Below are 72,089 nucleotides of genomic sequence, written 5' to 3'. Positions count from 1 at the left end.
GGCTTTCACACTGGCTTTTTCCTCTTCATGGAATATTTTTCCAGCAGTCATACACTTGGCTAATTCATTCATTTCCTTCAAATCATTGTTCAAAACTCACTTTCTCAATGACACCTATCTTGACTCCTCTATTTCAAGCTGTAAAGAGAATCCCTGCCAAGTGCTCTCTATTCCTCTTAGCTTGCTCTATTTATTGCATAAAACTTACCCCCTTCTAACATAATAAACTTTATTTTATTACATTTATTTTTTATTATCTCTTTTCTCTCACCCATGTAAGATCAAGCATGGTAGGAATCTTTGTGTATTTTATTCACCAATGTTTCCTAAGTGCCTAGAGCAGTGTTTGGCCTATAGCAGGTGATAAAGAAATAGTTCCTTCATTCAGAGGTCCATAAGGATCTTGAAATTGATTGCAAAATATATGTATGCAGTTTTCCAGAAAGCAGTATCATCGCTTTTATTAGGTAATCAGAGGGAACTGTGATCAAAACCAGTTCTAAAACCACTGTTATGCTTACCTATAATATGGTTGATTTGAGGATTTGTTAGAAATGATTTAGTTAGAAAAAAAACATGTGAAATTGTAACAATGTGTCTCAATTAGATGGTTTCTTGACTCATGTACTGGCATGCCTAAAAATCCTTGTGAGGATCTATTTTAGAAGAAGAAAGGAGCAGATACAAGAAATATTAGGAGTGTCTTTCTTAGCAAAAAACCTACAGCATGAAGACAGTGCAGCTGGGAACTAATGTTGCAAGTTAATAATAATGTTAGTACTCATAATTATTGTATGTGGAACTTTTCATTCCAAAGTCTCTAGGTGCTTTATAAACATTAATTAGTGACATTTCACAACACCCTAGTGAGACAGTTAAGTATTATGATACCTATTTCATACCTTTAGATAAAAGAGTGTCTAAAGGTCATATAGCAAGATAAGAACAGAAACTAAAGTAACTTTTGGAAACCCCTTCTCCCCCAACTCCACTTCATCTCCTGCCCTGTAGCGGTAGGAGTCCCTTCCTTTTAGAACTGATCTGTGGGCTCTGGTGCAGATGGAATGTTTAAGGTAAACAGAGAGAAATACAGCATTCTACAGTGGCCTCAGAGGAGTTGCTGGAGGAAAATGATAGACCTATTGTTTTCTTTTTATTTTAAAAGAACTTTTCAAAGCAGCTAATATTCCCTTTGCCATTCTTTCCCTACCTTTGTCTTTCCTTTTGTGGGTTTGACATGCTTTTCATTGTTTCCTTCCTGCTCTATGTATTAGCTCTCCAGCCTTTGATCGAGCACTTGTGCCCCAGTCCCAGCCATCAATGCCATGAATTAACTGTGGGACCCCAGGCAAGGCCCTGAGCCCCTCGGACCTCAGTCTCTTCATCCATTAATGGGCACACTCACTTCAGCATCTCTACATTTCCTTTAACAATGGAAGACCATGGTTCAGGAGAGGGGAATTCTTGGAAAGGGCTTCTTCAGGTCAGTGTTCACATTCGAGGCATAACAAGGCCAAAAGTTATGGAGGCGCTTCTTCACCAATTTCGAAGAGAAGCCTCTAAATGTTCTGTTATTAAAAATGGTCTACAACAGGTTTGGTGCCAGTTTTCATTCACTTCTGAGACCCTCTTATTGATGGTCACAAACTCTGATTTTCTTGTGGATGGGTTTAGAAAACAAGGTTGGTCCCTTGTTCTTTTCCGGTCTTTGAGAAAAGAGTATCTTCTCTCGGGTAATGGCTCTTCCTCTTATACTTCCCTCACTTCTGTTTCTGCTTCTTTAGGAATCTCTTTGTCCCTCACAGGGAGTGTCAATTCACATCTTAATCACTTTGAGTGTAATCTCATTAGAGATAATCCCGTTTGCCACAGGGTCAGTATCTTTCCTGGGTACAGAGGAAGGGATTCCTATCATTTGTCTTGGAAACCCAATCCAGCTTGAGTTATAAAGAGAGTGATCATGGCTAAATTCTTTCTCTGACTTTTGATATTGGCACTGAAGTACATGAGACGGATTCTTTAAATCTGTCACACTAAATTTCTATCAGTCTTGGCTTTAGACAGAAAGGGCATAATAAAAAAAAAACGGTTTTGTTGGCAGTTCAAATGAAGCAAGTGTTTTGTTCACTTACGAAAAATGTAAGGGACTTTAATAAATTAATCTGGTAATTAAGTCTTCTTGTGACTACTCAGCTTTGCTTTGTGGGGATAAAAGTACTTAGGAGCAAACAAAAGAGCAAACAAACACAAAACACACACACACACACACACACACACACACACACACACACACACACGACTTCCTTCCCCTTTTTAACTTCGAAAACTTGCCTTATGGTAATTCTCACCAAGCAGTTCTGAGGTGATAAAATTCAGATCACTGAAGCAACCACATTTGGGTGGTTGAGACCTTGTTTCAAGCAGGGCCAGGACTGAGTGTCTGTAAAGCTGGATGATGTAAGCAGGGATCCATTTTTGCAGGAAGTGCCAATCCATATGGCTCCTTGTTTGTCATAACATACATCGCATTAAACGTGTGAAACAACTCCTGTGGAAACCCCATCTCTCTCTGCGGCTCCCCTTCCCCAGGATGCAACTGATTTAAATCCTCATATTCTTAAAGTGGGGGTGGGAGTGGTAAACAGCAGTCATCCTCATTTGATAGTTTGAAAGAAGAAAAGATGTTGGTACCACTCACTGACTGGCTAATGAATAATCAGATTTCACAGCGTGAGTGCTGGGGTGGTAATTTGGTTGCACACCATGCTCCAAACCCATGGAATAGTGCTTCATTAATGTGAAGACCTGTATAATCAAACAATTAGCAGTCTCTCTGCAACGAAAGCAGCTTTTCATCAGCATATATACTTCGTTGAAAGATGGGTCCCAAATGAGTGGATCTGACAGCAACTGGTCTTAACACTAACTCCACGAAGGGGGACGTGCATGTTTTTCACCCTTAACCTTTAGCTGAGGACGCACAGCAACTTGGGCTTCAGCATCACTGTATGGTAGCAGAAGTGTAGGAAATATGAGATTAGGAGAATGTCTTTTATTTTTATTTATATAATCTCCAATTTTATAGCTTTTGTGTTTTTCCTCATGTTACACTTTTTAGGGTTAAGAAGCTTGGAAGGATAGTTTGAATTATCATGGTGAAGGAGAAAGCTTCTTTTAAAGAAAATTTTTGCTTCTTCCATTTTGCTTACTTACATCAATGATTTGTGTCATCTTCATTTTAATATAGCTGATTAGCCTCTTTGGAGACTTTCTCTTGGTAACCATGGAGAAAGGCTGCTCTTTTATGGCAGAATCTCTCTTTTGCTTTGTTGACTAATTCGCATCAAATGAATGCCCAACAGGGGAGTTCATAGAATCAGGAGGCAGAGACCTTGGGTTCCTGATGCCCTAAGGTTCTGAGTCTCTTTCTATCCCCTAAATAAGCTCTGAATATATTGGGTCACTTTCAACATATTGCTCAGTGGCAAGGAGGTGAGAAATGTTAATGCACTACTTTTTTTTTTTTTAATCTTTATTGGAGTATAATTGCTTTACATTGTTGTGTTAGTTTCTGCTGTATAACAAAGTGAATCAGCTATACGTATACATACATCCCCATATCCCCTCCCTCTTGCGTCTCCCTCCCACCCCTCTCTATCCCACCCCTCTAGGTGGTCACAAAGCACTCAGCTGATCTCCCTGTGCTATGCAGCTGCTTCCCACTAGCTATCTGTTTTACATTTGGTAGTATATATATATATATGTCAATGCCACGCTCTCACTTCGTCCCGACTTACCCATCCCCCTCCCCGTGTCCTTAAGTCCACCCTCTACATCTGCGTCTTTATTCCTGTCCTGCCCCTAGGTTCTTCAGAACCATTTTTTTTTTTAGATTCCATATGTATGTGTTAGCATACGGTATTTGTTTTTCTCTTTCTGACTTACTTCACTCTGTATAACAGTCCCTAGGTCCATCCACCTCATTACAAATAACTCAGTTTCATTTCTTTTTATGGCTGAGTAATATTCCATTGTATATATGTACCACATCTTCTTTATCCATTCATCTGTCAATGGACACTTAGCTTGCTTCCATGTCCTGGCTATTGTAAAGAGTGCTACAATGAACACTGTGGTACATGACTCTTTCTGAGTTATGGTTTTCTCAGGGTATATGCCCAGTAGTGGGATTCCTGGGTCATGTGGTAGTTCTATTTTTAGTTTTTTAAGGAACCTCCATACTGTTCTCCATAGTGGCTGTATCAATTTACATACCCACCAACAGTGTAGGAGGGTTCCCTTTTCTCCACACCCTCACCAGCATTTATTGTTTGTACATTTTTTGATGATGGCCATTCTGACCAGTGTGAGGTGATACCTCATTGTAGTTTAGACTTGCATTTCTCTAATGATTAGTGAGGTTCAGCATCCTTTCATGTGTTTGTTGGCAATCTGTATATCTTCTTTGGAGAAATGTCTATTTAGGTGGTCTGCCCATTTTTGTGTTGGGTTGTTTATTTTTTTGATATTGAGCTGCATGAGCTGCCTGTATATTATGGAGATTAATCCTCTGTCAGTTCCTTCATTTGCAAATATTTTCTCCCATTCTGAGGGTTGTCTTTTCGTCTTATTTATGGTTTTCTTCGCTGAGCAAAAGCTTTGAAGTTTCATTAGGTCCCATTTGTTTATTTCTGTTTTTATTGGCATTTCTCTAGGAGGTGGGTCAAAAAGGATCTTGCTGTGATTTATGTCATAGAGTGTTCTGCCTCTGTTTTCCTCTAAGAGTTTTATAGTGTCTGGACTTACATTTAGGTCTTCAATCCATTTTGAGTTTATTTTTGTGTATGGTCTTAGGGACTGTTCTAATTTCATTCTTTTATATGTAGCTGTCCAGTTTTCCCAGCACCACTTATTGAAGAGTTTGTCTTTTTTTTTTTTTTTTTTGCGGTATGTGGGCCTCTCACCGTTGTGGCCCCTCCCGTTGCGGCGCACAGGCTCCGGACGCACAGGCCCAGCGGCCATGGCTCACGGGCCCAGCCGCTCTGTGGCACGTGGGATCCTCCTGGACCGGGGCATGAACCTGTGTCCCCTGCATCGGCAGGGGGACCCACAACCACTGCGCCACCAGGAAAGCCCCCAAGAGGCTGTCTTTTCTCCACTGTATATTCTTGCTTCCTTTATCAAAGATAAGGTGACCATATGTGCATGGGTTTATCTCTGGGCTTTCTACCCTGTTCCACTGATCTATATTTCTGTTTTTGTGCCATACCATACTGTCTTTTTCTTTTTTTTTTTTTAATTTATTTTTGGCTGTGTTGGGTCTTCGGTGCTGTGTGTGGGCTTTCTCTAGTTGCAGCAAGCGGGGGCTACTCTTTGTCGCAGTGTGTGGGCTTCGCATTGCAGTGGCTTCTCTTGCTGCCTGGGCTCTAGGCGTGTGGGCTTCATTTTTCGTGGCACGTGGGCTCAGTAGTTGTGGCGCATGGGCTTAGTTGCTCCGCAGCATGTGGGATCTTCCCGGACCAGGGCTCAAACCCGTGCCCCCTGCATTGGCAGGCAGATTCTTAACCACTGCACCAAAAGGGAAGCCCCATACTGTCTTGATTACTGTAGCTTTTTAGTATACTCTGAAGTCAGGAAGCCTGATTCCTTCAGCTCTGTTTTTCTTTCTCAAGATTGCTTTAGCTATTCGGAGTCTTTTGTGTTTCCATACAAATTGTGAAATTTTTTGTTCTGGTTCTGTGAAAAATGCCATTGGTAGTTTGATAGGGATTGCACTCAATCTGTAGATTGCTTTGGGTAGTATAGTAATTTTCACAATGTTGATTCTTCCAATCCAAGAACATGGTATATCTCTCCATCTGTTTGTATCATCTTTAATTTCTTTCATCAGTATCTTATAGTTTTCTGCATACAGGTCTTTTGTCTTATTAGGTAGGTTTATTCCTAAGTATTTTATTCTTTTTGTTGCAATGGTAAATGGGAGTGTTTCCTTAATTTCTCTCTCAGATTTTTCACCATTAGTGTATAGGAATGCAAGAGATTTCTGTGCATCAATTTGTATCCTGTTACTTTCCAAGATTCATTGATTAGCTCTAGTAGTTTTCTGGTAGCATCTTTAGGATTCTCTATGTATAGTATCATGTCATCTGCAAACAGTGACAGCTTTACTTCTTTTCCAGTTTGGGTTCCTTTTATTTCTTTTTCTTCTCTGATTGCTGTGGCTAAAACTTCCAAAACTATGTTGAATAATAGTGGTGAGAGTGGGCAACCTTGTCTTGTTCCTCATCTTAGAGGAAATGGCTTCAATTTTCACCATTGAGAATGATGTTGGCTGTGGGTTTGTCATATATAGCCTTTATTATGTTGAGGTAAGGTCCCTCTATGCCTACTCTCTGGAGGGTTTTTATCATAAATGGGTGTTGAATTTTGTCAAAAGCTTTTTCTGCATCTATTGAGATGATCATATGGTTTTTCTCCTTCTGTTTGTTAATATGGTGTATCACATTGATTGATTTGCATATATTGAAGAATCCTTGCATTCCTGGGATAAACCCCACTTGGTCATGGTGTATGATCCTTTTAATGTGCTGTTGGACTCTGTTTGCTGGTATTTTATTGAGGATTTTTGCATCTATGTTCATCAGTGGTATTGGCCTGTAGTTTTCTTTTTTTGTGACACCTTTGTGTGGCTTTGCTATCAGGGTGATGGTGGCCTTGTAGAATGAGTTTGGGAGAGTTCCTCGCTCTGCTATATTTTGGAAGAGTTTGAGAAGGATAGATATTAGCTCTTCTCGAATTGTTTGATAGAATTCACCTGTGAAGCCATCTGGCCCTGGGCTTTTGTTTGTTGGAAGATTTTTAATCACAGTTTCAATTTCAGTGCTTGTGATCGGTCTGTTTATATATTCTATCTCTTTCTGGTTCACTCTCGGAAGGTTGTGCTTTTCTAAGAATTTGTCCATTTCTTCAAGGTTGTCCATTTCATTGGCATATAGTTGTTTGTAGTACTCTCTCATGATCCTTTGTATTTCTGCAGTGTCACTTGTTACTTCCCCCTTTTCATTTCTAGTTCTATTGATTTGAGTCTTCTCCCTTTTTTTCTTGATGAGTCTGGCTAATCAATTTTTTTATCTTCTCCAAGAACCAGCTTTTAGTTTTATTCATCTTTACTATCGTTTCCTTCATTTCTTTTACATTTATTGCTGATCTGATTTTTATGATTTCTTTCCTTCTGCTATCTTTGGTTTTTTTTTGTTTGTTCTTCTTTCTGTAATTGCTTTAGGTGTAAGGTTAGGTTGTTTATTTGAGATGTTTCCTGAGGTAGGATTGTGTTGCTATAAACTTCCCTCTTAGAACTGCTTTTGCTGCATCTAATAGGTTTTGAGTCATTGTGTTTTCACTGTCATTTGTTTCTAGGTATTTTTTGATTCCTTCCGTGATCTCTTGGTTATTTAGTAGTATATTGTTTAGCCTCCATGTGTTTGTATTTTTCACAGTTTTTTTCCTCTAACTGATATCTAGTCTCATAGCGTTGTGGTCAGAAAAGATACTTGATATGATTTCAATTTTCTTAAATTTACCAAGGCTTGATTTGTGGCCCACGATATGATCTATCCTGGAGAATGTTCCATGAACACTTGAGAAGAAAGTGTATTCTGTTGTTTTTGGATGGAATGTCCTATAAATATCAATTAAGTCCATCTTGTTTAATGTATCATTTAAAGCTTGTGCTTCCTTATTTATTTCCATTCTGGATGATCTGTCCATGGGTGAAAGTGAGGTGTTAAAGTCACCTACTATGATTGTGCTCCTGTCCATTTCCCCTTTTATGTCTGTTAGTATTTGCCTTATGCACTGAGGTGCTTCTATGTTGGGTGCATAAATATTTACAATTGTTATATCTTCTTGGATTGATCCCTTGATCATTATGTAGTGTCCTTCTTTGTCTCTTGTAATAGTCTTTATTTTAAAGTCTATTTTGTCTGATATGAGAATTGCTACTCCAGCTTTCTTTTGATTTCCATTTGCATGGAATATCTTTTTCCATCCCCTCACTTTCAGTCTGTATGTGTCCCTAGGTCTGAAGTGGGTCTCTTGTAGACAGCGTATATACAGGTCTTGTTGTATCCATTCAGCCAGTCTATGTCTTTGGTTGGAGCATTTAATCTATTTACATTTTTTTTTCTGAGGCTTTTTTTTTTTAACATCTTTATTGGAGTATAATTGCTTTACAATGGTGTGTTAGTTTCTGCTTTATAACAAAGTGAATCAGTTATACATATACATATGTCCCCATGTCTCTTCCTCTTGCATCTCCCTCCCATTCATCTGTTGATGGACACTTCGGTTGTTTCCATGCCCTGGCTATTGTAAATAGAGCTGCAATGAACATTTTGGTACATGACTCTTTTTGAATTATGGTTTTCTCAGAGTATATGTCCAGTAGTGAAGGTTTGCTGGGTTGTAATTCATTTACATTTAAGGTAATTATCAATATGTATGCTCCTATTACCATTTTCTTAATTGTTTTGGGTTTGTTATTTTAGGTCTTTTCCTTCCCTTGCATTTCCTCCTTAGGGAAATTCCTTTAGCATTTGTTGTAAAGCTGGTTTGGTGATGCTGAATTCTCTTAGTTTTGCTTGTCTGTAAAGGTTTTAATTTCTCCATTGAATCTGAATGAGGTCCTTGCTTGGTAGAGTAATCTTGGTTGTAGGTTTTTCTCTTTCATCACTTTAAATATGTCCTGCCAGTCCCTTCTGGCTTGCAGAGTTTCTGCTGAAAGATCAGCTCTTAACCTTATGGGGATTCCCTTGTATGTTATTTGTTGCTTTTCCCTTGCTGCTTTTAATATCTTTTCTTTGTATTTAATTTTTGATAGTTTGATTAATATGTGTCTTGGCGTGTTTCTCCTTGGATTTATCCCGTATGGGACTCTCTGTGCTTCCTGGACTTGATTGACTGTTTCATTTCCCATATTAGGGAAGTTTTCAACTGTAATCTCTTCAAATATTTACTCAGTCTCTTTGTTTTTCTCTTCTTCTTCTGGGACCCCTATAATTCGAATGTTGGTATGTTTAATGCTGTCCCAGTGGTCTCTGAGACTGTCCTCAATTCTCTTCATTCTTTTTTCTTTATTCTGCTCTGCAGTAGTTATTTCCACTATTTTATCTTCCAGGGCATTTATCCATTCTTCTGCCTCAGTTATTCTGCTATTGATTCCTTCTAGAGAATTTTTAATTTTATTGTGTTGTTCATCATTGTTTGTTTGCTCTTTAGTTCTTCTAGGCCCTTGTTAAACATTTCTTGTATTTTCTCCATTCTATTTCCAAGATTTTGGATATTTTTATTATCATTACTCTGAATTCTTTTTCAGGTAGACTGCCTATTTCCTCTTCGTTGGTTTGGTCTGGTGGGTTTTTACTTTGCTCCTTCATCTGCTGCATATTTCTCTGTCTTCTCATTTTGCTTAACTTACTGTGTTTGGGGTCTTCTTTTCGCAGACTGCAGGCTCATTGTTCCCGTTGTTTTTGGTGTCTGTCCCCAGTGGGTAAGGTTGGTTCAGTGGGTTGTGTAGGCTTCCTGGTGGAGGGGATTGGTGCCTGTGTTCTGATGGATGAGGCTGGATCTTGTCTTTCTGGTGGGCAGGACTGCATCCAGTGGTGTGTTTTGGGGTGTTTGTGAACTTATTATGATTTTAGGCAGTCTCTCTGCTAAGGGGTGGGGTTGTGTTCCTGTCTTGCTAGTTGTTTGGCATGGGGTGTCCTGCACTGGAGCTTGCTGGTCATTGAGTGGAGCTGGCTCTTTGCATTGAGATGAAGATCTCTGGGATAGCTCTTGCTGATTGATATTACGTGGGGATGGGAGGTCTCTGTTGGACCAATGTCCTGAACTCAGCTCTTCCACCTCAGAGGCTCAGGCCTGACAGTCGGCCAGAGCACCAAGACCCAGTCTGCCACACAGCTTTTGGAAGCTCTGAGGTCTTCTGCCAGTGTTCAGCGGGTGTTCTGTAGGAGTTGTTCCATATGTAGATGTATTTTTGATGTACTTTTGGAGAGGAAGGTGATCTCCATGTCTTACTCCTCTGCCATCTGGAAGGTCCTCTCTCTTCACACTTCCTCTTGCTAGAGGATCCACATTTCATCTGGAAAGGACGTAAATCTGGCAATCTCACTTCAGGCCTAGCCCATCCACCTTTTTTCCATTTGTGTTTAGTCTGTTTCACTTGCTTATAGCAGGCCCCGTGCAGAGGCCTTGCCCCTGGCCCTTCAGGCCAGAGTTCCTCGTGAAATGGCTGAGCTGAAACCTCAGCTCGGGGGGTGCACTGAAGCTCCTCACAGGACACTCAACTCGAGATGCAGCACTTTTTTTTTAAAGGTAAAATATAAGTTATCAATAAACTTCAGTGCATTCGTGAGTGTTTCATGATCAGTTTGGCTATTCTAAATCAGCAGCGGCAAACTTTTTCTATAAAAGGCTAAATAGTAAATATTTAGACTTTGCAGGCTAAGAAAAACAATCAGAATTATTGTGTAAGAAAAAAAATTAGAACTATTTACTAAATAGTAACTATTTAGGCTTTGTAGGTTAAGAAAAAAAACATAAAAATCAGAATTATCTGAATTATTATAGTTTTCAGATATAAGAACTATCTGAAAACTATTCTTAGCTCATGAAGCTTACAAAAATGGACTGTGGGCCAAATCTGGCCAGCAAGCTAAATGTCTGGTTCTAAATCAGAGGCTTAAAAAGAAAAGTTTCTGTCGTTGAGCAAACCAATAGCCTCTGTATATTTTAATTTTCTTTCATACATTAGTGTTGTTCTATGGAAGATAATGAAAAATTTGCAAATATTGTGTGTTTGTGTAATAGAAATATTGAGCAATAATCAACAAAAATGGATGGAATGATGAGAGTTCATTGTGGTGAGAGGTAAAATTGAATAAACCTGGGATACTTTCTTAGCATCTTTTCATTGACTGAGATTGGCAGTGGAACAAGACACACATGTTCCTTGAGTCTTGTTTGTAGGGATGGATTCCAGTTCAACTGATGGAGAATGGCACTGACTGGTCAAGGTTTGAAGTCTGATCTCTGGATAGGTGTGACAATTTCACACAAAGGGAAAACACTGCGGCATGGCAAGAATCTGTATCTTTACTCAATTCGACTCTCAAAAGAGCTGGACGGACTATCTGTGAAAGTATGGTTGAACTAAGGACAGTTAGCATCAATCCTGGAAAGAGCATGCCCTTTGTGACTGAAATCTTAGATCAGATTCTAGATTTGAATATTAAAACAATTATTTGGAAAGATAATTACCAGTAGGATGGAGCAAGAGCTCTCCAAGGGCAAGCTATCCACTAGCTCCAAGGTAGATTATCTAGTAGAATGTTAGGTTCCAAAGAGTGCTGGCTAAAGATTTGATATGGCTCTAGATAAAGATTTCTAGAGACATGCCCATTGGATGCTTTTCTCCACTCTGTTCTGTTCCACATTTTTTAATTAAAAACTTGCATGAGGACAAAGAAGGTATTCTTGTCAAGTCTTCAGATGACGACAAGCCTGGCGAGCTCACAAATTCAGTGGATAGAAGAGGGAATCAACAAAACCTCTACAATTTACTAACTCTACAATTTGTGAGTAAAATCCAAGAGAATACAATTTAGCTGTGGTAAATGTACAATTTGTTATTTCAACAACTGTAACAACAACAAAAATAACTAATTATGCAAGTCCCGGGTGGAAAAGTCCTTAGCAAAATCAAAACTGGAAACCTGATTTCAGTTTTTAGTTGTTTCAGTGGGCCCCCAGGGTAATTAACATTTACCTATGACCACATTCACAAAATTCAGTTACCTAAACAAGTTTTACTTATAATGCCAAATTTTACTCTATTCCATTCAGAGCATACTTAGACAGTGTATAAAAAAAGTAAATAAAACAAAAGTATGTTTGATAAAGAACTACTGCAAAATTGAGTATGCAAAATTAACTTATATTACTATGTTAAATGAAGGACTGTTGAAGAAGTTTTCACTTCTCAGATTCCTGGGCTCTACCATGGACCTACTACTGAATCAGAATTTCCAAGAATGGTGCCAGGGAATCTGTAGTTCTAAAAATCTCTCCAGATAATTCTGATGAGAAATCAGATTTGGGAGGCCAAATCATCAGTGACAGAAAAATCTATCAAACTAGGTGAAATAATCAGTTAACGACTCAATAAGTAACTTTTTCACTTTTCTTTCATTTGTTTTTGGCATCTTAACACTAGACTGTGGCTTGTCTATTTGAGGATGAAGAAGTTAGGGTTTAGAATTCTTTCTCTATGTGGGCTAAATTAACTCTGCTTGTTGATAGTCTCAGACTACACCCCTAATTCTAGTTAGTTTCAGTACATAAGTATATACGAATTATTGGATAAATCACGTAAACCTATCACTTTCTCCTGGGAGAACAGTTCAGAGTTATTTTTCCCACAGATAGTTAATCAGAATTAATTCAGGAAGGGGAATACCTATAGAGAAACACAGTGCTGTAGGACTTTGCCGTTCTATATTGCTATGAATACGTACACCATATTCCACATATGACATCTAAACTATCAAATTAACTTCTCCAATGGGAATTCTCTTTATAAGTTACCTAAGCTCAAAATCTAAGACTTCTTTCTTTTACTTGCTCCTCACATAAAGATATTTACAATGTCTGATAATTCTACCTCCAGAATGTAGTTTTAATCCATCCTTTACCCCTACGTTGTAATTGTTTTGGTAAAAGTCTAGTGAACTGTTATGATAGCCTTCAACTCCTAATTCTCTCTTCCCTTCTCAAGGCTGCCTAACTCATCTCCTTAAAGCATGACTGTGGTCCTGTTACTGTACCAAAAACCTACAGGATAATGTCTGAGCACCTAAGCCTGCCTTGAATGATGCCCTAAGGTCAGGTTTCAAACTTTTATTCATTAGTTCATTCAAAAATAATTTATTTAATGCCTATTTTTTTGCCAGGCTTTAGGGTAACAAAGATGAAAAGACAATTTTACACCTCATCACACTGATTCCATGTTTTTGCTCTAATTCCTTTGCCAGTGTGGGTTCGCTCTTTCCTCTCAGTCTTTGACTGTCAAATACAATCCAACCATAATGTCTCCAGTCCTTTATGAAGTCTTTCCCGATCTCAAAGTTGAGAAATAACCTATTCTTTGAAACTTCACAGTGCAATGTTTATGGCAATTATTACTTTTTAGTAGTTTGGATATTTAAACGTATCTTTTCTGCTAGAATACAATCATCATTATGTGTAGAAAGTGGGCCCTGTTTATCTCTGCTGCCCCTAAAATAGTGCCCAATAGCTAACACACGCTCAATACATATTTGTTGAAAAAGCAAAGGCAACAAAAGTAAAAATAAGCAAGTGGGACTACATCAAACTGAAAAGCTTCTGCACAGAAAAAGAAATGATCAACAAAATGAAAAGTCAACCTGTGGAATGGGAGAAAAATCTTATATCTGATAAGGGATTAATATTCAAAATATATAAGGATGTCATATAACTCAATAGCAAAATAACAAATAACCCAATTTAAAAAATGGGCAAAATGAGCTTCCCTGGTGGTGCAGTGGTTGGGAGTCCGCCTGCCGATGCAGGGGACACGGGTTCATGCCCCGGTCCGGGAAGATCCCACATGCTGAGGAGCGGCTGGGCCCGTGAGCCATGGCCGCTGAGCCTGTGCGTCCGGATCCTGTGCTCCACAACGGGAGGGGCCACAACAGTGAGAGGCCCGCGTACCACAAGGAAAAAAAAAAAAAAATGGGCAAAGGACCTGAACAGATATTTTTCCAAAGAAGACATCCAAACGGCCAACAATAGGTACATGAAAATTTGCTCAACTTCACTAATTATCACAGAAATGCAAATCAAAACCTCACTCCTCGTAGAATGGCTATTATAAAAAAGACAAATGATAACAAGTGCTAGAGAAGACGTTGAGAAAGGGAAACCCTTGTGCACCATTGGTGGGGATGTAAATTGGTTCAGCCACTATGGAAAACAGTATGGAGATTACTCAAAAAATTAAAAATAGAACTACTATATGATCCAGCAATCTTACTTCTGAAGGAAAATGAAATCACTGTCTTGAAGCAGTATCTGCACCACCATGTTCACTGCAGCATTATTTACAATAGCCAAGATACGGAAACAGCCCAAGTGTCCACTGACAGATGAATGGATAAAGAAAACGTGATATATCTATGTGTATGCAATGGAGTATTATAATACACAGTAAGTATTATCCAACCATTAAAAAAGAAGGAAATCTTGCTATTTGCAACAACATGGGTGAAATCGGAGGGTATTATGCTAAGTGAAATAAGTCAGACAGAGAATGACAAAAACTGTATGATCTCACTTGTACGTGAAATCTAAAACAACCGAACTCAGAGAAACAGAGAAGAGGTTGGTGGCTGCCAGGGCCAGGAGCAGGGAGGTTGGGATTGAAGGAAATGGGTGACTGTGGTCAAAATGTACCAACTTCCAGTTACAAGATGAGTAAGTTCTGGGGATGTAACGTACAGCATGGTGACTACAGTTCGCAATATTGTATTGTACACTTAAATGTTGCTAAGAGAGGAGATCTTAAAAATTCTCACCACACACACATAGAAAAAATGATAACTATGTGAGGTGATGCACGGGTTAATTAACCTTACTGTGTAATTGTTTCACAATATATATGTATATCAAATCATCACATTGTACACCTTCAACCTACACAATGTTATAAGTCAATTATATCTTAAGGAAATAAAAGAAATAAAATGAAAATGACTTACTTGATACCAAAATGCAAAAAAAAAAAAAAGAAAGAAAGAAAGAAAAAGCCATCTGTTGAAATAAAGAATGTTTCAGTTGGGTTAAAGACGGGAGCTTTTGATTTATGATGTATGGTAACCACGGGAAGAAATAAAATAAAACACATAAACCCTTAATTATTTAAATAAATGTACGCCAGATTTCTAAGAAAATCGGCATGCTTGCCAAAGCCACGTGATAATCAATGTGTCAGTCTCCTGTTCTGCCCTTCCTGAACGCAGCTAGCACCTTATGTTGCCAGTGGTCGCTTTCTGGAAGGACTGGACGTTGACCCCTCGGTAGGCTTCTGCTTCCTGCACGCTAGGTTCAACAGAGGGTAGGTGTGGGAGAGTTTGCATTCCATTTAACTACTGGGGTCCTTCACTTTCCACCCAGAACATGGTGATTTAAATGTGTCAGCCTTTACTGTGGTTCAGGGATATGGAAAGGGTTACATTGGAGTAAAAGGCAAACAACGTAAAACAGACGCTGAACACTCCTGTTCTTAAAGGTCCTTTAGATGTCTTTCTCCTCAGGCTCCAGTCTCCTGCCATGTTATCAGTCTCCCTTTTCTGCTTTTTTTCCAACCCCAGTTCCTTACCATCCCTCATCCAAAACAGTGAGCTGGCTTTTTCTTTCTATCTCCTTCCATGCTAGCTTTTTCCTTCCCCGTACAAAGTAGCGAAAGAAAGACAATTTCTTCTCCCAAAGGTATCTTTGCCAGACAGTCAATGACGCTTTGCTTCCCAATTACAAGGAAATTGATCACAGGACTCTGGAAAAGCTTAAAGCACTACAGGGCTTGGGGCTGGTGCTTTTGATCCCATGGCTTTCAAACCAGGCATATAACCCAGTAGTGGGATAAGCAATCATTCAGTTCTTCATTTTAGTTTTTCAAATTGGAATAGAATAAAATAGAAAATAGCAGTATATTCCTATCTATAGGAAGGGTAAGTATTGTGTTCAGGTTCACCTGTTTCTGTTGTGTGTGTCCTGAGTTGCAATATGAAAAGTGTCTCTTAAGCTTTGAAGGACACTTCTTTGACCTGCTGAGCCTCAGTTTCCTCATCTTTCAGCTAATGAGGAGAAGGGAAAGTGAACACGGATATGGGAACACTCTTGCCTGAATCCTTCTAGGTCGGTTTCTTACTGGGCTCACACTAAAACCCAGATTTTTGGATGCAGTTATGTTGCTGATCATTTCTAGTTTCTAGTCTGAAGGTGAAAACTTTAAAGATGTAACTTTAAAAGTCATTAAATAATTCTTCAGATTTTTGCAGAACTTTAAGAAAACTGTTCTTTTTCTCTATCCAAGGACAAAGGGGATAGCACTGACGATTGCATATCTGAGGGGGGTGAGCTTTGGCATAGACGCACAAGCAGGACTCCTGGAAATGTACAGATCTTCCTAAATATAGGCTTGTTTAGTTTTCTTAAGAACTGCCGTTATTAGTGCAGCGAAGGAGGACTAGTTACTGCTTACTGACACTTATGAAATGTAAAGGCTAACTCTTCTCCCTTCTCTTTCTCTCCACTGAAGCATCTCTTCCACTCTCCACTCCCATCCGCAACTCCCTGGGATCAGGGAAACTGACTCTAGAGATTCCAGGTTACTTACTGGGTTAAACCCAGGCACAGCGAAGCCAGTGACAGACAGTCTTCCTGATCAGTATCTTCCTCCCTCCCAGTCTCTTACCTGTTAGAAGAATACACCCTGCTCTCAGAGAGCCTCGTCATTGATGGTGACACCCCACCTGCAGGGGCTATGTTTCAGAGGTTCTGGGAGAGAAGCCGCCAGAATTTCCTGGGTTTCTTTCACCGCTAGCAGGTCCCTCTCCTCCTGTCATTTCCTCAGCACCCTGGGGCGAAGCAGGGTGTGTTTCCTCTTCCCCTCGCAATCCCAGCCACTTCCCAGCAAGGCTGCTTCTCTGCAGAAATCAGGAAGGGAAGAGTGAGGGCAGCTGTTCACACCTCACACCCCTTGCAGGCCTGGCAGGCCTCTTGCCCAGCCCTCCGCTCTGTGCCCCACGCCCTCCCCAAGCAACAAGAAAGGGAAAATGTAGCCCAAGTTTAAAGAGACTCAATTTCTGTGTCACAGGGATGTGCCACAGGGCTGAAAATTAATAGAGATTCTAATACTGGACCCACTCCTTTCAGTACACTGTGTTTCAGTGGAAGGGATATGTTAGGGCTCAGAAGCAATGACTGTTTGGGCCTTTAAAAACCAGTTTCAAATAGGAAGCAGAGTAAAGATAGAACGGCAAGACCCACTATTTGTTTTTGAAATGCCACCACAGAAGATTCAATCCTTCAAATTAGCAAAGGCTCTGTAATCTTTTTTTTTTTAATTTTTTAAAATTTTATTTTATTGGACTATAGTTGATTTACAATGTTGTGTTAGTTTCAGGTGTACAGCAAAGTGATTCAGTTATACATATACATGTATTCATTCTTCTTTAGATTCTTTTCTCATTTAGGTTATCACAGAATATTGAGTAGAGCTCCCTGTGCTATACAGTAGGTCCTTGTTGGTTATCTATCTTCTGTATAATAGTCTGTGTGTGTTCATCCCCAGCTTCTGATTTATCCCTCCCCTCCACGTTTCCCCTTTGGTAACCTTAAGTTTGTTTTCGATATCTTTAAGTCTGTTTCTATTTTGTAAATAAGTCCATTTGTTTCTTTTCTTTTTTTAAAATTAGATTCCACATATAAGTGATATCATACGATATTTATCTTTCTCTGTCTGACTTACTGCACATAGTATGATCATCTCTAAGTCTATCCATGTTGCTGCAAATGGCATTATTTCATTCTTTTTTTATGGAATATTACTCAGCAAAGGCTCCATAATCTTATTAGAAAGTGCTACTGTAGAGGAGGAACCCTGGACAGCCATGGTGCTTCGAGACGCCTTGGCATTTCTAACAGATGCACCAGCCCTCCCTCACGTGGAGGGCGACCCAGCGTCAACACAGAGCAGCAGAGAGCAGATGTGAACACACACAGATCACAAGAAAAAAGAAGGTGATGTGAACTCTTCTCTTGAGATTCACAGGAGAAAATCAGTCTTGACTTATTTCTGTAAGTAACTGTTAGAGAAGTGATATTTAAACTTATTTTTTAAGTTCTTTTAAAATATAGTTCTAAAAATCACTGAGAGAAAAATGTAGATTGGGAAATCTAAGCATTTATTTAATATCTATCTGCCAAGATTGAGATACACCAAACCTCTCTAAACTGCGTGATTTGATGTTGACATACCCATATATAATATATATGTGCGTATAAAAAGCAATGGGTTTAGATAGTTCAGCATATCACTGGAGGGAATTGCATTATAATTCATTTACAGTTAATAAATATTAAAACCTAAAATAAAGTTAAAGCTAGTCTTTTATCATAAAACCCAGCATTTTTCTTCTCCCACTCTTAACACTAGTAGAGGTATATTCTTTTTTTTTTTGCTTTCTTTCTTTTTTCTTTTTTTTTTTGTATTTTATAAACCAAAGAAATTCTCTCCCTCTCTTTTTTTTCTTTTTTTGCAAAAAGCTTAGGGTTGACAAATCATTGCCATGAGCTGACCCACATCTGAATCTAGAAAACACACTTAGCATTATCCTTTTCTGTTCACATATATTTGAAGTAAATTACATCAAATTGTATTTGAAATACCAAACTGGCATTAATGGAAGCTTTTTTTGCTCCAGGCACCATTTTAAAATAGATGAGCATAAAAATGCAGTCTGCATCATTAAGTTTATATGAAACTAGTGAGAATAAAAATCACCATGTAAGTTCTAATAAGATGTGTTTTTCATTCCAGTTTAATAACCCAAGACTATATTCATCTTCCTGTATAATAAATACACCGAGAGGAATGTATTCTTTTGTGGGCTTAACATGTTGAGGTTCCTTTTTTTGTTTGTTTTTCCCAAGAAGATAGAGTTTTCTGGGAAGCTGGGTGAAGAAAATTCTTTAATATGGCAGTGCAGAGTATTATTATCATAAATAATTAATGTGCACAGCAGAAGAAAGCCGAGCTTCATTAATAATTCTTATTTTTAGTTGGCATAAGCTAGAGGTGCTGTATCTTCTTTCATCCTATCTATGTCAATTTCCTTGATTTTAATGTAATAGATGTTAAAAATTTTAACGATATGGTGCATTATGCAGTGGGTTTTTGTTTTTGTCTAAATAACATCCTACCACTAATTCTTACCTGCCCAGATATTTTTAGAAACAGGCAAAAGGAAGGAGGAAAAAAAAGTTGTGATGAGGCAAGGTACAGTGGGCATCAATGTCAGCGCCTTTCATCTTCCAGTTCCCTCTGGGACCAGTTAAGATGCTCCTTTGATTAGAACCTCAGGAAATATTAAGAAGCTCTGCCATGAATTTCAGCTCATCAAACTTGCCTGTTTATTTTTCAGATTCAGGGCTGATCTACCTTCTATATCCCAAAAACACAGGTTCTCCCTAACACAACCTTGCATTTGTGATCAACAAAATCACTTGTCAAAACCTCCAAATCTTTGATAACAGGCATTTGTAATTTATTAATTCAGCATGTGAGCGGGAAAGCAGCTAAGGTGTTTCTGATGAGCACAACAGAAGGAAATAAAGAGCCTGCTACAGAGGGCCGTGGGTTTGCACTTTACAAGGAAGAACAAGGAGCATGCATGACATTCCAACTTAGGAGGGTGGATAAGCAACCTGAACAGCTGTGAGATAACTATTCAATGTTATTTCACAGGGGAATAAAGCCAGGAAGAAGGGGTAATTGCAACAAACCTTGGGGAAAAATAATTCTGACAAAAACCCCGAATCCTGGGTTCATGCATCTTTGTAGCCCTCCGTGCTCAGCACCTGGGCTGAGATTCGTATTTGCAGCCACTGAACTCTTTACCTAGCTGCCTTCACCTCACAGGTATCAAGTAGTTTTCCATACAGTTCAGCTAAGGTGAGGACGGAAATCCAAGAAGCACCTACAACAGGATATGAGATAGTCCTGCACCCAGTCTCTCGTATCAGGATAATTCAAGTGCTCAGTTTAATACCATTTGCTTGGGTCTGTATTGTCAGTCCTAGAATTCACTGCCATTGCCAGATGAGCATAGCAACATGTTTCCCACAGACACCCAAGTCACACCTGGCACCTGGCCTCATCCTTAGAGCTACACCATAGATGCAAAAAGAACCTGGGCCTAAACAAAGTCCACTATTTGCTTCTGAGGTGGATTTTACATTTCCTAATAAACTGCAAAGTTTGAGATTGGGGATTCTGTGTGTCTAACCCTCTCCAAGTTCACTGTTACTGGCTGAGATGACTGAGTAATTAGAAAAATGCCTCGCATTTATTGAGCACTTACTATGTGCCAAGCATCATGCTACTTGCTTAACATACGGCAACTATCTAATCCTCTCTGCACATCTTTGGTGGACAAGTTAACATTATTAAAAACCAAATTGCTTTACCTGTAAAATGAGCAAAAATTTAGTTTATTGAGAGGTTAAATAGCTTTCTATGGTCACATACCAGCAAGAATTGTCAAGCTCACAGCAGAAGCCAAATCTATTTGGAGATTATATATTTATATCTTTGTATCTCTCTCTATATATCATATACACATATAGTTGTATCTCTATCTATCTATCTACCTATTTATCATACATAAAAATGAATTTGTGTCTAGCATCACTGACCTTTAAATTTTCTATTAATTCATTACTAGTTGAATGTTAGGTGAGTTAATTTGTCCATTTCTCTCATCACGCAGCATTCATCTGCCATGACTTGGTATACTCTCAGAGAATTCAAGCTTATCTTAACATCGGTAGGAGATGAACATTTAAAGGAAAGTTCATCTGATGCCAAGAATACGTATCATCCCACAGGAATTTCAAATGCACCATTAGCACTGCCTGCAAACCCCAACCCTCCTGCCCCTGGATCAGCAGGCAGTTTACCTGCAAGTGTGGGACCATCTTTAACCTAGGCTCAAGGTCTATGGAGCCTTGACTGCCCTGCAGCAGGAACTGAGTCTGGGCTGATAACACAGAGGCTGTTTTAAGATCAGCCTCTGCTCCTAGGTGACAGACTAGCTATTTTAAATGTAACTGTCTTTGACCTTGCAGCCTCTGAGCCTTGCCAGTGGTCTTCTTGTCTTTGCAGATATTCCTGCAAACACAGGTCCCGGACTGGACATGCTCTGACCACTTTCCACCTCACACTGTTCACCTTGTCCATATCACTGTCACTCTCTTTCCACTTCTCCCAGGTGGGTCTGCTGTTTGGAATTTGATTTCTGGTCAACCTAGGCTCCTGAGCTAGGCTATACATTTACGGAGAGCAGGGGATAACTCCTGTGTTGTTCAGTGCTTGGAATGTAGTTGGCCTCCAATAATAATATGTTTTTATGAATAAGTAAGTGATTGAATAAAGAACGTACTGTGGAAGATTTCCAACCCCTTCAAGCTAGCGTGTCTCCTGCTCCCATCCCGGTCTCACCAACCTGGTGTTACTACTGCCTAAACCCTTGGGTTAAACCAGTTAGAAACAACTTGGGGTCTCCACTGTCTTGGCTTGGCCTGACTTCCTCAGTCCCCCTCATTGGAAATGTCCACCCCCTTAGGCAATGCCTGTGGTTGGAGCACTTTTTTACACGCCTTGCTGTGCAGGTGCCCCTTGCAAGCTATGCAGAGTGCATTGTTAAGGTCACGCTCTGAGATTAGTGTCTCTCTTTAGGGCTCCCATCTCTCTCGTTCAGCGACACAGTGAGGTTACCTTATTCTCCCTGGGTAGTATCTTAGAATTTCCACGGCAAAGATTCCAGTGAGACAAACACACCTGTGTTTTAATTGTGTGTTTGCTTCAAGAACAGCAAGGAAGAAAAGTTTTTGTTTAACACTCCCAGGGTCAATAATTGGCAAAGGAGAAAAATGATATAAAAGGTGAAAGTTGTTGGCCTTGTAGTCTCGGTATCCACACTGAAAAACAAACAAGAATTGCAGCCAGTTTCTGCCCTCCCCTGCTTTCACTGACCCAACCATAATCGTTGCATTGCAGGGTATTTAATTGCTCATAGTAAACTTGCTGTTGGGAGTCAAGAGGTTGATCTGGCAAAGAGTGTGTGTATCACATGTGAAAACTCTGATCTCAGACACACTGGAGTCGTGAAGAAAGATATATTCCTGAATAACAAAGTCAAAGCAGGGTGAAGAAATGCTAGGGAACACTATTACGAATGGGGAAGTCTTAATTAACTTAGGAAAAATTTTGTCTGGCTTGGTTGGAAAATGGCACAGGCTACTCAGTGAAGCATTTATTTAATAGAGAGCTTGTCTAGTGATTAAGAGGATGGACTGAAGATCTTAAGTGCCAGGGTTCAAATCTTGACCATGCCTTTTGGTAGTTGTGTGATCCTGGGTAATTTACTAAATCTCTCTCTGCCTCCATTGTCTGTAAAATGGGGATACGCTTAGGGATGTGATGAGGATTTTTAAAAAATAACATACATAAAAGCTTAAAAGAATACATGACACTAAGCAGTAACTATAGTAATAACTAACTTACTAATGACTATTAGGTATTAATATTATTATTATTTTAATCATGTTTTTCAAGGAATAAAAATATAACATAATTTCCATTTAACGTGATTTAATCATTCCTGGATAATGCATGCAGAGGCTTGCAATACTTTGGTGGCAACACCATCATTCTGTTAGGGAGTCAACATCGATTTACGCTGGATCTCACTGCATGATAGGAATCAGGACTCTTAAGTCCCTACATCATTCAGTGGTCGTCCAACCAACATAAGGTGAAGCTGTAGCTGAAAGTCAATCTACTAATTTATAATGAGTCATAATTTACCACCAAATTGAATGACCTATTTGCTTGATTCCATCAATGTATTCCCTTCTTTTATCAGGAAGCCAGATTAGGATTCTATGGCTGGTTTATGGAACACAGGGAGCTGAGTGATCTCTAGGTCATTTCCATGCATTGGTGGCGACTTACTGAATTACCTGCATGTAAACATCGTAACACTTTCAGCATTCCAGTGAGCTTTAACTTTGCACTGCAAAAGAAGCAATTAAGAATGTCTTACTCTCCAACTCTTCATTGCTAGATTCCTTTTAGAGCCATGCCTCTCAGGTCCATTGCCATGGCAATTCCTTATCACATGGTTCTCAAATCGGTTAACATTTCAAGTGTACACTGACTAAATTTTCACTTCCTAATAACATCTAAAGGGGCCTCTTAATTCCAGTATTAAAATGCCCCAGAATCACACCCTGAAGTCCTACAATAAAGAGAGTTTTCTTCTCTTCAACGAGTGTCACTTTCTGATGTTTCCTGACTCAGAGCAACCACCTTGGTTGCCATCTGACTTTTTGACTTACCACCTACGGTTCTCTCTCTATCATAATTGTCAGTACCAACTGTCATTTTGCTGGTAAACTCAGAAGTGCCATTTACTAGATAATTTTGGTCAATAAAATGTTAGACAGACTAGATTTACTATATCTTTTAAACTACTAGTCAATAAAATAAAATCCTCTAAGCCAGAGCAGAAAATGGCTTCCTAAAGAAACAGATCTATGAAAGTAAAAAGGGGCACTGTGCCATTCTTAAGGTAACTTGGGTGTGTATATTATTCCATTTACGTTGATTTCAGCAAACAAACATCATAAGCTCTATGCCCCCCTTTTTTTTCAAAAGGTGCCTTACTCCAGAAGATTTTTTTCAAAAAGAATATAGCCAAACTTGGGATTTTAACAATATTTGTATCATAAAGTGTTTCATTTTTTATTAAAATGTATCACACTTGAGAAATGATTGAACAACTGGCTGAAAGTCACAAAAATAGTAACTATAACGAGCTCATTTAAATAGAGACAGACGTGCAACCCCACTGGCTGTCAAAAGTTTTCAAAGACAGTTTCTCTGGAGTAAGCAGGGTCCTGTAGACTATGTCCATCTGTCTTCATGAAAGAGCATTTTATGCATTATGGAAGGAGGTGGTCCTGTGAAAACACCACTTGGAATTACTGAGCTCTTGATCATTTGTAGATCTTAGTGGGAAATCAGAACAGCAATGGGCTCAGACAGGAGTCGCCAAGGCCAAGAATGTTTTTTGGTTTTTTTTTTAATTTGGATTAATAGGTGGCTGGCATGAACATAAAATCACATTTATTAATGAGGGAACATGTTTTGCTCTTCTCTTTGGATCACTTAATGGAATTGTTCTGGTTTTCTCAAAGCCCTCCTTGGTCTTCCCTCATCCAAGTGAAAGAAATAGAAAAGTAAATTGTACTCCTTATATTTGCCCCTCTGTTCCCAGTTCCTAAATTCCTGGTCTCAGTTCCTGAGGATGCCTACTCTCAACTAAACTCTTAGTGGGGCTCTAAGATGTAAAATCTATGTTCTTGCTTAATTGTCACTGGTGATTTAGAGAAAGTATCATGACTCTTAAGGGCAATTGTAAGATGTTTGATGACACAATGCGTGTTATGTTCCTACTATTTCCTTAAACCCAGATCATAGAATTCCAGTGAAGGAAGGGAGCTTAAGTATCAAATTTATCCCTTCCTCATTTTCCATAGAAGTTAAGGCCCAGATAAGTGCTCACTTTTTCTTTAGGAAAAAATGTCTTAATTTAGTGATGTGGAAGTCTGACTTGGCAAAATAAATAAAATATAAAGAGTTTGGTTTTAAGACTACTGAAAAGCAACCTAGTGTGTTATTTTTCAGAATATTCTTTGTGGTTATATATAGGTCTTCATTATCTAGGGGCACTCATAAATATTCGATGAGTAATTAAAACAAATGAAAGAATGTGTTCCATGTCAGTATTACATATAAGTTCATGGGTAATGGTGGTACATAATTCATGAAAATGTGTGAAATAATGTTAAATTTCAGAAGAAAAAGACAAGGTTGTCTGTGTCCAACAATTATAACTGTGTACAAATGTATTTTTGAATGTTACAGAAGCCCCAAAAAGAACGTAAAGTGATGTATGATTTAAGGTTTTCTGAAATGTTATTTAAATTTATGTTACAATGAATTTGGTTTCGGGATTAAGTTCTTCCTTGGCTTAATTGTGTGACCTTTTTTTTTTTTTTTCCACATCTTGCTTTACATTTTGCTTTAGAGGTATGTGATGAGGGAAAATAATCTAACTGGGACAAACTTTGCTCCCTGTTTCTTTTGAGGCGTGTAGGAGTAATTCCTGTGCAGAACACAGCTTCCTATGTTCATCTTATATCCATGTTCACCACCAAAGAAATACACGGGTCTGGCTTCCTAGCTGATTCTCTTCCCTGTGAAACTCCCAGGAATGGCTCCTACTACAAGGCATGTCACACATCATTTCTCCTGGGTCAGCTCAGAGCTGGAAGGAAGTAGCGTGTGAATAAGAGTGCCATCTGTGGTAAACATAACTGATACCTCTATCAGCCCAGATCACTTCCTGGGTACTGCCCACAGGGGGCCAGGTAGTGCTTTCTTCTTATCCCAGGTTCTGTTTATCTCACCTGTTCAAAGACACTTTCATAGCCAGCTCTCCTCCCAATTCAGATGCTAATCTAGCACAAAAAATAAAATGAGCCTTACTTAAAACGAGCCATAGCTAAGAAGTCTTGTTAAACAAAGCAAAAAGCACTTTGAAAAAATTAGTAATTGGTGAAGAGGAAAGAAATGTTCAGTTTCTGGTTTTTTCTGCTTGGCAGAGGGCTGTCTATGTAATAAGGACGAAATGGGTTTTAGAGGGTAAAGACCCAACAATGCTTGAGAGGTTGGCTGGGGGAACAGCCTCCAAGGCAGAGCCATTCAACTGCCTTCAGTCACTTCCTATTTTTAATATTAAAGGAATATGGAGAGAAACAGGACAGAACATAGTGTTCTGGGAAACCAGTAATCAAATGGCCTAAAGCTAATGTTTACTTTTTGGAATGTTTTACGAAGGCAATACTTGGAGATGCAGAAAAGAGAAAGAGCACCTAATAATAGCCTTTCAGTGGCGGAAATAGAAAAGCAGCACAGACATGATAATTGAATTTGGTTTGGATGGTCAAAATCTGTGTGATCCTACAGCTGTATTTTCTAAACCAACCGCCTGACTTTTAATACATGTTCTACGTTTTGTTTCCTTTGCCCATTGCTGCATTTGAAAATTGCTAATTACCTTACAAGCCTGTTCAATTTTCCTTTGCTACAATTTTTTTTTTCCTTCCCTCTTACAGATGAAGATGTTTTGCCTTCTTTACTTTTCAGTCCTCAGTTCTCTCACCTAGCCCTCAAAGCAGGTCAACAGGGGATTTGGGTGAAAGCAGATACTGAAGTTATCTTCATGGGAAAAACATGAGAGAAAAATCAATAAATCCAGCTCAATCCCCCAGGATCACGACTTGATGTCTACTTGCACTTTGTCCTTCGTGATTCAACTTGGTGCACACAACAGGCAAACAAAGGAATGGGAGAGTTTTTGTTGCACTTACTTCAGGATTAAGTATCATTTGAATTAAAGCCTGGGTTCCAAAGTGGTAATATAATTCTACTTATATATTCTGAGTTCTTATTCTGTTTTGTATAAACATTTATTTCCCCAAACCCTTTTTGGAATCTTCCAAGTGAAGAATCTCCATGTGTCCCAGTATATGTTTATTTGACCTTGGGTTGCTATAAAGAGCAGTGCCATGTCCTTGCTATAATTTAATATCACTCTCTAATGTTTGTATTATGACTTCTGGACATCTGGGAGCTCTTAGGACGACTCTGGAATTCGAACAGTAGTCCCATATATGTGGACTTGCAATAAAGAAAACAAGAAAATAAAAGATCTGTTATAGTTGGACTCAGAAAAATTATTAGACTATGTTTGTCTTCTTTACTCTGTTTCTTGGTAGCCCAGAATAATAACCTTTGACATTTGAATAAAATGTTCATAAAGTATTTCCAAATATCTTCTCCCATTTGATCTACATAATGAATTAGAGCACTCTCTCTGCAGAACCCTGAGGCTCAGGTAGGGGAACTGAGCTGCTCAAGGTAAAATTGCTAATAAGGGGTAGAGCTGGGACAAAGTGCCACTCATTCATTCCTTCACTCATGTGTTCACCAGTACTTACTGAGCACCAATTATGTACCAGGTACGATGTTAGGTGCTGAAAATAAAACCCAATTCTGGCCCTCAAGGAGTTTATCATCCAGTGGAGATGACAGATATACACTAAAATTAAACAACTATTTAATTGCAGTTGTGATATACACTATGAAGGAAAAGTATAGTGAACAATAAGGGTATAGAACAGGAGATCTGTATTACTCCGTTAATTGCGAGAAACAGGATCTGCTCTAGCTAGACTAAGAAGAAAAGGATTTTTAGAGAATAAGAAGTTTACAGAAACTTCAGGAGGGACAAGTAAACAAGCTAGGATGGAACCATCAGGAATTAGGGCAGCCAGAAGAAACATCCAATCTCCTACTGGACGGCTCTAGTGGAAATCTCACTGCTGCCTCCTCTTGTTACTCATCACAAGGTTCCTCTGATGTTAGGGATACTCAAACCCTGACCAGAACCGCAACCGCAAAAGGACCAAATGCCTCTGCAGTCGTGCTTGCAAAAAGAGCTAACAAACCCAGTGCCCTTCATCTGCCCCTCCGCGGCCCCTGCCAGCGCTGCTTTTCACGGCTCACTTCTGCCAAGTCTGTTGCTGACGCATCTACTCAGCAGAACACAGACTCTGTCCAGACCTTGTTGCAAGAGTTTAGAAAAGATATTTTTGTTTGCTTGCTTAGCTTTCTAACATTTGTAACATTTCTAACATTACCATGACACCAAAACCAGACAGAGACTACAAAAAAGGAAAATTACAGGCCAATGTCTCTGATGAATATAGATGCAAAAATCCTCAACAAAATTTTTGCAACTGAATTCAACAATATATAAAAAGGATCATAAACCATGACCAGGTGGGGCTTATTCCAGGGATGCACGGATGGTTCAATATTCATGAATGTGATACACCACATTAATAAAAGGAAGGATAAAAATCACATTATTATCTCAATAGACACAGAAAGAGCATTTGATGAAATTCAATACCAATTCTCATCCAAGTTGGTATAGAGGGAACATATCTCAACAGAATAAAAGCTATTTATTTATGACAGACTCACAGCGAACATCATACTCTTTGTCTTGTTCCTGATTTTAGAGGAAAGGCTTTCAAGTTTTCACCACTGAGTATCACCCCTGAGAGGTTAAAGTGCCACATGAGGGAGTCAGTCCCTTGCTTTCCCTCAGCCTGCAACTCTCTAAGATAGTTGTTCGAACTAACTTTTAGAATAGCTCACTTTCTCTCAAACGAGTCTAGCAATGAACTTAGAGATTATCGATACCATAAGATCACAAAATCCACGAGAAAGAGTGGAAAGACCAATAGAATAAGATTGAGGAGCGGGGTCACTCTCATGATTAGAATCCACTAATGGTTTCCCACTGACTTTAGGAAGCAATCCAAATGACTTAATTTGTTCCCAAAGTCCTTTCTGACCCCTGTCTACCTCCCTTGATACACTCCGACTGCACTGGGCTTCCTTCAATAACTTCAGTACATACAGCTCTGTCCTGCACTGGGACCTTCTAATAGGCTGTCCCCAGCAAATGAAATGTTTTTTCCTCCAGGCCTTCCTCCCTTCACCTACCTATCTCAAACTCCTCCACATTCTTCCAGTGTCGGCTGAACTCAGCCTGGCGGAAGCCAACCATAACCCCCAAACTGGATTAGGGTTTTGAAGCAGTACTGTGGGTTAGCTGCCTAGCAACCAGCCCAAACCCCACCTAGGGGTCTTTCCTGTAAACAAATTTATAATCTTATTCCCCTTTTAAAGAGTTATGGTATATATTAATATTGGGAGAAATTCTACAGCCACAAAAAGGAAAGCAAACATAAACAACAACAGCAAACATGAACTTTAATTTAGTAGTTCTCAAACCTGATTGAAATTGTAAATCTGTATTTCATAGAACATGTAATGATTAACATCTAATGGACATAATTTGATAAATGTTCTTCTGCAATAGGGTAACCTTTTACCACAAAATCACAAAATCTTAGTACTAGAGGAACCGCGGGAGAATCACAACTTAGCCATTTTTTTGCAGAGGAGAATATATCCTATTTCCAAGCATGATCAGTTCATTTTGGGGGGAGTAATACATTCCATATTTAACAATTTTCTCCATCACAACGTTCTCTGTTGGAGTAAACCTAAATGCTTCTTCCTCCTTTTCTCTCTTTCTCTCTCTCTCCCCACCCTCAACCCGACGCATGGAGTTTGGAAACAACTCCATGTGCTGTTGTAACAAAGAGCTCCTTCTTGGGAACAGTAGACATCTCTGGGGATGGCTTACAGGGTACCCCTCTCCTCTGGCAACTACTCCTAAAATATAGGAGCTGATGCCCAGATGCCATGTCTGTATTGTGTCCCTATTTCTGCTCTTGGTCTCACAATCAATGCAGGGCTGCTCGTAGACCCAACAGATTCTTTCTCCCTGGGGCAAGAGAGACATGCCTGAGAACAGACTTGAGTCTCCTTGACTCAAGTCAGGGCCTTGGAGAGAAGGTTTAAGGGTCTTGCCCTTACCCAAAATTGTTTTATTTGATTTGGTTACCTCAGCTTTCTTATTGCATTTAATAAGTTACCCCAGTCCCTGCAAGTAAGCTCCCTTTCAGCCAAAGTCAGGTTTTGTTACTTACTTTCCAGAGAACTTGAACTAGTATGCTGGGAGAGACCCAATATCTTATCTGCCTTCTGGCACTGTATGGTGGAAAATGGAGCAAATATTAGCCAAATTCTCCAACTATCTTCAGAAAAGTACTAGGGATTTGAGGATCCATCACCAGGAGATTAAGTACAAAATTGGACTCATGCTCTGGTCCTTCCCACTAGCTCACTTCAAGTTACTTATTCCTGCACCCGCTTCCCTCTGGCTTCTAGGGGTCTCGTGCAGGTTTTTGTTTAAATCCACCCAAGAAGAGATTTTATTTTCACTCAGTTCTCTTCTATAAATAGAATGGTCTTATCTAGTCATTTTTCTCTTATAATACTTCTTTTCTAACTTTTTAGCCATTTCCAGCTTCTCTGAAATTCTCTCCCAGGCACTTCACATCACACTAAATACTTTAGGAAGTGATGTAGTCATGTAGAGATGTGTATGCAGTTCTCTAGTATGGAGTCCAGGAAAGGCCTTAATTTTATCTCGACATCTGGATAGGCGCATTTAACTAAACTATACATTTTGGAATTGTTCCAAAGCACCTGAGGGTAGTTGCAGTACCTTCGAGGTTTGCAGTAATGCAAAGATTTATATGCAGCATTTACCCCATGCTGGTTCAGAGTGTTATTCTTTTTCATCATTTGATTTATATACCTGCTCAAAGTTTTTTCAATTGTAGATGAAATCTCCGTGTCAGCCTCTGAACACAAGCCGCCCAGAAGACACATCTTGTCTTCCACAGCCCTGCAGTATCCAGCACAAAGCCAGGCACAGAACTAGGCATAAGGAACTATCTCCAAAATAGTCATTGTATTTGCAAAGACTAAAACATAGCAGCCAAGTACCACTACCCAAGGGTCTTGATGCATTGTATTATCAAGCATCTTGGTGCTTCACAATTCTCAAAAGAAAAATATATACATTCACACACATATTAGATACATCCAAAGCTTTATAAGGAGAAATTATAAAAAATCTAAATAATGTTGATGCAGGTTTTTCTAACTCCCATTGTAAAGCTCAGATTTGCCCTTCTGTCCTGGAATGCATCTTCCTTCAGCCACCCCCATAGCAAGATGAAGTGGATTCATGTTTCGGGCAACGCTAGCAGGTCCTGGCCCTGCATTCCCCTCTGTGCCTCTCCATCTGATTCTCACTTCTGATCCTCCACCAGAGTAAACAGAGGAAGCCTCATAATCCTGTTAAGGACTTCATATTTTGAAACTTTGTGGGAAATTACCAGTAGCATTTATTTCGTATTTAAAGTTTGCTTAAGTACCTAAGTGGGAGGAAACTATACAAATAGGACAAGACAAATGATCAAGGAACTTTGGGGAAATTTTCACTCTTTAATATGAATGGAGCTCGGTCACAGGATGGCTTGGTTGATGGGCTTGGCCAGGTGTCTTCAGTACCATTCATGTGCCGTCTGCATGGCAACCTGAATGCTGGGGTGGGACACTTGCAGCCTCAACCTGTAACCCTTTGTGCAAGGCTGATAGTACTCTGTGCCCTATGTGGAACTTGTGCACTTGTTGGTCTTCCTGACTTGACACTGAGCCCTTTGTAGAAAGGACTGTGAATTCTTTGTATGACTAGTGTCTAGCTTAGGTAGGCATTTAATAATCATTGGTTGAATTTTGGCCTTTTTGGGTATACTCACATGGCTCTATCATTTAGCTTTATTTATTATTTGGAATTGGATTACTGCTTGTGCCACTCAATAAAGAAAAAAACTTCCTCACATGCTATGTGTGCCCCAGAATAGCTGCTCTTTTTATCCTTAAGAGCCACTAGGGACTAAGCTGCAGAAAGAGAGAGAGGATCAGATTATGAGTAACAAGCATCCCAGCTGGTGGCTTATACCTGAAAGCTGTTCTTTCATGGTCCATTAGGCTCTGGCCTTGAACTGGTGGCATCTCTTTGATATCAAGGGCGGAACTGAAAAAAATGAAAAAGGAAACTCACCAAGGTTTCCTATGGAAGTGATGTAGTAGAGACAGCCCTGGACTCCCAATTTAACCATTTTTAGGACAGCTATTATATCGAATATATTGAGTGTTTGCTAGGTACCAGGCAAAGGGTTAATCACCTTATAACCATTGTCTCATTTAATCCTAATAAACCTCTGAAATTATTATTATCTTTCTTTTACAGATAAAGTAACTGAGGCTAAGGAAGAATAAGAAATATCTCCAAGGTGGCCCAGTATTATATCTCTATCCCAGAGCTAGGATACAGATGTAAGAATGAACTGCAACACACATGGTTTAAGTCCTGATCCATAAACCTTTTATGGCAAAGGATGGTAACTTATAAGCTATATGATGTTGGCCAGGCAATTTAACCCCTCTGAGACTTAGTTTACCAGAAAAATTTAGAAATGGCAATGTCTATCTCGTAGGATTATTATGAGGCTTAAATGGAATGATAATACAAGAAGGCAGAAGCATGATCCTGGCACACAGAAGGCATTAAATAAAATATTTCTTTTTCTCCTCCTTAGGGCTGAACACATCTTAGGCACGCAGAAAACTGACTGAGTGATAAATGTGCTGGCAGGAGACAGAGGTGGCATGATGGTCCTGGTCCCTGTGGAGCTGGCACGGGCATGGAGACGGCTCTTCCTGACGCTTGAGGCAGGGGGCTCCGGTGCACACACAGGTAGATCAGAGGGTCTATGACTATAGAGCCATCGCTCCACACCTGCCTCTCCCACTCACAAATCTGCTGCTAGGGTAGAATGGATATGTATGTGTAACTAAATGCACGCTCAGGCACGTGTGTGTGTGTGTGTGTGTGTGTGTTTAATACAGTTTTCCATCATTATTGCCAAGACGCCCTCACTGGAGATATTTTATAGCTTTGATGCCACTGAACTCATTATCACCTTCTGCTAAACATGAATTCTGCACAATTTTTAAAAATTAATTCAAGTTCAAACAGAGGAAAACCCTGATTTCACTTTCACCTTCACCTAGGGACTATGAATGAGTAGACAGGACAAGTTAACCCACTGTTCTGCTATCACCTAGAACTCCCTGGTAGAATAAGCGATTCTTATTTTCTTCTGCTCCTGAGGCACTTTTTATCTGCCTCTCTTCTAGTACTTGGTTCTGCTATTGATGATGCTGTGATGATCTTACATTGGTTTCTTCCACTTAACCATTACCTCCTAGAGGGCAGGGAGCCTCTTTGTTTTTCCATGCCCTAGGGCAATACCTACAGATACTTACAGGAACTGTTTGTTGAATGAATAAGTGAAAAAAAAGATAGCTGCAAAGAGTCAATGAAATTCAATGGAAAATGTAAAGGATAGGAAATATGATCTAAGAAAAATGTGGAACAAATTAGATAAGCCAAGTGGATACATCTATTGATGTTCTTTGTTCACAGAATCTGATGAAAAGAACACATATCCTAAAGAAGAATTCCTCTTTGCTCTGTACCCAAAAAATGCCAAAAAATAACTCATGGCTTAGAAAAGCTAATTACAGGCCAGTCACAAATACAGTCGTGGTTTTATAATTCAGACTCACCCTTAAAAGAGGAGACAAAGGAGAGGGAAATCAGGCCTTGAGCCTCTCTCTTGTTATCAAGGAAGAAAAAGGCTGAAATGTTGGTAAATACAGAGGATCTGGGAAGAGTGGAAAATACGTTAAATAAAGGAACCAACTTCTATTCAGAATTTTCGGAGTGATGATTAGACAAATAATTGTAATATTTAAAGCTGTGTGAGGTGTACAGGATGTGGTGCTATGTCCATTTATCTCCTTCTTCTTCCCAGATTCTACGACTCAGAGTGGTGCTAGTTTCTGGAGAGGCCAATACCTGTGGTGAATGTGAGCTGACTCAAGTCTCCAGAGCCTTGGAAGCTGTTGTGGTTTGTTCACGTTGGCTCAGAAACCCAGGCGTAAGGGTGATTCCTTAGGCCCCAGGTAGGACCCTCTAGGACTAAAGGAAGACACACGGTAGACCAGATGTCCAAACATCATTGCACACAGGCTTGATGTGGGATTGACTGAACTCTCACATGGACTCATATCAAAGGCAAATTCTGAAAGGCAGCTCAAAGCTGAGCAGATCCTAATGTGTCCATATATCTTTGAGATGTGACTCTTCCTCAGCTTTCTGGCAGTCTGCCCAGTTCTCTGAGGGAAACTCAGTTGGCCAGAGTTCACCTGAGTTTATCAGTCTCCCAGGGGAATCTGTTTTCTCTGTGTGCTTCTTTTGTTATTCTGCGGGAACTGGGTCAGCTTTTCAAGAGTGGAAATGTCAGAGGAATAAAGAGGCTCCCTTGAAAAGATCTTTTCCACCACAGAAAGGAAACATCTCAGCATATCCCTTAAATAACAACATACAGTGTGACAGCCTTGCTTCCGACCCAAAGAAAGAAAAGAGGCCGAGAACACTGGGTAACATTTACACACACACCCCTTTGCTTGGGAGACAGCTGGGCTGAGGCTGTGTCATCCCAAACACTGAATTAAAGAAACGGAAACATCAACTCTGTGGAATCTTTTGGATGGCAAACTAGGCTAGAAAGCAGACAAAGGAAGGCTTTCAGCAAAAGCCTAGTTTTTATATTGTAGCACACTTGGAACGTAAGGCTGCTGCCCTGAGAAGCAGGAATCTGTGACTTCTGGGGAGAAGCCCATCCAGGCCGCTGTCTCCCGCAGACCCCAGCACAAACAGAAGGTCCCTGTGGAGGGCAGCGAGCTGTGGGTGCACCGGTCCGTCCAGTTGTTCTAGAAAGATGCCACCACTGGTGAGACAGAGTTTGCCATATTCATTGGGCAGTTAGGAAGAAAGATAGCGCAACAGTCTGGCTGAAAGAATCCTAGGAGACACTGACCGTGAGTTCACCTGCGCTGTGGGAATGGGCATTAAAAAGACTTAAGCCCAATTCACAAACTCATATATGCTGAGCTCCTTCCAAATTACAAAACCATTCACAATGCCCCCAAGTTTAGCAGCACCCTCAGCCAAATATACCATCACCCAAACAATCGACACAGCCGTAACAAGCAGAATCGACTGTTATTAAGAAACAAGGGGAGGGCATGCCAGTGGTGTTGCTTTCAGGGTCTCAGCCAGTGTTTGTTTTTCCTCTTATGAACCTTGATATTATATGAAATGCAGTATCAGCAAGTCTTCAAAAGCCCTGTGTGTCAGGATTCTTCTGCTTTGGCAGCAGGGGTTGTACTCAAAAAAATATCCATGTCCACCCACAATGTCTAGTGTAAATACAGTGGAAATGAACACCAAGATTTCATAGACAGAGCAAATAAGGGAAAACAAAGGAAACTTAACTCCAACTAAGTTTTCTAGGATAAAAAGGGATTATAGGAGGTCATACCAAACCCTGGCCACACCTGGGAGGCAGATCCGGGATGTCTGTTACAGACCTGTGTCCCCTGGGCTTTTGTATCCTCATTTTAGTACCTCCTTTCAAGGTACCTTCATCATTGCCCATCCTTAATCCAAGTCTTATTAATGATGCATGATGTGCTATTACCTCAAGAACTGACCATCTGAGCATCTAAAGAGTATTCCTCAAACCTAGATTCACGTAAGAACTGGCTGAGGAGCTTTTTAAAAGTAAAGATTCGGGGCTACAACTTCACGATGGGGTAGGATCTGTACTTCTCAGAAGGTCTAGATGTTTGGGAAATTTTGCTGAGTAGCAAGGATGCATTAGAATCGTATCAGATCCCGGGACAACAGGAGGGGTGGGACATGGGACAAGGCAGAGGTGGTGGTGGTGGTGGTGACGGTGATGTGATGCTTCAAAAAGAATTCCATGTGATTCTGATATGCAATTCTTCTCCTGCAATCCCCCCTCTATTTGAGGGCTACTAGCATTTTGTTTGGGTTAAAGATGCCTTGGACTACTCCTGACTGCCACTCATGAGCCCCTAGGCTATCACTTTAGTGTCCTAGATGTCACTTTGTAAAATAAGAGCATTTGTCAGTTCAGTGGTTGCCAACTGTCACTGAGCCTCAGAATAAGCCGGGGAGTATTTATAACACACCAGTGCCTGGGCCCCACCCACCCAGTCTGACCCTCACGTGGGTCCCTGGCTTTGGTTATTTAAAGCTCCCCAGGTGATGCTGCTATGGGCACAGCTCTGGAGCTGACTGCTTATCTGGAGCCCTCCACCAATGATTAGCAGCCCTCCATGTGACGTGTCTGCAAGGCTGTTTTAAACGCCACATGAAGAAGAAATTAAGCAGCCAGTGCTTCAGTTGCCATTTGAGAAACTAATGTCAAAAGGAAAACAGCAGTTGCTTTACTGGATGAAGGATGAAGCAACAAGGTGCTGCATGGAGTTTTCTGAGCCACTTTAACATAGTAACGATTCACGAGCAGGGTGGCTTTTCCCAGGCCTTTCTCATAGGATAACTAAGTCATTCTGATTCTAAATCGATTTCTTTTCAGAGACTGGGTGGGTATCACAACTAAAGTTTGTTATCGTGTGTGTGTGTGTGTGTGTGTGTGTGTGTGTGAGAGAGAGAGAGAGAGAGAGAGAGAGATTTTCTTGCTGTAGAATAAGCTAACTCACAGGGACTGGAGTTCTGGCAGGGCCTTAGTATTTTATGTAGCCATGGTTTCCTGTTAGGACACTAGCAGAGAGTTACTGAGTCCTTAATATGAGCTGTGCAGGGCTCTAAGCGCGTCAACCACCTCTCTTATTTTCACAACAACTCTATATGGTATATACTACTAATATTCCCATTTTACAGATGAGGAACCTGAAAATAACATTTTCAGGTTCACATTTAATACATTTAAATAACTTGACCGAAGTTATTTAACTTCGTAAATTCTAGAGGCAGGATTTGCCCTCAGGCATTTTGGCTCCTGAACCTTTATTACTAAAAGAAGATTACTTCCCATGTAATCAGTAGTTCAATATTTGTACTAGAAAACTGGTAACAAATGCACAATTTGTCATCACTTTCCTATATCTTGCTTACTCTGAGCAGTTTTCAGTAGATGAAAATCCCAAGGCTTTTTAACAACCAGTGTTGTCCTTGATTTTGTGAAGAGTGGAACGAGATGCACCAGCTGTGGTTGAGAACCTTTTGTGCCTGTGTACTTGCAAATTTATCACCACTTTCCTGTTTCTATGTGAAACCTGAACCAGACTGCAGAACAGCTGATCCACTCTTTGCAGCCTCCTTCACAAATCACACCTGTTTTGGAGGCTGCTGGATCCCGCCTTGGACTCCATCCATCCATCCCAACGTGACTGCTGTGGTGACTCAGCCTTACTGAAATCTGGGTCTTCTGGTTGTACTTCTGCTGCTGGAAAGACAAGACAAGAAGGTTCACACACCTTTGTTCACTGATGGAAGCTGTGCTGTTACATTATTTTTCAGTTCAGAGAACTTTAGACTTTAAGGAGCAAAGTGACAATACATACACATCCCTTGCTTCATGAGGTTTTGCTCCATTCTTTGCACTGTGGACCCAAACACAGCCAGCGGCAGCACTAAGTGCACAATTATGCATTTCCTTCTTCTTCTTTTTTTTCTTGTTAATGACACCATTCCCTGTATGTCCCATTAAGTTAAAAACTCCATATTATGCACATTGTAATTTTAAATCTGCATGTTTTTGTTTTTTTTATTGTACAAGTCATAAAATGTGAAGGTGGGTTCTCACTCATACTGAAAGTACTTTTACAGTGTGTAGGGTTGAGCCAGGGTAAGCTGGTTACTGGATGATGTGGGGCGTGGGCTCGCTCTGTGAGGGGGAGGCTAAAAGAACTTTGCACCATAAAAGTGAATGACAAAAAGTCAAGAGTTAGGCATGTGCTTAAGTGTAAACCTTGATGAAATGTGTATTAATTTCTCTCTTGAGTTTAAGCATCATTCAGTGTAGAGAGCAGCTGTAGAAGAAATTCACTTCCTATTACCCCCACATTTGCCACTCTTCCTCCTAAATACGGATCCGCTTCCTAATATATATCCTCAAATGACTGAGAGTTTACTATGTTGGGTAAGTTTATTAGGTGCCTTGGAGAGACTTCCCTGGGGAAGAAAACATGTATAAACATATAATCCAGGCAGATATTCCTCATAGCATTATATAAAGTTTATTGCATATTCTTTGTATATTATATTACATATTACATGTATAGTTATGGCAGAGAAGTAATAGAGGAAAAGTTTACACTTTCCCAATTTGCCTTTATCTTAGGGTTTTTGCATTGGTAATTTCCCCGAATTGTAATGCTATCTTCTCCCTGGAAGTTCGGATCATGGATTCCTCCTTCTGCCTTTTAGATCACAGATTAAATGTTATCTCCTCAAAGAGGGCTTCCCACCACCTTATGAGCACTCCTCAACACATTCATTATCCACAATCCACTATCGCACATCTTGAGTGATCATTTTCTCATTTATTTAATAGTTTATTGTCTGTCTCCACCTTCTAGACTGTAAATTCCAAAAGAACCAAGACCCTGTACGTCTTATTTACTCCTGTAACCCAGTTCCTTAAAGAATGAGTGCAAGACTGAATCAGGAAGAAATAGAAAATATGAACAGACCAATCACAAGCACTGAAATTGAAACTGTGATTAAAAATCTTCCAACAAACAAAAGCCCAGGACCAGATGGCTTCACAGGTGAATTCTATCAAACATTTAGAGAAGAGCTAACACCTATCCTTCTCAAACTCTTCCAAAATATAGCAGAGGGAGGAACACTCCCAAACTCATTCTACGAGGCCACCATCACCCTGATACCAAAACCAGAAAAGGATGTCACAAAGAAAGAAAACTACAGGCCAATATCACTGATGAACATAGAAGCAAAAATTCGCAACAAAATACTAGCAAACAGAATCCAACAGCACATTAAACGGATCATACACCATGATCAAGTGAGGTTTATTCCAGGAATGCAGGGATTCTTCAATATACGCAAATCAATCAACGTGATACACCCTATTAACAAATTGAAGGAGAAAAACCATATGATCATCTCAATAGTTGCAGAGAAAGCTTTCGACAAAATTCAACACCCATTTATGATAAAAACCCTGCAGAAAGTAGGCATAGAGGGAACTTTCCTCAACATAATAAAGGCCATATATGACAAACCCACAGCCAACATCGTCCTCAATGGTGAAAAACTGAAAGCATATCCACCAAGATCAGGAACAAGACAAGGTTGCCCACTCTCACCACTCTTATTCAACATAGTTTTGGAAGTTTTAGCCACAGCTCAGCAATCAGAGAAGAAAAGGAAATAAAAGGAATCTAAATTGGAAAAGAAGAAGTAAAGCTGTCACTGTTTGCAGATGACATGATACTATACATAGAGAACCCTAAAGATGCTACCAGAAAACTACTAGAGCTAATCAATGAATTTGGTAAAGTAGCAGGATACAAAATTAATGCACAGAAATCTCTTGCATTCCTATACACTAATGATGAAAAATCTGAAAGTGAAATCAAGAAAACACTCCCATTTACCACTGCAACAAAAAGAATAAACTACCTAGGAATAAACCTACCTAAGGAGACAAAAGACCTGTATGCAGAAAATTATAAGACACTGATGAAAGAAATTAAAGATGATACAAATAGATGGAGAGATATACCGTGTTCTTGGATTGGAAGAATCAACATTGTGAAAATGACTCTACTACGCAAAGCAATCTACAGATTCAATGCAATCCCTATCAAACTACCACTGGCATTTTTCACAGAACTAGAACAAAAAATTTCACAATTTGTATGGAAACAGAAAAGACCCCAAATAGTCAAAGCAATCTTGAGAACGAAAAACGGAGCTGGAGGAATCAGGCTCCCTGACTTCAGACTATACTACAAAGCTACAGTTATCAAGACAGTATGGTACTGGCATAAAAACAGAAAGATAGATCAATGGAACAGGATAGAAAGCCCAGAGATAAACCCACACACATATGGTCACCTTATCTTCGATAAAGGAGGCAGGAATGTATGGTGGAGAAAGGACAGCCACTTCAATAAGTGGTGCCGGGAGAACTGGACAGGTATATGTAAAAGTATGAGATTAGATCACTCCCTAACACCATACACAAAAATAAGCTCAAAATGGATTAAAGACCTAAATGTAAGGCCAGAAACTATCAAACTCTTAGAGGAAAATATAGGCAGGACACTCTATGACATAAATCACAGCCAGATCCTTTCTGACCCACCTCCTAGAGAAATGCCAATAAAAACAAAAATAAACAAATGGGACCTAATGAAACTTAAAAGCTTTTGCACAGCAAAGGAAACCATAAACAAGACCAAAAGACAACCCTCAGAATGGGAGAAAATATTTGCAAATGAAGCAACTGACAAAGGATTAATCTCCAAAATTTATAAGCAGCTCATGCAGCTCAATAACAAAGAAAAACCAAACAACCCAATCCAAAAATGGGCAGACGACCTAAATAGACATTTGTCCAAAGAAGATACACAGACTGCCAACAAACACATGAAAGGATGCTCAACATCACTAATCATTAGAGAAATGCAAATCAAAACTACAATGAGATATCATCTCACACCAGTCAGAATGGCCATCATCAAAAAATCTAGAAACAATAAATGCTGGAGAGGATGTGGAGAAAAGGGAACCCTCCTGCAGTGTTGGTGGGAATGTAAATTGATACAGCCACTGTGGAGAACAGTATGGAGGTTCCTTAAAAAACTACAAATAGAACTACCATATGACCCAGCAATCCCACTACTGGGCATATACCCTGAGAAAACCATAATTCAAAATGAGTCATGTACCAAAATGTTCATTGCAGCTCTATTTACAATAGCCAGGACATGGAAACAACCTAAGTGTCCATCATCGGATGAACGGCTAAAGAAGATGTGGCACTTATATACAATGGAATATTACTCAGCCATAAAAAGAAACGAAATTGAGCTATTTGTAATGAGGTGGATAGACCTTGAGTCTGTCATACAGAGTGAAGTAAGTCAGAAAGAGAGAGACAAATACCGTATGCTAACACATATATATGGAATTTAAGAAAAAAAATGTCATGAAGAACCTAGGGATAAGACAGGAATAAAGACACAGACCTACTAGAGAATGGACTTGAGGATATGGGGAGGGGGAAGGGTAAGCTGTGACAAAGCGAGAGAGAGGCATGGACATATATACACTACCAAACGTAAAGTAGATAGCTAGTGGGAAGCATCCGCATAGCACAGGGAGATCAGCTGGGTGCTTTGTGACCGCCTGGAGGGGTGGGATAGGGAGGGTGGGAGGGAGGGAGACACAAGAGGGAAGAGATATGGGAACATATGTATATATATAACTGATTCATTTTGTTGTAAAGCACAAGCTAACATACCATTGTAAAGCAATTATACTCCAATAAAGACGTTAAAAAAAAAAAAAAAGAATGAGTGCCTGGTGTACAGTAAGATCTCATTAAATATTTGCCGGAAGGGAAGGGAAAGGAAGGGAAGGAAGGAAAGGAGGGAGGGAGGGAGGGAGGAAGGAAGGAAGGAAAGGAGAGGCTGAGAGCTGAGCTTAGATATTAGTGCTGACTTGCACAGTCAGGGCAAACTAAGAGATTTGACTTGAGTTACACCTTAAAAGATGTCAGAGGTGTGGTTTCACGGCTGGTAGGAGAAAGAGAAGCAGATTTTCTAGTCAGAACCTCTGAACAATCAGTTATACTGGAGAGAGTATACCCACTGGGTGTTACCCGAAGTTCAGAAGGGCTGTTACAGGCAGCGGATCTGGGGAAGTGGCAGGTTGAGGGGCTTTGGGAAAAGAAACTCAGGGCTTGTGTGAAATTGTAGGGACCAGTGTGAGATGAGGAAGGGGGTGGATTAGGACGCAAACTGAAGGAGGGATACAGTGGGTGATTGCTGAATTCCCAAGAGGGTTGGAGGTGTCTCTCAGTTACTTGCCTAACACCATATTGCAAAGCAGATTGACAGATGGACAGAAACTCAGAGTTGTCTACTACAGATTTAGTGGAAAACGGGCTCTCACGTCCCAGGCTGAGAAGAGACTATTCTCTTGTATTCTCTGACAAGACCAGGGTGTGCGCAGGGCCTGCACTCCTTTAATCTCATCTCAGGTGGTCTGCTAATCTTGACGAGCTTCTCGGAGCCCCTTGAATCTCCCTCAGGTCATTTCGTGGCTGCTCCTCCCTTGATTAGCAACTGTTCGAATCCACCCTTTGGAACTCAGGGAAGGTCATGGAGGCTGGAGTCTTGCCTACAAGGAACGGGGGACAAAAAAAAGACCTCCATGCCCGGGAGCCCCGTAGGGCCCCACTCAGTTTCAGTAGCTCTTGATCATTTGAAAACTGAGGCGGAGAACGGGAAAGGCCTTGAAAGTTTAGATGAACAGTCATGAACTGTTCAAAAATACAGATCTTTAGTGTACACAGAACCTGAGGTTGCTTTCAAAATCTTGTCAGCTCCTTTAGGAACCAGGGGTGGTGGTAGGGACTTGCCATTACAGTTAAAAGGTACATGATCACAGTGGGGTGGGTTTTTATTTTATTTTTTTTTGAATTTTATTTTATTTAGATTTTATACAGCAGGTTCTTATTAGTTATCTATTTGATACATATTAGTATATGTATGTCAATCCCAATCTCCCAATTCATCCCACCACCCCACCACCCCCACCACTTTCCCCCTTGGTGTCCGTACGTTTGCTCTCTACATCTGTGTCTCTGTTTCTGTGTGGTGGGTTTTTAGAAGTTGTCCTCCTGCTGATTCTCATCTTCAAATCCAGACTTAGCTATTAACCTCTTACCCAAGAAATAGGCCTCCATTTCTTAATCTCTTTGATTCTCAGTACTCTCTAAGAAACTGGTCTTCTCCATGGGATTCTGAATTGCCCTCTCCATTGATTCCTCTGTCCCAACTATTTCCTAGCTCATCTGGAACATGAGTCTACCCTGGGCCATCATTCAGCTACCAGCAGCTCGGGGATATCCCTTAGAATCTCCCCATGTGTACCCTGACTTGGCTCTTCATCTAAACTTGGCAGTTGAGATAGTCATTCAAGTCACATAGTCACCTGACTGTCAATTCCTTCACACATTTCTTTCTGAACCCAGTTTATTCAGGCTACCGCCATTTATAGAGTCTATTCTTGTTTCCTTTGTCACACTCCCCTGGACACACAGGGGCCTCTTTTGTTAACAACAGCAAATATCAGCATTGTGTCCTGAACCAGTATCGTCCTTTCTTTATCCCTGCTGTGCAAACCCAGGAAGAGAAAGAGGAAAAAGAACTTTCAAAACATTCATGATCATAGCAGCAGTTTTTCCCTTTTTGTTCTAAGTTTGAAGCTTGCTGCTACCTCACTTGGATTAGAATAAAATTATTTACACTAGCTATATTATATCCCCCAAACCAGGCAATGGTAAATGTCATTTGTGACATGAAAAGTTAATTTTGTGTTCTTCTGAAGCTGTCTGGCCTGCTAACCATTGTGCGGGGTACACTGGCACTGGCTCTGGGTGGGGGGAGGGGAAGCCATACTGCCTCCCACATTTGGGCCTTGGCAGGTTGCATGGTAGTGTGCACAAGGAAACCGAACCACGTCTGCATGGCTCACTGCTTATCAGGAGCACACACTGGCTGCCATGCTGTAGGGCAGCAAAGGAAAACAAAACAACAATAAAGGGAGGCCTTTGTCATGGATTAAAAGGGTTTAGAAACATCTGAGCCATGCAGTTTTCGAACACCAACACTGCCAATGACTTTATGACAGAATGTTACAAAATGTGCTAACTGGGTTAGATAGAGTTGGTGGGGCCGCCAACGCTTGTGCTTTGTTAACGGCTTCTTATCTGTGTGAGTGTGTGGATGCACAATTCACGAATAAAGTGACCTTTTGCAGAGTGAGAAGAAGAAGGTTAATGACAATTACATATTGCTGCTTGTGATTGCAGCTAAGGGTGTCCCTAAAGACTTGTCATTACTGGACAAATTCTTCTTTTTACATGTTGGTTAGTTTCATGTATATTCTCAAAGTGTTTCATTAGAAAGTTCATCACTGACACTAATAGAAGGGTCCAATCTTTATGCAGAAGTAGAGTAGTTGTTACCTGAGTGTGCTTCAGGGCTCAGCAATGATTTCCTCCCATGCCTTCAATTCTATACCAAGCAATTCATTCCTTTGTGTTAACTGATGTCCCACTCCCAAAATTCTTTCTTTAAAAATATAATTATGTGGTCCTCTTCTTTAATTTTGTTACTCAATTTGCCTCTAAGTGTCTCTAGCTGGATTTATTTCAAAATAGTCAGAGATACCAATGTCTGTCTCTCAATAATTGATAAAATAATTGGACTGAAAATCAGTAAAGATATTAAAAATCTGAACAACACTATCAACCAACTTGATCTAACTGACATTTGTAGAAAATTCTCAACAAGAGCAGAATAAACATTCTTTTCATGTACACATGGAATACTTATTGTAATGGACTATATTCTGGGCCATAAGACAAGACTCAATAAATATAAAAGAATTCAAGTCATACTATGAGTATTTTCTAATTGCAATGGAATTAAATTAGAAATCATTAACAGAAAGTTCTCTAGAAAATCCTCAAATATTTGGAAATTAAGTAACATATCTCTAAATAATCTAATGGGTCAAAGGAGAAATCACAAGGGAAAGTAGTAATCATTTTGAACTGAATAAAACAAATATACAACATATCAGAACTGGTGAGTGAGATGTCCCTAAAGCAGTAATTAAGGAGAAATTTATAACACTAAATGCCCGTGTTAGAAAAAGAAGAAAGGCCTCAAACGAATGATCTCAGTTTCTTTCTTTAAAAACTAGAACGAGAAGAACACCTGAAAACCAAAGTAGAAGAAAGGAAATAATAAAGACCAAAGTAGAAATAAAGAAATAGAAAAAGAAAATATAGGGAAAAAGTTAATTAACCCCAAAACTAGATCTTTGAATGAATTTTTTTTAATTGAGAAAGTTCTAACCAGATTTATTGGGCAAAAAGAGTAATGACACAAATTATCAATAATAGGAATGAGAGTTGATATCTATATAGAATCTACAAATATTAAAAGGATAAGGGAATCTTATAAACTATTTTATGTCAATACATTCGACAACTTAGATAAAATGAACAGATTCCTTGAAAGACACAAACTACCAAAGCTCATTTAAGAAAAAAATAGGTAACTTGACTAGTCCTACATGTATTAAATACGTAGAATTTGCAGTTAAAAACCAACTTTCAAAGAAATTCCAGTCCCTATGACTTCACTGGTGAATTTACCAAACATTTAAGGAAGAAATATCACCAATTCCACAAAAGTATTACAGAAAGTTGAGGAAAAGGGACTATTTTTCAACTCATTCTGTGAGGCCAGCATTACCTGGTATCAAAATCAGATAGACATACAAGGGGAAAGAAAAGGTCAATATCATTCATAAACACAGATGCAAAAATTCTAGACAGTGTTTTAGAAAATTGAATCCAACATGTAAAAAGCATCGTGATAAAGTGGGGTTTATCCCAGGAATGTAAGGGCAGATTAATATTTAAAACTCAATATAATTCACTGTATTAACAAACCGAAAAGGAAAAACCATAGTGTCTCCTCAATAGACATAGAAAAAGCATTTTACCAAAACCAACATCCATTCCCAATAAAGACTCTTATCAAACTAGAAATAGAAAGTAACTTTCTCAACCTGACAAAGGCCATCTACAAAAAACTTATAGATAATAGTATACTTAATGGTAAAAGATGAATGCTTTCCCTCTACCATTACGATCAGTGCAAGGATGCCTGCTTTAGCACCTATATTCATCACTGTAGAATAGAATATTTTTCTATTTTATCTAAGGAAATAAGCAAGAAAAGAAATAAAATCATCCATACTCAGAAGGAAGAAGTAAAATTGTCTTATTCATGGATGATGTGATTGTCTAAATAGGAAATATGATGGGACCTAAAAAAATGTTACTAAGAACTAATAAGTGAGTTTAATAAGGTTGCAGGAGATAAGATCAATGTACAAAAATCAACCGTATATCTATACTAGCAACGAACAATCTGAAATTGAAATTGAAAACAATCTGAAGGGACAGGTGGCTAAGATAGCTGCCCTGAGATCACCTCCTCCCACGGGCACACCAAAATTACAACAATTTACAAAGCAACTATTGATGAGAACAACCTGAAGACTAGTAGAAAAGATCTTCTACAACTAAAAATATAAAGAAGGAACCAACCACAACAGGACAGGTAGGAGTGGTGGAGGTGTGGTATAGTCAAGACCCACAAACCCAGGTAGGCAACCCACAAATAGGAGGATAAATATAATTGTAGAAGTTCTCCCAAAGGAGCGAGGGGTCTGAGGCCCATAATGGGCTACCCAGCCCAGGGGTCCTTCACTGGGAAGATGAGCTCCCAGAATGTTTGGCTTTGGAGGCTGTGGGGCTTACTTTCAGGGGAGCTAGAGGGCTATGGGAGATAGAGACACTACTCTCAAAGGGCTCACACAAAATCTCACATGCTCCAAGACCTAGAACAGAAGCAGTAATTTGAAAGAAACCCGGGTCAAACCCACTTGCTGTTGTTGGAGAGCCTCCTGAAGATGCAGGAGGCAACTGGAGCTCACTCTGGGGACATAAATGTTGGCAGCAACCATTTTGGGGAGCTCATCCTACTATGAGAACACTGGGGCTGACAAATGCCCTTTTGGAAACCTCCCCTCTAGCTTATTAGACCTGGGCCTGCCCACCAGCTGTTTGGCATCAGATCTGGGATGCCTCAGGCCAAGCAGCCAGCTGGAAGGGGGATACAGCCCCACCTGCCAGTAGGCCTCCCTGAGCCCCCAGCCACCCTGGGGTCCATCCCTGCCCACCAGAGGGCCCAGGACCCAGCCTCACTAACCAGCAGGCCAACACCAGATAAGTACCCCAGATCCTGATAGTCAGAAACCCAGGACCTGGCTCCACCCACCAGTGGGCCAGCACTAGCCTTAGGATGCCTTGGTAACTGAGCCTGCCTATCACAGGCAAACACCAGCTCTGGGAACACCAAGACCCTGCAACAAGAGACTCTGGGAATCAGCTTTGCCCACCAGTTGGGCCTCACTGGCCCCAGAACCCCCTAGGCCCTGGCCCCAACAATCAATGGGCTGACACCAGTTCCGGGACAACTGGCTCTGCAGCCAGCCACCCTGGGACATGGCTCTGCCAACAAATGGGTCAGCACTAGACACAGGTGCCCCAGGGCTCTGTAGCCAGCTACATCATGACCCAGCCCCATGTACCAGTAGGCTGGCACCAGGACTAGGACTCCCCTGGTCACGCAGTCAGCCATGCCAAGACCTGGCCCAGCCCACCAATGTACAGCAACGTCCACACAAGGTAGGGCCAGGCAATCAACCGGACAGGGGACCAGCCACACCTACTGTCATATCCATAGTAGTCAGCCTGTCACAACAGAAGGACCCAGGCAACCCACATAGAGGGTACCCCTAGAGCACATAGCTGTGGTGACCAGAGGGGAGTGTGCTGCTGGCCACCATAAGATGTCTCCTAAATAAGGCCACTTCTCCAAGGTCAGGAAATGTAACAAACCTACCAAATATATAGAAATAAAAACAGCAAATGAGGCAAAATGAGGTGACAGAAGAATATGCTCCAAATGAAGGAACAAGATAAAACCCTAGGAAGAGAACTAAGTGAAGTTGAGATAAGAAATCTACCGGATGAAATGCTCAAAGAAGAACTCAGGAAAAGAATGGATGAAGACGGTGAGAAGGTAAACAAAGAGTTATAAAATATAAAGAAGAACTAAACAGAGTTGAAGAATACAACAACTGAAATTTAAAAATACACTAGAACAAATCAACAGTACCTTAGAAGATACAGAAGAACGGATCAGTGAACTGGAAGACAGAATAGTGGAAATCACTCAAGCTGAGGAGGAAAAACGAAAAAGAATTTTAAAAATGAAGACGGTCTAAGAAACTTCTGGGACAACATCAAGCATACTAACATTTGCATTATAGGGGTCACAGACTGAGAAGAGAGAACATGTTTGAAGACACAAGAGCTAAAAACTTCCCTAGCCTGGGAAAGGAAACAGATATCCAGATCTAGAAAGCACAGAAAATCCCAAATAGTATCAACCCAAAGAGGATCACACCAAGGTATCTTGTAATTAAAATGGCAAAAATTAAAGAGAAAGAGCAAAATATTGAAAGTAGGTAGGAAAAAGCAACAAGTTACTTACAAAGGAACTCCCATAAGATAATCAGTTGACTTTTCAGCAAAAACTCTGCAGGCCAGAAGGGAATGGAATAATATATTTAAGAGATAAAAGGGAAAAACATACAACCAAGAATACTCTACCTGGCAAGGCTATCATTTAGATTTGAAAGACAGACCAAAAGTTTTGCAGACAAGCAATACCCCCCCCACACACACCCACAAATCAATGAAATTGACTTGGTTCTTTGAAAAGATTAAAAAAAAAATTGACAAATCTTAGGCAGACTCATCAAGAAAGAAACAGAGCCCAAATCAATAAAATCAGAAATGAAAAAAGAGAAGTTACAACTGACACCACAGAAATACAAAGTGAAATGTCAGTCAGATACTGTATGATTTCACTTATATGTGGAATCTAAGAAACAAAGGAAATGAACAAACGTAACAAAACAGAAACAGAGTCATAGATACAGAAAACAAAGAGTCCAGGTGGTTGCTGGGATGGCGGGCAGTGGTAGTGGGAGAATGAGTAAGATAGGTGAGGGAGATTAAGAGGTGCAAACTGCTAGTTACAAAATAAATGAGTCATGGGGATGATACGTACAGTGTGGGGCATATGGTCTATAATAATATAGTATCTTTGCATGGTCACGAAGGTGATCAAAATGTACCAACTTCCAGCTATAAGATAAATAAGTACTAGGGAAGTAATATACAGCATGATTAATATAATTAACACTACTGTATGTTACTTTTGAAAGTTGTTATGAGTTCTCATCACAAGGAAAAATATTTTTTTCTTTTCTTTTGTTTCTACATGAGATGATGTATGTTCACTAAACTTACTGTGATAATCATCTCATGATGTACGTAAGTCATATCATTATGGTGTATGCCTTAAACTTGGTCAGTGCTGTATGGCAATTATATCTCAATAGAACTGGAAGAACATAAATAAATAAAAATTTTTTAAGTATTAGATAATGATTGACATGAAGAACCAACAAAAATTATCCAACATGAGGATAATCAGCTACCCTGTAGCAGAAAAATAAAACAAATGAATAACAAGTATAGTATGCTCCAAATGTTTTGAAATTACTTCTGTTTATCAGGACCATTTGTGTGTTACATATAAGACAGATGTCTGGAATGACAGGCATGAAATGTCAGTCAGCTATTTCTGGGTGTTTGGATTTGAGGTCTTTTGTTGATTTCTTTATTATACTTCTTATACTTCAGGTTGCTTAGTTTTAAAAAAGAAGCGTGAATAATCTTTTAAAACTATGGTAATTTTTTTTACTTTAAAAATTTCTAAAAGAAATTAGAGTTCGTGAAAAAGATTTAAAATAATTATAAACAATGATGATGTATTTAATTTATACATTGTATATTTGAATTCTAATTAGTAAAAATAGTTTATCTTTTTTATTTCTAGGAACTCATTATGAGATATTACGGAGGTTTATTTTCATTGTCTATGGTTTAAACTTATACCAGTTTCACCTAACACCTTATAATTTTCTTTCTGTTACTACACATTGTATCTGCTGATTTTGAGTCCAGCTGATTTTAAATACAACCCTGTGTCTGCAAAGAAATTTAGTTATTAATCATTCCAATGAGGAAGAGCCACTTTGGCATAGACAATCAGATAGGACAGTAATACAGTCCAATTGCAAGATGGACCATCGGCAAAGAGAGTTGTGCCACAGTTCTGACAACTTGTTGCTGGAAATTGTGCATAATGCAGACTGAGAGCACATCACTACACTGAAAACTGTGAAGTCAAAAATCAGAAGTTAGATGAGCAGATCAAAGATCAGTGATCCTACTCCTAACTGGGGCAGGATCAAAGCCCAAAATATTTATCTAAATAGTGAAGATTAGCTAAATACGAGGCAGAAGACCCACAGCAATATACAATTACCATGTAGCAACTGCATGCTTCTCCCCTTAGTGGGGCTCTTCTCCTTGGCACTCTGTAAACATCTGGGATCTTAGTTAAACATTTCAGGCCCACAGAAACTAAACATAAAAAAGGCTAGGAATACCTAGCTTAGAAGCTTTCAGATGTAGACTGGTATAGATATTTAGTATAACTGTTTCAAATTTAATGGGAAAGAACAAATGAGTAGTAGAATAACAAATCACTCAATCACTTGGATTTGCTTCAAGAGTTTATAGTAATTAGACAAAGGCAGAATGAAAAGCCTGGGTGGGAGCTGTCATCATTACACTTTCAGCATTAGTAACATATCATCGTAGTGCTAAAACCAGCTAGTTCACTCATTCCCAAGTATCTCTAGCTATCCGTATGTACATGTACATCTATATCTATATATAAATATTAACGTCAATTCAGCAGAATAAGAAAATTTGTCTCAGTGGTTGGTTAGTACCTTGTAGACAAATCAAATGATTGAGTATTTCACAGTTCAACCAGCAGTTGAAGATACAGGAGAGAGTTACAGAAACAGAAAGACATACACACAGTCAGAATTGTCTACTTCTCTCTCGCAAGCAGCCCAAGATGTCTTGATAAATCTAGCAGTTCCGTTCAGCTTTAGAAAAAATAGTTGGAGAAAGAAAAGTGTTGGGCTGAACAAATCCTACAAAGACTACCTAGAGTGGCCATGGAAAGTAAAGCCAGACTACAGAATCCCCGGCCATGAGGCTCCCAGAAGAAAGAATCATGGACACAGAAGGGCTGTGGAAGTGCTCTGATTCCCTTCTAATCTGCCTTCTGGTCATGCTCAGGTCCTTGTCCATGTAATAGTGAAGGTACTGTGATCCCACCTGCACTTAGTGAAGAATCCTAAAAATTTGCTAGAAAACTTGAGATAAATTTGACAGCTTGCTTCTCAATCTTCAAAGACAACATAACTAAAAATACAATAAACTACGAGTTAACGTCTAGAACCAAGATATTGATACAAGTACTGAGTCTGGGATTTGATGGAAAAAAGTAGGCTTTGTTGTTTTGTGTGTGTGTGTGGTACGTGGGCCTCTCACTGTTGTGGCCTCTCCCGCTGCGGAGCACAGGCTCCGGATGCGCAGGCTCAGCGGCCATGGCTCACGGGCCCAGCCGCTCTGCGGCATGTGGGATCCTCCCGGACCGGGGCACAAACCTGCGTCCCCTGCATCGGCAGGCGGACTCTCAACCACTGCGCCACCAGGGAAGCCCTAGACTTTGTTTTACATTTTGAGAATTCTCTTTGTGAAAGATGGCTTGTCCTAAGACCACACCAGGGATCTGAGAAGGAACCTGGTGTGGGCAAAAAAGACAGAGAGCACTAAGTCACTCGTGGTCCCTGATGTAGACTTACAACTCATGTCAGTAGGGAGACGGCATTTTCCAATATTGGCAATTTAGCCAGTGTTCTAATATGAGCTAATTTTCAGGAGAATGTATTCATTGTTTCAAGCTACTTTTGGATCACAGTGAATTAACATTCCGTTTTCATTTCCAAGAATACAAGGTACAATGTTAGGCTGTCTGGGAACTGTCTTCTCATTTCTGAATGATGCCTAAGATTCCACCATTAGAGCACTTTCTCTCTTTTATAATGCTTTGGTCTCTATTGAAATTAGGATATCACTTTAAATATTATATTTCTAAAAAGTGAACCTGACGTTATGTTCTAGCACTTAAAATTCTTCATTTGCTCCTTATTCTTTATGATGTCTAAAATCTTATACAAGTCATGTGAGGATCTTTCTGATTAGAGCCCATGCCTGAGTCCTTACCTTTTCTTACCAGACCTTCCCTTTGGTTTAATACCTTATTCTCCAGTCATTCTGTACTACAAGAATCTTCCTGAATGGATCAAGTTGTTCCAACCCTCTTGTTTTCCCACTTTCTAGTCACTCTGCCTGGAGTTCCCTCATTCCTCTTTGCCTAAAATCTCCTGCCTCAGTAGTTGTATTGTGCTCTCCTTTTGGTGATCATTTCCCTGACTCCTTCAGGGAGATTTAGGAACTCCTTTCTCTACTTCTGTCCTTTGTATATCACCTTCGTGATTTTTTAATATTGTATACCACATATGCTAGTCCACTTCTTATTTCTCCTAAGAAAAATATTAAATTCCATGAAAACAAAATCATGTTGTTACATTTAAGAATTAAAACAAGTAAAAATGAAATATAAACTATAATAAAATGGATCTTTAGAAACATGTAACAAAAATAAGTTAATCATGAAAAGTATAAAATTGTTTCTATTAGTCAAGAATAAGGGATATTTGACTCCATATGTCTTCGTTTAAGGTGAAGATGAGATGAGTAAGGTAACTTTAGACTTTTATGTTAAGCACATCCCAGCTCCCATGTATATATAATCAAAAAAAGAAAGATATTTAATTGATGTGAATAGTCTAGGTGGGGGTTTTAGTTGCAAACAACAGGATTCACTGTGGTTACTCTAAGCAGACAAGGAATTTATTAAAGGGTTTTGAGTAACTCACAGAAGGCTCATTAGGGCCAGAAAGCCAGACTTTGAGGCTATACAGCCATGAATAAATACCCAACCACACTAAGGTATCTCTTGTAAAAAAATTACCACTGTTGCTGAGCAAACATGACTCTTAACACTGGGCACTGGTGCCTCAGAAGCAACAACATTCCTTGTCCCTGAGCTGGGCACAGGTTGCTACTTCTACGCAGCCACTTCTTCATGATGGTTACTCCTGAACTGAAGTCTCTCATGGATGTTCTAATTGGCTGACCCAGGTCAATCTTTATACCCTAGCTACAAGGCATTCTGGGAATGTGAATTCTACAGAACTTCCACCTATGTAGAAAATTAACAAAATATGAGAAGCACACAAAAATGTTGGCAGCCAAAAATGACAAATGTTTGCAGCATTAATCAAATGTTTCCAGGTGACTTTTTTTTCAAGGAGCTATTCAAAGTGATCTCCAGCATCTATTCTTCCAGAAGGTATCAAATTATCTGGTAATATATATGAAGTAGTAGGGAAAGTGTTGTTTATCTAATTTTCTCTGCCATTAGACTGGATTGGGAAAATACTCATGAAGATCTTTCATCTGATCCTTCAAGGCTTTCTTAACTAGGCTGAACACATTTCCAACAAATATGACAGATGAGTATACAACCAGGAGGTTCAGACCATGGAAATTGCCCAACTAACCTCCCTAGAGTGTATATCCCACAGCTCCAGGTTAGAATTACTGTGTTTACTTTGACTTACACTTGGAATACTGAAGGGAGCTTACTTTGTAAGGATAGGCAAAAGATGCTAATTTGAAAAGCCATTTTAAATCATGTATGCCATCCCCAGATTGAAGGTTTCATCCAGAATCACTTGAAGTTTTTACTGTGACTCAGTAAAGTGAATGAGAAATTTTCTTGGCAATAAGCATCAATATGAGACAATGTATTTTTACAGACACTGCTCATCTCCTCGCCTAGTTGAAAAAATAATTCAACATGTCAGTAGGTTGCCCTAAACTGATTCACAATTTTAATAGCTTTGTTAAGTGTTCTTTTTAAATCTTCATGAACGTCTCAGGTGACAAGGACTTACCTGCTCATTCAAAAGATTTTGCTTCTGGGACACATCTATAATGCCTGAAACAAATCCTCATTTTGAACCAACATAGCGTGAGTCATGTTTCTCATCTATGTTATTTTTCCTGTTATTATTTTGTTCATTATGTTATTCCTATCATTCCTATTTTCCTATGTTATTATTTTGTTCATATGACTTTTCACTAAGTTATCAATATCACCCAGTTTCAATTTCTGTATAGTTATCATCTTATAAAACCATAGTATATTTGTCAAAACTAAATTCTTACATTTTTATTAACTAAACTCCCAACTTTATTTGGATTTCATGAGTTTTTCTACTAAGCCCTTTTTCTGTTTCAGGATCCCATCAGAGATACCACATTGCATTTACTCTTCAAGTCTCCTTTGCTCTGTGACAATTTCTTTGTCCTTGTTTTCATGATCTTGACTGGTCACGTTTAATAGAATGTGCATCAATTTGGGTTTGATGTTTTTCTCATGATAAGATTGGGGTTGTGAGTTTTGGAAAGAATACCACAGGGTGAGATGCCCTTCTCATCACATTGTATCAGGGAGTATATGATATCAACATGACATCACTGGTGAGGTTAAAATTGGTCAATTAAAGCCTCTCCATTGTAAAGTTACTATTTTCTGCTTTCCAAACTCTATTCTTTGGAAGTATTAAGTCCAGCCTACTGCCACCTAGAGGGGGTGCACTACACATATTATTTGGAAGTTTTTGTAGGGAAAATTTCTCTTCTCCCCCATTTATTTATTTACTAGCTCATCTATTTGTATCAGCATGAAATGATGTATATTTATTTTATACTTTGGATTATAATCCAATACAATGCTAGTTATTCTATTGCTCAAATTCGTCTTACTTTGGCCATCTCCCTTTGACATGCTTCCACTATTTTGGTTTTTTGTGCACTACCTTAATTTCTGGCATTAGACCATGCTCCAAGCTCATTTTGTATTTTCCTTGACCCAGCTCTAGAATCAGCTTGGAAACTGGTATTTACAAACCAAGATATGGGTGCTGGGCATGTCAATATGTTTTTAAAACACACAGAACAAAATTATACAGAACACAATGTTTTCTTAGACTTTTTAAATTATCAAACACTAGAAGATTAGCCAAGTTCAAAGTAATTTTGAATTCATCAGTTTACATCCTCTTGGTTGTACTTGGGATAATTGTCACTACTTATGTTTTTTGTGATGAACAGTTTTATTTCACAGAGACCAGAGGTTAATGGGAAGGAAGGGGCAGAATATGAGAACTTTGGGCCTCAAGGGGAGGGGAAATAGAGTAACCAAAGTCCAAGGAGAAAAGGTACAGTCCATGGGAAGAGTGGGGTTGCCACCTATAGCCTTCATGCGTATTTCATTTGTTAGATAGGGCTAGCGCTCATCACTGCTGTGAGGGTATTTGCAGACAATTCTAGGCTTGTCCAAGGAAAGTAATCAATTCAGTTTTGGGGTTTTAGTCTGTTTTAAATTATTGGTTATTCTTCATTAGGATCAGGTGGTTAAGACAAAGGATCACTTTATTATTAAAGAGCAAATTATCCTTATTTTAGCTCTAACATGAGGGTCTTTTTTGTCTCCAGCAAGTCTCTTAATCATCCAGCATTCCTGGTGTCACAGTAACATACTGTATATGTTATAGTATGTGTGCTGAAAGACCACATCACATAGTGTCCAGCAGGACAAAGCAGGCTCTGCAACTTGCACAGTGTGTGACCTTGAGTAAGTTACAACTCTTTTTAAATGCTCAGATTCCCTACCTGTAAAAAAAGATGAAAATAACAATAAGACCCAGCTCCTAGAATTGTTGTGGGGATTAAACTGGAGAATGTTTGTAAGCATTTAGTACAATATTGGGCATGTAGTAAATACTCAATAAAACCCGACAGCTGTTATTATTAAGGGTTTTTGGTTTGTGCTTTTTTTCCCATTTTAGGAGTCTGTGCTATACAGTAGAGTGAGAGGCAGTGCTCACTCCCTCCTGCGTGGATGAGGTGGAGGCTCTGGGCCCTCCGGTGGACTCTCATGTTTTTCGCCTCTCCCTGCTAAGGGCGGCCAAGTGGCGAGTGTTGAGTTCTCCAATCAGTCAAATACAGAACCTGAACTTTATGCAGAAAATATGAGCCGACCCTTCATGATGCGTTACTTTACGTCCTTATATCATGGGACTACGCTTAAAAGTTCAGCCCACTCTTCCATAGGAGTGATTTCTATGTGGGTGGGGGTTATCTAGGTGGTCATTCTGAGCTGCTGCAGTTCTAATGTTTATGTAGGTGAAGCTATACGGATTTTCTCTGTTATGAAATAACTTACTATGGTAATAAATAAAAAGAAGTATCTGTTGCTTTTTTTTCCCATTGCACCTGAAAGGTTAGGGATTACTTTTGACGGTATGTGTTCCCTGTGTGTATAGGTGTGCGCATGCCTGTGTGTGCGTGTTGCAACATCTTCTAGTCCACTCTTAAGATCTTTCCATATTTTGTCTTAAGAACATTGGCTAATGTTTCAGCTTTCAAGTGGCAAGGGTCAGGGGGCCTGAAATATCTGCAGTGTCCTCAGGTAGGTCTGCTCTGGCCAGCTCTTACACATATTAAGAGTGCCTTGAATCCTGAGAGCAAACTAATTCAAAAAGCAGCTATCCCATCCACTTTCCATCTGATGGTGTTCTACTTCAAAATGTTTGTTTCAAAGAAACAACTGCTCTCTGGCCTAGACAATGTCAAATAAATTATACTCTTGAACTTGCCACTTATCAACAGCTCACTTCGGTATTGTACAAGTTCAGCCGTATAATTTTGAGGAGAACAAGCACTTTGAATTCATTCTTCACTTCTAGGAGGGCACTAGTGGGTGTCCTTTCTGAAAACAAGGGAGAAATACCATTCCACTCACCATCTTCCAGGTTTCCTCTTTACTCTAGACTTATGCCGGATTCTAAGGGGAAATCACTAGTTGCCTTCTAGGTTACTGACTGAAAGAAATGTTTCCAAAGTCTACAACCGAACCGGCTTAAACAGGCAAAACTAATATATGATATTAGAGGTCAAGATAGTGGTTAGCCTTTGGGGGCCATTGACTGAAATCAGATACCGGGGGCTTCTGTGCTGAAATGGTTTGTTTCTGGATCTGGGGTGCTTGGTGTGTTTATTTTATGAAAATTCATCAAGCTCTGCATTAATGATTTGTGTTCTTTACTGTAGGTACGTCATGCTTTATTAAAAAGCTTACTTTCTGTGGTACATCCAGACAATGGAATATTATTCAGCACTAAAAAGAAATGAGCTACCAAGCCAGGAAAAGACATGGAGGAAACTTAAATGCATCTTACAAAGTGAAAGAAGCCAAGTGAAAAAGGCTATATATTGTATGATTCTAACTATATGACATTCTAGAAAAGGCAAAAACAAAACAAAACGACACTGTGGAGACCGTAAAAATAGCTGCTGTTACCAGGAGTTAGGGGGCAGGGAGGGATGAATAGGTGGACACAGAGGGCTTTTAAAGCAGTGAAACTATTCTGTATGTGGATACGTGTCATTATGCATTGGTCAAAACCTGTAGACTGTGCAACACCGAGAGTGAACCCTCATGTAAACTAGGGACTTTGGGTGATAATGCTTTATCGATGTAGGTTCATCTATTAATATAAGTGCCACTCTGGCGGGAGATGTTGATAATGGAGAGGCTCTACATGTGAGAGGCAGGTGGTACATGGAAAATTTCTGTACTTTCTACTCAAGTCTGCTATGAACCTAAAACTGCTCTAAATATAAAATCTTTTTTTTGTTTGTTTAAATCATACACTTATATACCAAATTTCCTTCTAAACAAGAGCCTTTCTTTTTCATCTTGAATCTCTCAGACACTTAGGCCATGTGGTACAAAGTTGTGTGAAAGTGATCACAGCAAAAGGATCTTAAAGCCAATTCCTTCCTCTTTATGAAGGGCTGGCCTATTATTAGAAGTGAACAAACATCTTTTAAAATAAGAATCATTTTACCATTGAGTTATTTATTAATACTCATCATTCAGAGCAGCAAACAGAAGACTGGGATAAATCAACACTTCTCTGTATAAATTATTGGTTACAGAATCCTTAGACTTTTGCTTGTTTTATAATGATTTAACATAGTTTTAAAATACCTGGAAGAGAAAGTAGATAGGAAAGTCACCCACTATGCACATAAGCAGATCAATAATAGCAGTAGAGCATGACACATGCTATGACAGGACAGGGTGTTGTAAGAGCTCCTGGGGGCCCTGAACTAAGCCAAGAGAGGGGTCTTGAGAGGCCTCTTGGGGATGATGGCACCTGCCATGACCTTTTGCACAAGAGTTGTAGACTGTTCTCTCAAAACACAGTAACAGAGACTGTGGTGACCCTGTATGCACACAGTGGGTCAGAAAGCACCTCTATGTCCCCTGTGTGCAATTCTAGTTGGTTTCAAGAAAGATATAGAAAAGTTAGAGACATTGCGGAGAAGAGTAATTCAAATAACAAAAGAGATTAACTTCCATGTGGGGACACCTGTGTTTCCATGTATGAGTCAATCTCATGAATACATCTCTTAATATTTGGGCCCTCAGCACCACTTTCTTCCCTCCCCACCCCAGTCACCAACTGGTGCTGCCTCAATTACTGATGGATAAAAATTGGCAAGCTGCAATTTTGTTTATGCAACATTCTGGAAGAAGACATCCACAGAAGGTGGCCTTAGTTGCAAGACTACTGTTGATCTATGTAGTGAATAGAAGCTAAAATATGAATTTTCAGGTTTGAGAATTTATGTCTATATAAATATACCTTGTATCTTATGATGTTGTGATAGAGTAAAAAGAAATTCAGACTGTTCTTAATCTGAAGCATTTAAAATAAATGTTTCAGGAGAAGATTTGGTTAAATTTTATAAAAATCATGAAAAACAGAATTGACCTGTCTTTCCATGTCGCATAACTCCAGGGGTGCCATGCATCATTTGCATTGTGTTCAGTACCCCCTGGGGCTCTGCAGTGTGGTGACTCTGGAGATGGCATACATTTGTACGATAAGTCTCAGAGTCCTTCGACTATGGGGCAACCATTGAAGCTGGAAAAATATAAATTTAAGACAAATTAAATAATTTCTATCTAGCATAGCTGATAAGAAAATCCTAAATCTTAATTTCTTAAAAAATTGTGCAGGCTGAAAATATAAAAAATAAATAATATAGTATTGGAATATAGTCCAAAGAATAAAATGAATATCTATGAGTCTATAATGATAACAACAAATGATGGACTAGATAAATAAATAGGGAAAAAGAGACAAATTTTCCTCACAGAAGAATTCTGAATACTATATGTTAATACTTTCCCTCCGGAAAAGGGAGCTTAATTACCTTCCTCTGAAGTGTGGCATGGACTTAGTGACTCATTTCCAAAGAATAGAACACGGGGAATGAAAAAGAGAAACTTTACAGTGGTGGAACCTGGCAGACACAACCTTTAAGTGGTCAAGGTCAACCTCAGCAGTGACAAGCCATGTTGACATCATGTACCCCTAATATCATGTGATGAAACGGGCACCTTATCCTTTTTTTTCTTTCCCAAAACTTACAACCTTAGTCTAATATGTAAGAAATATCAGATAAACTCAAATTGAGGATCATTCTACCAAATACCTGACCAGTACCCTTCAAAACTGCCAAACTCATGGAAAACAAGGCGAGTCTGAGAAACTCACAGACCAGAGGAGACTAAGATGACATGACAACTCAATGCAACGTGGTCTCTCTAATGGGATCCTGGGACAGAAGAAAAACTGGTGAAATCCAAATAAAGTTGGGAGTTCAGATAATAGTTTTGTAGCAATGTTAATTTATTAGTTTTGACAACTATGCTTCAGCTATATAAGACATTAAAATTAAGGGAAGCACTGAATGATTATACAGGAATACTCTGTGCTATCTTTACAACTTTTCCATAAATCTTAAATTATTCCAAAATAAAAAGTGTATTTAAAAATATATAAATATATTCTAGAAGTATTTATTTAGGTTAATAAATGATAGACACACAATGTGATGTTACAGGAAGCCAGAGATATATGATGCAAATCTTTTATCTTTGGGGTATTTGTCAAGGAGGGAAATCAACCCAGTCAATCACTTATTAACTGTAAGATCTTTCAAAATTTGTATTCTCTTTCCATGACTTCAATTTCTACATCTTTAAAAACCAGGATGCTACAGTCTACTTTACAGGATTATTAAGTGAATCAAATGAGATAAGACATATAAAATGCACAGTGCCTGGCATATAGAAGGCAATTAATAAACAGTGCTTTCCTTATTGTTCATAATACCTATCCTGAACTATCACTATCAAACAGGGTATTGTTTTTTATGTCATGAAACTAACCCCAACTGACAGTTTTTATAGAAGAATATTTTAAGTCTAAGAAGAAAGATCAATACAAAGAAATTTAGTTCTTGAAGGAACTGTTTTAGTAAGACAGACTGAATATACACAAAAATTTCATTTAAAAATAAGTGGAAAAGAAAACCTCTTTAAAAAAGTGGAAATGAATCCAAAATCAACCAAGTGATTAAATGTCAAGGACAGGCAGTGAAAAGTAGAATAAGTCAAAGTAGACTTCCTGGAGGAGGTGAGATTGGGAAAGAGAAAAGGGGGATGTGTGGCACGTTTGAGGAGGATTACATTAGAGGATGGCAAGTTGCTTCTGAAGCAAGGAAGCTTAGAGGCTTGGGCCAATAAACCATGGGCAAAACTGTGAAAAGTTCAGTGTAACCTCAGTTTTCTCCTTCTCTCCTTTGAGAAGGGCTCTTAATCCCTCCTGGTTTGGCCTTTCTCTCTCCCCTTAGCTTGAAGATCCCTCATGTCACCTCCCAGCTGTTGAGGACCATGCCATGTGGGATGTTATCTAGACTTGCTCATGGACTTCCCAGACCTCTGGCCATTTATCACAAATTATCATCCAGGTATCCCATTCCTGGTGGCTCTTACAGACTTTAGAAGCTAATCTTCATTGTGAATGCCTGAGAATGAATTACTATGCTTTCCTTCCCAGAGAGCATTTATGTTTAAATATTTGGTAGAGCCAAAAAGACAAATAATTTTACATAGGGACCAAATGTGTAGGTACGTAGGTTGGCTCAAGCCTGGATCAGGGAATGGAAAAGCAATATGGTTAATGACAAGAGAAGCCAGAAAATGAAGAGAGGAGGGGTAGGAAGGTACCGGAAACATTAAAAGTTGGGCAATGTAGTTCATCCAGAAGGGGCTTTCTCCGCCTCAGCACTACTGACATTTGGGGCTGGGGAGGTCTTCAAGGCGGGGGCTGTCCTGCGACTGTAGGACATTTAGCAGCATCCCTGGCCTCTACCCATCATACGCCAATAGCACCTTCCTACTTGTGACTACTGGAAATGTCTCCGTACATTGCCAAATGTCCACTGGAGGCAAAACTACCCTTGGTTGAGAACCACTGGGTTAGAGAGTCAGGCTATTATCAATGTGGATGTTTTTCTATTTGTTGTGTGGGAGACATGGAGTTAATTTCTGGACAATTTCAGAATATCCTGCTCGGACAGTAGTTTGAATCAAATACTCCTAGTTGATTTTTTGCTCTTGTTTTTCTAGGTAGGATCAGTTGATAGAGAGCAGTGAGGTCTTCCATTGGGAGTGTGCAAATTTTCCACACTAACGGGAAGTAGTCACACAGCACCTCTCATTTTTTTCATCAAAAGCGGCAGCTTCTGGGTGCTCTGTGGGTGTAGTAGAGCTCTAGGTGGAAGGGAGTGGAGACAAGTTCTGGCAAAGCAGATTTTTACATGTGGAGGGGGAGATTCCTGAAAAGCATGCAGTACATCTTCAAGGAGGATGATGAAGGCACAGATGTCATCTTTTAACTCCAGGAGGAAAACATATTTGCAATTAATAAGCAGTTTGGATTGGGCGACCAGTATATTTTAGGGAAATATTGGTTCTTAGGTAGTGTGATCATAATACTCTCACAGGAGACAGACTCTCTTCTGCATGGGGGACAGGATGGGACATTAAAAGGTGTGGAGGCATGCCAGTGTCCCTCTGTAGGTTTTCTCCTGCAAGGTGTCACCTCTTCTTTTCTTTCATTCCCACCCATATGTGGGAGACCTGTCTTTGAGGTGGCGTATGAAAAAGCAGCACAACAGTTTGAGATCTGCCTAAGAATTTTCAACTTATTCTAATTCTTAGCAGGTAATAAGTGTGATGATACAACTCCCCCTACCCCATCCCCTAATGACCTCTGTCCACATTTTATCCCTTTTTTCTTTCCATTCCCTGGGAATTCTTTATATATTGTCACATTATTCTTTACATATTTCTTTTCTTTATATATTGTCACATTATTTATTCAAGAGATAATTATTGAGTATTTATTATGTGCAGAGCCTGTCAGGCCAAGGACTGCTGGTACCTAGAGACCCCATGCTGCCCTCAAGCCACCAGGCAGTACAAGTGGCCTGGGCAGGTAGCAGCAGTAGGAGAGGGAGGGGTCTGGGAGAGGCAGGTGGGATGCCCAGAGCAGGCTGGCAGCTGGAGATGGGCAGAAGTCCCAGCCTCAGTTCTCTAGCCTGAATTGGGGTCAGGAATCTAGTCCTCTACTGAAAAAAAAAGACCTGACAGGGAACTCTCCTGAAAGAACTGGGGTCCTAGGCAACTTATCCATACAGAGACTGAGAAGAATAAGCCAGAGGCCAGTGACAGGGACTGGATGGGGCCAGTCCCCAGCTGGCCACGACCCCAGCTCCTTGCTAAGGGCAGGGACACTCTGATCAGAGGTAAACACCTCTGCTGCTTCTGCTACTGCTCACTACCTGTAAAGTAAGGCTGATTGCTTCTGAGCTACCTCAGCTTCTGATCTCTGCTTCCAACACTCCAGTGGTCCAGGAGCAGGACTGGCCCCAACATCCAAGTATATCCATGTCCTAAATGTCGAAAAGGGAAGCAGTATAGAACAAAAGAGGAAAGAGAAAGGAGAATGCTGATGACTTATGATTCTTAGAACTCCGCTTTCTCAATCACCTGTATCCTTGCATAGGAGTGCTTGGATTATCATTGTGTGTGTGTGCTTGTGTGTGAAAAAGTGATTTCTTTTCTGATATCACATAAAGTCTCACAATATACCTGTTCTCTGAAATAAGTGTTCTTGACCTGAGTTCCACGGCTGGGTTTCGGGAAATCTGTGACTCTGAAATTGTAAGCACTAGTAAATTTTTTTTCTTAGCAGGGAGGTCCTCAGCTGTCTTCAGATCCCCAACGAATCTGTGACCCATGTAGCTTAAAAATAGCTGTGCTGTAACAGGATCCTGGGAGCCTGATATATGATAGAGAAAGACTTCTCTATTCATGTCACCACCCCTTCTTTTCCTCATTTTCCTCTCTTTTTAAAAGCTCCCCTCCTGAATTTGAATATTCTCTCAAAAATCCACTTTAGAACACAGAGGAGTATGTATCAATAATATAGAGTCTGATTCCATCCAAACAACTTTGAACACTAGCATACCATACCAATGGCTTTCATTTACATTATCTTAATTCTTACAACTATTCTAAGAACTAGATGTTAAGTGACTTGCTTAAAGACACACAGCAAGTAAATATTGTGCTGAGACACAAAACCTTTTCCTCTGATCCTGAGAACAGCAAGCTATCTTTTCAACTACCCCATAATCCTGCCAGGCTGGAGCATGAAGACAAAGATCACAGTGATCAGAGATTTACCAGGTCTGTTATATACCACTAATAATTCTTCATAACCACGTAACTCTCTACATCATAGCATGCAGTTGCATTTAACTAACACAGAAACTGAGGCCAAGAACGGTCTTCGTCAGCAATGTCAAAAGTGCAGGGGACTAGATTTCTTAATTGTTGTTTCTCCTGAGGCCTTTAAACAAATGACAACAATGGAGAACAGTCACTAAAAGTTAAAATTCAGTGTATAAAAATCTGTGTTGATAATCTCGGAGTTGGACTGTCTTGAATCTCTTTGGACTTGTAGGGACCCAAACGGGCAGGTCTACCCAGCTGAGAACTGCCGCCGTTAATCAGATTATTCAAGGTGAAAAAACACTATTGCTTCTATTACCTGGAGACTTCAGACATTTTGTTTTTCTTAAGAGAAGTTTCCTTTGGTCTGGCTTATCTGGATAATCCCCTGGTTCTTAGCTTTGTTTTGCTTGATGCCACTGTGATCATAAAGGATTTGATATTTTTGGAGCAAAACCATTTACAAATATTACGGAAATAGTGCTATGAGAAACCATTTTCAGCAGGGCAAGGGCTTCTGTTAAATAGGCTTCTCAAACACACACACACACACACACACACACACACACACACACACAATTAGGAATCCTTTTCCTGTGTGGAAAGAACACCTTTATTTTATCCATAGCCTTCTAAAGCTCCCTTCGCCTCACGTAGGATGCTGCATAATATAAACATAGATCATGTTTATGATCAGCTAATTTTTCCTCTGTTCAGTGATCTCCCTCCCTCTTTCTCTCTCTCCCTCCCTTCATTTCTTTTTGCCATTTCAGCGCTTCTAAAAGCCCCAACAAACATCTGAAGAGCTGCAATACCCACAGTAAGTCCTCGTTGTGTTATGAGCTTGTAAGACACACAATGCCAACCCTGCTCAGTAATCTTGTCAAGCCTGCCTCTCCACCTTCCCATCCTCATTCCAGGAGCCTATTAAATTAATGAGATAGAAGTCCGCGCTACAGCGGTCGACACGTTACTGGTGTAGAGCGTCGGTGCTGTTACAGTGTGCCTGTTTTCTCTCCTGGGACGTTTAATTTCCGCTTCTCAAATGAGCTGCGAAGCCGTGAGGCCTGGCAGTGTTCATTCTCGGCACTCCGCGATGCAGATAATGAGGGTACTGATAGGTGCCTAGGAGACTGTGATGGCTCCAAGCGCAGCCATGGTCTGATAATGCTTTATGCCAGCAGTGTCACAGCGGAACCGCTATCATCCCTTAAGGAATGGTTCATCTTTACGTGGAATACAGCAGCTGTCACCTAAATGGCTAATGGGGAAGCAAAGTAGAACCAGAGAGCTAGTAATCTTTGTCACTTAATAATTTTAAAGTTATCAGACTTCAGTGGCTCCTGCAAGTTCCAATAAAAGTGCACTTGCCGATTTTATGCTATTTGTGGTGGCTTCACTGTAAATTGAGAAACGCGTGGTGCTGCTCTGTGCAAATCTAATTTAGTATAATTTGAATAGCCAAGTAATTAAAATGTATTATAGGTATAAGATGCCGGGGCGGTGGAGTGCTTGCATTTAAGAGGAAGATTTATTGGGCTTGCAGCGTCCACTGTGAACCTTCTACAATGACATTAGCTAACATCTGTTGGAAAATGTCGAGATGCAGGGCAGAAGACATGCACACAGAATGTATGCTTTCATGAGTTGGAACAACTAACCGGAAACATGGGGTAGCACTTGCAATTTAATTAGTAATGGGACCTGTGTCTGCACAGGCACACACATGCATGGGTGAGGGGTATATGGGTGTGTGAAGGGGCATGTGTGTGTACTCGTAGGTACATACAAACACGCATCCTTTCTAATTGACTTCCAACTCCTACAGAGAGAGAAGTGAAGTCTGATTGGATTTCAGGAGCAGGGTAATAATACTGGAACAGTTAATACAAAGGATGTCTGTGTTGACACTGTCCCATTAGTATTTCCTGGCAGATTAGTTTGTTTGCTCTGCCTAAGTGCACAAGATTATAGGAGGTGAGTTAGTAGGCTAGGGCACTGGATTCTGAAGGCAAGCCAAGCTAATTTCAATCACACCTACAAACCAGACTTAATCTTTGAGGAGTTACGGCACCTGCACTGGCAAAGGTTGAGAGGCGAGAGATTCTAGAAGGCACAGATAGAGCAATTGTCCAGGGGAAGAGGTAGCAAAAGAATGGACCCATAATACTCTTAGGGAATAAATTAACGGATATTTTTAAATCTGAGAACTATTCTCGTAGATAAGTGTGAGGTATGCCGCCCAAACAAATATAAAACATGTTCCAAGGAAATACTGACCAGGAGACAGTCAAGGTGCTTGCTAACAGATGAGAGAGAGTCAAATGCGTGTGAAATACATTTAAGCAGCACGACATATTACATTCTTCTCTTTTCGTCACTGAGTGGTTTGGTCCTACTGTCAAATGTGAGTCCCACTAGGAGAAAAATAACTGGGATGGGATGGAGGAACTGAGGTTCTGGATGGCATTCGACATCTTCACTTCATCTCTGCCTTCCGGATCATTCTGCTATTCTCCTTCTAAATCTCTGGTCAAATGTGAGCAAAGCTAATGAGAAATTTCAATTTTGTAATCAGCTTCCCTCCAAAGACTGCACTTCTCCTGCTGAACTCACTTACTGGAGGACCTCAGGCAGTCATGCACCGGGGGTCCGAAGGTATAAATGTTTAGCTCAAGTCCCTTAAGTCTCCACCTTATTTACAGCACATCTCAGACGATGCAGTCATAGCTGACTGTTTTGAATAAATACATAGATTCTAAACAAGGTTTTTAGAAGCACTCTCAGGTTTGTGATATCTGAGCCAAAACCAGGTATTGACACAAGTGTTGGAAGCATTTACTAACACCTGCAGTCTCCTCAGTCATGTGTCTCTTGGCAAGTAAGAAAAGAAACGCAGATACAACAGCGTCATCAAAAAAAATTAGACTGGTAATGGAAAAATAAAGAAGTTTGCATTTGCCTAATAGAATAATAACACGATGTTCAACATATATTAAAATTGGTAAAAGTTTCTTCAGTATTCATTAGAAAACTGTTAATCACCATGAGCTCCTTATGGATTAATAAGCTCTATGCAAAATCCATTCAAATTTAGCCTTCTTTAAAGTGCACTTAATATAAAATGTCATATTTTAGGTCAGATCTCCATTTCATTGCCATTTCAATGGGAAGCACTATATTTGTGATTTGAAAATCACAGGAAAGATGTTTTTTCTGAGGTAGGAGTTTGAAAGTCAATATTACCAGCATTTTAAAAATAAGGAAGCTAACATCTCAAATGTCTTACTTTTCTCATTTATTCAAACCAGGTTTGAATCCTTTCTGTTTTTGAAAAAAGAAAGGTTTTGCTCCACACAGGGCGCAGAGGTAATGATTGCGCATCTGTTGCTGGAATACAGCAAACTGGGAAGAACTAACTACGTGCAATTCAATAAAGGATATTTAGCATATTTTCATTGCACCAAATATCAGCTGATCCACCTCTTATTAGTATAAATGGCGTAGATTAGTGTCAGGCATTTTCAACAGTGAAGAAATTACAGGAGTCTGCAAGGCTCATTAGGCTCTGGCTGCATGGTAACGAGGGGCCAGGCCTTATTAATAAGACGAGGAAAAGATAAAACTAAGCTGCGAGGAAAAAAAGGAACAAAATACTCCTTCAAAAATTCTCCAGCATTTAAAAAGTAAGACGACGGCACTGGGTGATTCTTTTCCTTCCTGGTTTTCTGGACATTTGTGAAGATCTGCACTGCCCTTTATTTATTTTTTTTGCCTTAATGTAAAAAAACATTATCCTGGTTCAGTTAATGTCAAATAAATAACAGAAACCGTGTTATTCTAGGCGAGTGAGATGGTTGTCAACTTATGCTTTTGATTAGCCATTCCGGAGTCAAGTTCAGGTTGTGCATTTACACCTCTACTTTCTCCCACCACAATCAGGTAAGGAAGATGGGGAAATAACCTGCCTCAGCTTTCAGAAATAAGAGGATTTCTGACTCCCCCCAGCTTCCACGCCTCACTGTGTTTGAATATCTCGGTGGCAATATTCGAAGAGCAATCCTTCCTTAGAAAGGAAGGTAAAGAAGAGGCTTTGCACAGTGTCACATCCGATGAGGACTTTCTCTGTTAACCCAAAGGTCACTGTGATGAATTCTGATTGGAGAAAAACAACTCCATAATTGGCATTTTGAGAAATTAATAAAGCCTGACACCAGAGTACAGGGAAAATAAGGGCTACACGCAAAACAGTAAAAATAAGGATCTTGGCTAGAGGCCGTGTTGATTCGCAATTGTGTCAAAAGGCAAAGAACTGAGAGCAAAGGAAAACGCTCCAGGCTCAGTACACACTATGAGACGCTTTTCAAAAAGGGAGAGAGAAAAAAGTTACGTACCTGTCAGAGTATTAAAATACACACACATTCACATACATGCATATACACACATACACACCCTCACAGTGGAGCAATTTTATTGCACAGCTTTTAAAAGCAACACCAAAATAAATGTAAATGATCAACTTTTAATGTAAAACTTAAAACCGCTCACACTGCACTTCTGCAGAGCCTTTCATCTAAGAATATTTCAATGTTTCTTTTAGGCTACATTGTTATAAAAAGATAAGCTTTACATTAAAGGAAAGATAACTGTGTTAAAGTAATAGTCTATTGTTGAACAGTCAACGGTAATTAATTTAGAGTTTCAGGATGTTTTGAATCATCCTTCATTAATGTTTATAATATTATCCCAAAAGCTTAAAAATCGCATTTCTTTTCTACCCATTTCCCTCCATTCTAATTCATCTATTGATTTCTCCTAACTGTGTTCAAAGTGAGAGTGAAATGACCATGGCTCTTGAGGTTTGTTTTGAACCAGCATTATCACTGGCATCCTTCCAGTTCCAGAACACCGCCATTTTTGGTAGGTGACAACTGTAAGGTGAGATGGACAGTTCTCAGCACCAGGCCCATTTTGTATTTGCAGCATGTCTGCATACTGCGTGCAAACGTGGGAATGCGTGGATTCTGGGATGTAGAGAGGTGGGTGGGTATTCAGTGCCTTCTAACTTCCACTGCCTCAAATTGTTTGGATGATTGAGGCAGTGGTAACTGGCGTCTTAATCTGCATTAAGTTTTTTTTTTTAAGCTTCTTTTCTTTTCTCTACTTCACATGGCTTGTTTTCACAGACCAATAATCGGTTGCAAATTATTGCAGATCTGCAATAATACATTTAGAAGTATTTCCTCCCAGTAAAATTTTGTGTACATACAAAATTATACCCTCAACATATTTGAATATATGCTTATATAAACACTGTGGTTTTTAGGTACTGGATAAGGCATTTTCTGAGATAGTTAACTCAAATATCTGGGAAGGCAAATTTTAAAAAAATAAGAACTACATGAATGTGTCCATTTTAATCATACCAGTTTCATCAAGGCAACTTCTGTGAAATAACTCCACAAAAGCTTCTCACAGAGTCAATGTGAAGGAAGCAGTTGTCTCTCTTTTCTTTTTAATCTTTAATATGGAAACACAGAAATATTTTCTGACCATCATTTTTCCAAGCAGGTTTTACCAATAGAATTGGAATCCGGCTCATGGAAACTTTGAAAATCTCAAACCTCCCAAATCCCCATCGTGAAAGATCGTGTGTATTACTTGATTTTCTAAAGTGAGAAGACATACATTAAAAAAATATTTCTCTTATTGTTACATTTCAGGCACGTTTACTGTTAGCTGCTTGGCTTCATTATGTATCATAGTCTGAATCTACAAATCAAGTGTAATTAGACTTAGCAAACTGATTGGATTTCTAATTAAGCTACATTGGAAACAATGCACAATCAGTAAATACTCTGACTAGGTACATTTTAAAGAGCAACTCTTGGGCTTTTTGCTGATGACTAGACACCAGTGTCATTAAATTTGTTGGTGGCAAGCAAATTTTAAAGCTAAAATAGAGGCAATTAGTAAAGATCTTGAAATATTTAATCACGTTTGTCCAATTAGTATGCAATTAGGCAGTGGTGTGGCGTGGGACAGGCATTCTGCTTCTGTGCTTGGTGCAGAAGGATCCCTTTGAAATTTTGCTGTTTAGTTTATTGATATATAAAACGGAAGTTATGGTTGTAATTTCCAATTTAAAAAAAATACTGTGCAGATGGTCTGACTATATATTTAACAATGTTAAACAAATCCAAACAAGGGAAGCATGTTACCTGAAATTACACAGCTGTGATCTGTGAATAAGCTCTGGATCACAGTAGATTACAGCTGTGCTTATCTCAATCCTTGAAACCGCCAGGCATTTTACAGTGGAGAAATCTGGAACCTGATAAGCTCACCCAACAGGTCTTAAAATGATTGGCATCTCCTTACTTGAGCAGATGCACCCTTCCTGGTGGTTAGCTCAGCTCCTAGGTCTGCACCTCTGAGTTCCAGTGGGTTAAATTTTATGCAGAGGGAGGGATGGGAAGAGATCCTGCAAGAAGTTGATCTGGGAGGTATCAATAAGCTGGACAGCAATGTTACTTGATGTTCTCGTTGCAAACCAAGAGCTCCTATCTACTTAGCTATATCCTTGGGATGGGGCAATGTCAGTGGGAGGTTTGGCATGCCCACTGCAAAAGCAAAGAAGAATGTCCCTCGTTTTAAACACTTAATTTGCATTTCCCTGCCACAAAATAGAGTACTAGTCTCTTTAGTTTTGCTGGAAAGCCAAGGGCATTTTCCTGACATTCTTGTTTGGATGATCTTTGGAAAGGCAATACCATTTCCATTTTAAGAGAAGGCTATGGAAAGGTCACAAGGCCATATGTGTCTCAATCAGCAGTTAGACCCAGGGCTGACTGACCTCAAAGACACCTGGGAAGTGCCATTCCATGGAGTTGTCAGATAAGAAAATGAGGTGATTGTAAGAGAAAATGAGGAACATAAACGGTGGGAAGGGGTGGTTGGGAGTAGGAAAGGGGACTGGGAGGAGTGGAGGGATATACTAAGAAGAACTCACTATGTACCCAGGTATTCTGTGGAACTTACTCGAGACAAACGAATGTCTCCCATTTTCTTCTGGGATATTGACTTCATGCTTAGTCAGATTTAACAATCTAAATACCATCTTAACTGGGAAATGAAAAGATGTTTATGGATAAATAAATTTGTCTTTCTAAACCCTGGTAACCTAATACGGTAAAATATGTTGAATTCAGGAATCTAAGGAGGGATTTGTGGACGTAGATCCAGTTCTCCTAGGTGCACCGACATTTCATGTTACCAGATGTAAATAGTCTGTTGGATAACTTGGAAACCAATGGGAGGAAAACCTCCTAGGTACTTACAAATGTAAAGGGAAGAGTTCAAAAGAAAAGTAAAATAAAAAATGTCCTTGAAAAAAAATGACAGGTGAATTTATGTGGAGGATGGGATTAGAGTACCTAGGAATATAAGACTTTATAATAGGTTTACTGGGAATTTAGTTTAGGAAGCCTTTATCATATTTATTTACATATCTACCTTCTTTCTCTAATTCTGAAGGCATTTTTTTTTTCCGTCTAACTTTCTGGAAGCAGGTTACAATTATCATAAGTCAAAGCCAGACATTTTGAAAGCTTTGAGTATAATTAAATTTTACACTGAGATTTAATTACATTCTTAATTCTATATTTAGAATTTTCATAAATTTATAATTCTAAATATAGAGAATTCTAAATTTAAAAATTTAGAACACTAGTGAATAAGTTAGCCATGCACTGTACTTCTGTCTTGCTCTTGCCTGAGCAGGAATGGGATTCTAGACTGAAGATGTCTGCTGCTGGGCATGGTCCCAGTGAAGTCTTGAGGGCTAATGCATTCTCAGGACCTTCCGCCACCTAAGCTGATAAGGTAGGGAAGATTATGTTGATTTTTACAAAGATGTGGAAGAACGGTACTTGAGCGAGTTTGACAAGGCAAGTAATTTTGTGCTCGGCATAGCCCTTCTTTGCTTTGTGGTCTTTCTACAGTATTCCTTGTGCCCCCGCCCCCCCCGCTGGGGTCTCTATGTTTCTCTCTGTGGTTTTTCTACAACCCACTCCTACAACCTGCTCTTGGAAAGCCTTCTGGATAGGACTGACCAAGTTCAGCAAATAAAAACACAGGATGCCCCGTTAACTTTGAATTTCAGATAAAGCCATGAATAATCTTTATTAGTATATAATGGAGCCCATATATTACATGGAATATACTTATACTAAAAATTATTTGCTTATCTGAAATTCAAATTTAGCCAGGAGTCCTGTATTCAATCTGGCAATCCTACTTCTGGAACACATTCACACTAAGATATAAGTAATTAAGAAAAGCATCATCTTTCTCCCAAAGACAAGTCTTCTTGTGTGTGTCAATCAGAAACTTAGGCTATAGGTGGATAGCCTAATGTTGAAATTTTAGGCATCCATTAAGGTACTGGTTCTCAATTTTGGTTGCATATTATAATCACCTGGGGAGCTTTTAAAAACTCAGGCCAAAACCCAAAACAATTAAGTCAAAATCTCCAAGGGTGAGACCCAGCCATCAGTATTGTTTAAAGCTCCCTAGTGATTCCAAAGTACAGCCAAATTTATAAACTATTGAACTAAGGAAGGGTTCTCAAGACTGCACATTAGAACCACTGAGAGAATTTAAAAAAAAAATGCTTATGTCTGGACCCCAACCCCAGAGAGTCTGACTTAACTGGTCTGGGTGGGGGTCTGGCATCCACAGTTTTTAAACCTCCCTGTGAGATAATCACTGAATTAGAAGACATGCAAAAGGGTCTTTTGAGGAG

Source organism: Delphinapterus leucas, chromosome 10 (assembly GCF_059928025.1).
Source record: "Delphinapterus leucas isolate spDelLeu-1000000601 "Yukka" chromosome 10, BTC_Dleu_Yukka2, whole genome shotgun sequence".
Classification (NCBI taxonomy): domain Eukaryota; kingdom Metazoa; phylum Chordata; class Mammalia; order Artiodactyla; family Monodontidae; genus Delphinapterus; species Delphinapterus leucas.
The sequence above is the reverse complement of the archived record's forward strand: the minus strand, read 5'-3'. Positions refer to the sequence as shown.